The sequence below is a fragment of the Choloepus didactylus genome, chromosome 7 (assembly GCF_015220235.1).
Source record: "Choloepus didactylus isolate mChoDid1 chromosome 7, mChoDid1.pri, whole genome shotgun sequence".
Taxonomy (NCBI): Eukaryota; Metazoa; Chordata; class Mammalia; order Pilosa; family Megalonychidae; genus Choloepus; species Choloepus didactylus.
This window is the reverse complement of record NC_051313.1, coordinates 66,634,097-66,706,185: the sequence shown is the minus strand read 5'-3', so window position 1 is coordinate 66,706,185 and position 72,089 is coordinate 66,634,097. Positions and strand designations below refer to the sequence as shown.

The window sequence follows — 72,089 nt, the reverse complement described above, 5'->3', positions numbered from 1 at the left end:
TAATAAGATGAATATTGGTTATATTGACATTTAAATTTGGGTTTGGAAATATACTTAGGGAGAATTCATCTATCTCCACCATGCTTCTAGATATACTTATCTCCTTGTACAGTCTCTCCACAAAAACCTTAGTAGTGATTTCTCCATAACTGTCAATATAACATTTCACTCAGATTTAATTGCAATGATGCATCATTTCATGTGTGAGGTTTTTACCTTTATAATTTAAGCAAACTGTTAATAGCTGGATTTTAGGGTAGTGAAAGAAACGACTTGAATTTTATTGAGATACTAATATACATTTCACGTTTACAAAGAGATTTTCCTTCCGCGTCTGTCAAATCAAGTGCTCTTTTTCTTATTTTCATTGCCAGTTTTTCACAAATTTAACCTCATGGTATGGGCCCTAGAAAAGATAAAGCATTTGAGAATAACCATGACTGTAGACACTAGTACAGTTTAAATAATCTTTTAAAACATATCAGCCTTAAAACTGTCTTATCTCAGAAGCCAGATCCGTATAAGATTTTTCAACAGGAAATTCAGGTTCGGGATAGGATCATCATGGATAAGACCAAAGGCACTAATTCCTAAGCAAACACCCTTTTGTCACAGAAATGCTTACCTTCGGAACGTCACAACCAGCTGGCCTGTCAATGGATAGCGATCACTCACTGTTAGAAAAAAACAACCTATCGTGAGCTAGTCGTTTCAACCCCAGATAGTTTACAAACTAGAAGAATCCTTTAAATTATCAGAAACACCCATAACAACATTTTCTGAACATTGGTCTTATCTCAGAAGCCGAATCCGTACATGCTTTTCTTCAAGTCATCAGTTTCTGGATAGGTTACATCATTGAGCAGACCAATCATAGGTACACATTAAGCAACTCCGGACATTTACTATAAACCAAAGCCACTTTTAAATCCCACAGCATTAGAAATACTTACTTTCAAATGAAACTGGTATTTAGCAACATCCATAGTTTCATTCGACTTCAATCAACCGCAAGAATACTGCAGTTCAAAGGACAAAAAGTCATTCAGTCTCTATCTGGATTACGCATACCCTCAATTGTAAAGATCAGTTCAACACATACCTTTCAAAATTGTCAGGTTTTAACAAAGTAATTTCCCACCAAATATTTTTCCACTGGTTTTGAAACTTTTCTTTGCATCTATAAATTGAAGCAAAGTTCAAAAGATGCATCATTTTCTGTCCGCGGAACTCAACAGGTTACACTTAAAGAAAAAAACAAGCTCAACAGGCCTTTAAAACCTTACCTTAGTATATCCACACAACAGCTCCGATATACCGATAGGTAAGGCCATTGCGGCTGCGGAGGAGAGATATTTAAAATAAGTCTTTAAAAAAAAAATGTCCCATTTCAAAGTTCCCAGTATTAAATTCTTCATTAGTTTGAATTGCACGCAACTCCGCCTGGGCACAATTACAGACCATAGTCTCCTGTATTATTTTTAAACATCCATCCGCTGTATTTGGAAAGCATTCGCCGTATTAGTAATGGCTCATAGGTGACTCCCATAGCCTGAAAATGGGTTCTCCCACGGCCGTTTTGGTTTATCCGGCTGCTAGATCCAGCTCCCAGGGCGAGTGCGCGGCGTCCGAGGTGAGTCAGCGGCCTCCTCATATCTAAGCTCGACGGCGGCAGCCATCGCTTGAGCCACACGGCGGTCTGGGTGCGTGTTTACCACGTGGAAAATTCAAACAAATACCACTCTTAAGCGCAAACCTCTAAAATCGCCTCACAGTACACAGCAGAAACCCGACCACAGCAGAGTCACCTTCTCTCGTTCGGGTATTCGTTCGTAGCGCCCACTCACCTACAAGCCAAAGATTAACTTCCAAGTCCTGACGTAAAAGACCGAGCTGGTCAGCCAGCAGTTCCCTATATAGCCTTCGTCGAGTCACAACGAGGCCGCCCCTCCCTCTCGCAACTATTGGATGAAGGAGCAGACGGGGGCGGGGCCGTTTCCTGAGGCGAGCAAGCGGGAGCGCGCGCGGCTGCTCTTTTCATTAGCGTCCCTTCCGCGCGCCGTGGAGCGCCGTCCGCGCGCCGTGGAGCGCCGTCCGTCCGCCGCGTGCCCGCCCATTCCGCGGTGCGTGCTTGCCTGCAAGCCGGCGCGCTGGAGTCGATCGCTTCTTAGTCTGGCTGGTGATCCGTCCCTACGTGGCGTGGGAGTGGCGCCAGAATTCAAACTAACAACTGTAGTTGGAGGCGATGCCGCCGCGTGGCCCGAGCCAGGTCCGCCCAGTACAGATGGGGCTACCCGTGGCAAGGAGTGCACCTGAATTTTTCCCAGCATTGCGGCCTCAGTTCAGGAGCGAATCGAGAAGTCGGGGTTTCTGGCTGGCGCCTGTGAGGAGTTGATACCTACCGGCCGCTCCAGAAGTTTCGGGAGGGCGCTGGCTGCAGCACGCCCGGAAAGAGAAATTAGCTGGCAGAAGTGCTCGGGTGAAAAATGTGCCAAAGCGCGGAGTTTAGCCTCCGGTACACAGCGAGAATAATTAGACTTTCGGCAGGGCAGCTCCTCGGTGCAGCAGGCCGCCCAGCCGGGAACCCTGAACCGGCAGCAAGGTCCAGCATGGGCACACAGCACCCCCATTCCTGTTATTGACCTTTCGTTGTGCGAGCACTCTTCCAAGCATCCCATAATCGTCCCATATAATTCTCACATTCCACTTGGCAGAAGAGGAAACTGAGGCCTACAGCAGTTAAGTAATTTGCTTAAGGTCACAAAAATGGAAAGCTTTGCTATTTTTAATTTCTTTGTACTAAATTAGTTATGAGTGCATGAGAAAGATTAATTTGAGAAATAGCCTAGAATACTTTGTCCAAACGACAAACTTAAAAAATTCAAAAGCAATACTGTCTTAATTTATTGGTGTAAGTGAATATATGTATATGCCCACACATATGTGTCATTTCAGTGTTTCAGCATTTGAAAACTCAGGTCTGGATTTCTTTACCTCATAGCGCTTATTAATTAAAATAATTTATGTATTTATTGTCTGTCTCCCCTACTAGAATGGGGGGAAAACATCTGGTTTTATGCACTGTTTCTGTTTGGTTAGAACAGTGTATGGCGTGAAGTAGGATGTCAGTTATTGCTGGCTGAATGAATGGACAAATATATGCAGTGGCCTTTTAAAAAATTAAAATGAAGACTACAAAAGTAACAGTTGAAAGAAATTTCTGAAACTGGAACCTTATGAAGTTACCTAGCTGGGCATTATATAGGTTTTTTATATTGCTTTGTAATGTACAGTGTAAATTTCTATACTGCTATAGTAAAAGAAATAAAATAGTATAAAGGAAATAAAAAGCAGAGTAAAAGTTTTGCCCACACTCATGGCAATCTCCCCAGTTCTACTCTCCAGCAGTAACCACTATTAATTGTTTTTGAAACTTTCTGTGCATATACAAATATATATACATATTTTTTACATACAAATGGGATCTACATACTCTTCTGCAATTTGCTTTTCCTTTTATAAGTATTGTAGACATCTTTCCAAAACAGAACATATAGATGACCTTATTCTATTTTAGTATTCAGTTGGATATTTCATAATCTATTTAGTTTCCAAAATTTCACTATTTCATTAAGTGCTGAAGTGAACTTTAGATATATCATAGAGGGTTTGTGAGACTATATCTGCAAGATCAATTTCTGGAGGTGGGTCAAAGGTTATATGCACCTAAATTTGTGATAGATATTACTTAATTGTTCCCACCTTCTCTCATCCACCACAAGAGGTTGTATGTTGTGATTTTATTTTGCAGTGTGTTTTGCTAATTGTGAAACAATAGATTTGGCTATTAGAAGGTGACAATTGTTACACAATTGAAATTTAGAACAATTACTCTCTTTGTTATCTTTGAATCAATGTGTGCTGTGTTGAAGACTATCAAAATCACCTGGTCATTGACTTCTGGGGAGGAAGCTAGACCCGGCATCATGGGATGGAGAGCGTCTTCTTGACCAAAAGGGGAATGTGAAAGGAAATGAAATAAGCTTCAGTGGCAGAGAGATTCCAAAAGGAGCCAAGAGGTCACTCTGGTGGGCACTCTTATGCACAGTATAGACAACCCTTTTTAGGTTCTAATGAGTTGGGGTAGCTAGCAGTAAATACCTGAAACTATCATACTACAACCTAGAACCCATGAATCTTGAAGATGATTGTATAAAAATGTAGCTTATGAGGGGAGACAATGTGATTGGGGAATCTATATGGACCACACTCCCCTTTGTCCAGTGTATGAATGAATGAGTAGAAAAATGGGGGGAGGGGAGGAGGAAAGAGAACCCACTGTTCTTTTTTACTTTAATTGTTCTTTTTCACTTTAATTTTAATTATTATTTGTGTGTGTGTGGTAGTGAAAATGTTTAAACATTAATTTTGGTGATGAATGCATGACTATATAATGGTACTGTGAAAAACTGAATGTACACTTTGTATGACTGCATGATATGTGACTATATCTCAATAAAAATGAATTAAAAAAAAATCACCTGGTCAAAAGGAGTATAAAACAATGATTCTCAACCCTGACTTATCAATTGAAGTTCCTAGAGAGCTAAAAATATGAGATTTTGGGGCCCCAACCTAGAACTACTAAAGAAAAATTCCCCAAAGTGGGTGGGTGTGAATAGTATCTCAATGTGGGTTTTTTTTGCGTTTTTTTTTTTTTTTCATTTTATCCCTCTTAATTCAAATTATTTTCAGAATTGTTACTTGCTTTGATTTTTTTTTTTTTTTTTTTTTGAAAGAGAGAAAAAGTTTTATTGCTAGGCATGAAGCAGGAGAGCAGATGGCCTGTCGGCCCAAAATCTGTCTCCCTGAACTGCAGTAATTTTGATAATTTTATAGTATCAAAAGATTGGATAGATTTTAGGATAATGAGCACAATGGCCCCAGATAATGTAATCAGAGGTGATTTAATTATTGAGCATGTGCAGATTGATTGCATGCTTAGTCACAGAATGTATGTAAGAAAATGGTGGCCTTGATATAATGATGGGTGTGATTTTTAGTATTTTAATGAGGTATAGGTGACTTGTAGGTTAAAGTCCAAGCTACTGCGTGTGTCAGGCAGGCCCATTTTGGTTTGATCCAGCTTTGGTTATCAAGATAACTTTGGACTTGGGGTGGGTTAGTTCTGGGCTGACCCAAGATCCTTCATTAATAAGCATTAGTAGCTGTCTTTAGTGATCATAAGACTCTAAAGTTGAAAAACTGGATAAATTGGTACAAGTGAAGGTTAGTCACAAGGTTTTTACAATCACAAGGGCACAAGATGAAGGCTATACAATCATTTTCAGAGATCAGAACAGCTAGCTTATGGTTCAGATTTCAGGTATTTCCCTCTGTCTACTCTAATATACCAGAAAGTAAAAAGGAGTATCTATATAATGATTCAGTAATTATAAGCAGCCCTTAAATCCTAACTTCTCGGTTACAATTCGCCCTTTCATTTGATAATAACCTCTCAATCTGGAGAGATATCCGGGTGATAACTCTTTTAACTTCTTCATGCTGAGAAAAGAGGTGTCGACATTATGGGGCAGAGGGATGAAACTGGTTGTTGTTCTTGGAGAGACTGGTACTTCTGGGTTTCAGAGCTTACCTGGCATAGGAACGATTTGGAGGCTTTAAGTCTCTTACTCTTAAACAAATCAGCTTCATTCTCACTTTGATCAAAATTTGATTTCTTTTTCAGCTTTTTAGCAGTTTTTGTTTGGAGTAATGTTGACTTTGAGAGCTGGAGAATGCTAACTCTGAGTCTCAGGTTTCACACAGATGTCTAAAGTGCTAGGGAAAAAACAGAAGACATCCCAATGGCAGGTTGGGAGAGTGAAGTCAGTGTTTGACCATTCTGTAGAGAGAGCTCATTGTGGTTTTGACTTGCCCTTTGTTAATGATCATTCATTTTGGACATCTTTTATGCGTTAGTTATACATTTGTATATCTTCTTTGGAGAAATATGAGCCCTTGCCCATTTTTCAATTGGGTTTTTCGTTGCTGTTGTTGTTGGGTCATAAGAGTTCTTTATATCCCATCTTGCTTTTGACTCATAAATGAATATCTCTAACAGAAGGAATGTAAGAGGAAATGAATCCAGAGCCTGATCATTGACAACATGGCTCCAGTGAACATGTGTGATGACTGTGATGCTACTACACAATTCTTTCAGGATGTGAGTCTTTTTAAGGAACAGAAAATTAAACAAGGGATGAAGCCATTTGTCATTGCTCCCACACCTAAAACACCCTTCAAACAAATGGCTACCAAAAGATTAGAAATGATTTAAGAAGGACCATATGAAGATAAGTACCGAAATTAAAAGTGTCCTTGAAGAACTCAGGATACTGAAAATAAGTTCTCATATTCAGTAACAAACTTTCAGACGAGATCATCATTTTAATCAGTTTTTTGGATGGCATGTTCATTGTGCTTCTGGTACCTGCAGTGTGCTTCAGGGAAGACTAATAAGAATACATAAAAGTCTTTTTCCACTTCTGGGAAAATGATGGAGTAGGTGAGGCAGAATGAGCTTCTCCGCTTCTCCGCTGTGCAAGAAACTAGAAACTAGAAAAAGGAGGGTGCCTGGGACCATGGTTTCAGGGTGTGACAGGCCATAGAGGATCCCCCACAGTATGTAGAAGGGACATGGACAAAAACGCAAGAGATGTCGACTTGAGGGTTGGGGTAGGTAATTCTAGGTCTGCCTCCAGGGCCAGCAGTGGCGAGATGACCTCCGGACAAGGGAGTGAGCAGTGGCTCTCCACACCTGTGCACCTACCTTGGCGGTTAGCTGGGGAGGTGGTCCTCCACAGCCAGATGGGTGGGAGCGCCCATGAAGGAACCTGGGAGGCAGCATTTGCTCTCCCCCAATGGAAGTCCGGGGGTTACACTGCCAAAAGTCTGGGAAATGATAGGATGCCATACCAGTGCATCAGGAGCCCCTCCCGCACTCCAGAGACTCACCGGCGCATGGCAGGCAGGGAGTGGGGCACATTCCATCTGCAGGGAGTCCTTGAGTGCACTCCCTGCCTGTTTGCTCCGGGGCCATGATACAGACCCAGGGCAGGCAGTCCCCAGTACACATGGAGAACTGGTGCATTGATTGGTTCCCTACTCAGTTTGGACTCTGCCCAGTGCACTGGAGAAGTTGGAGGAAGACAGACGTGAAAGCACCACCTGCTGGTAGGATAGGGAAACACACTCCAGCAAGCTGTAGCTCATGACTGCTACCTGCTGGTCAGATTGGGAAACTGCGCTCCATCAAACTGTAGCTCTCCCAAATTATATATAAATGCTCAAATAATCGTGCATTTTCCAAAATAACCTTATCAAGACAAGCAAATGCCCTGAACCCAACAGAAAGTCACAAAGCACTTGAAGAATCCAGAAGATATGGACAAGCCAAATGAACAAATTAAAAAGCTGGAAGAGACACAAAATTTAGAGCAATTAATTAAAGAAGTAAAAACAAATCTCCAAAACACCTGCAATGAGATGGCTAAAGACATAAAGGAAATCAAGAAGACTCTAGAAGAGTATAAAGAAGAATTTGAAAGAGTAAAAAAAATCAGATCATATGGAAATAAAAGACACTGTGGATCAAATTAAAAATATACTAGAGGGAGAAACTAAGATGGCAGCTAGGTGAGACAGGTCAAAAAAACACCTCCGTGAAAAACCCTAGATAAAAACCAGAAAGTGACCCAGAATACCAGTTACAGCGATGCGCCAGCTGGACGAGGTCTGCTAGTTCCACAGTGGCCGTATACTTGGTGAAACCGGGAGTCTGCATTCTGAAATGAGTGAGTAAGCTGGCTGGAAGACCCACAGCCGTGTGGCGGTCTGGGGAAGCCAGGGCTTGGCATTTGGAGACTGACTGGCTCTTTTAAAAAAAAAAGGGGAAAAACCCAGGAGCAGCAAAACACAGCAAGAGGGGGCTGGGCCAGCCTCTAGGTGTCTTGCCTGGAAGATAGCCTGCTGCAGATACCCTCGGGGCCGGGGGAAGCTGGCTCCCCGGAGGGCTGGATAAACTCCTGCCCGGGTCCGTGCCCACAGCCCAGAGCCCCACCAGTTGTACTGGAGCTGGGAAGGAGGAACTGTGCGAGGAGTGGGGTGTAGAGATGCCCCATTCGGCCATCTTTGCATCAGGCTGAGAGCGCCCCTGCATGGCCCGGCGGCCCAGGGCTTCCCTTGAGGGATGGCACGCACTGGTGATGTAGCATGGCATTCCCTCAGCAGAGGTCCTGGAGGATTGCGGCTGGGCAAGGGGACCCACTCGGAGAACCCAGGGACACTACACCAAGTCCGGTGGTTTGTGGGACTGCGAGAGAGAGGGTCTGGGGCTGAAATGAAATGAAGGCTTAGACTCTTGCAGCGGCCTTGAATCTCAGGGAACCTGGGGGATTTGAATATTAAAGCTGCCCTTCCTCCCTGGCCACCCGTACACACGCCCCACATTCAGGGCGGATGGCTCCAGCAACACACCCAACTGAGTTCTCCAACTGAACCCCACAAGAATCATTTCCCCACACACCATGGGGACAAGGTGGAGAACTGACTGGAGGGGTATAAGTGACTCACAGATGCCATCTGCTGGTTAGTTAGAGAAAGTGTACGCCACCAAACTGTGTTTCTGATAAATTAGATTGGTATCTTTTTTTTTATAACTTGAAAAAAACCCTATCAAGCAAAGCAAATGCCAAGAGGCCAAAAACAACAGAAAATCTTAATGCATGTGATAATACCAGACGATATGGAGAATCCAACTCCAAACACACGAGTCAAGATTTCGGAAGAGACACAGTACCTGGCACAATTAATCAAAGAACTACAATCGAGGAATGAAAACATGGCAAAGGATTTAGAGGACATCAAGAAGAACATGGCTCAGGATATAAGTAACATAAAGAAGACCCTAGAAGAGCATAAAGAAGACACTGCAAGAGTAAATAAAAAATAGAAGATCTTATGGAAATTAAAGAAACTGTTGGCCAAATTAAGAAGACTCTGGATATTCACAGTACAAGACTAGAGGAAGCTGAACAGCATCTCAGTGTCCTAGAAGTCCACAGAACGGAAATGAAAGAACAAAAGAAAGAATGGAGAAAAAAATTAAAAAAATCGAAAAAATTGTAACGGCTATCAGGGATACGATAGATAAAATAAAATGTCCAAACTTAAGACTCATTGGTATCCCAGAAGGGGAAGAGAAGGGTAAAAGTCTAGAAAGAGTATTCAAAGAAATTGTTGGGGAAAACTTCCCCAACCTTCTACACAATATAAATACACAAAGCATAAATGCCCAGAGAACGCCAAATAGAATAAATCCAAATAAACCCACTCCGAGACATATTCTGATCAGACTCTCAAATACTGAAGAGAAGGAGCAAGTTCTGAAAACAGCAAGAGAAAAGCAATTCACCACATACAAAGGAAACAACATAAGACTAAGTTGTGACTACTCAGTGGCCACCATGGAGGCGAGAAGGCAGTGGCACGACATATTTAAAATTCTGAGAGAGAAAAATTTCCAACCAAGAATACTTTATCCAGCAAAACTCTCCTTCAAATTTGAGGGAGAGCTTAATTTTTTTCACAGACAAACAAATGCTGAGAGACTTTGCCAATAAAAGACCTGCCCTACTTCAGATATTGAAGGGAGCCCTACCAACAGAGAAACAAAGAAAGGAGAAAGAGATATAGAGAATTTTAACAGACATATATAGTACCTTACATCCCAAATCACCAGGACACTCATTTTTCTCTAGGGATCACAGACCTTTCTCCAGAAGAGACCATAAGCTGGGACATAAAACAATCCTCAAGAAATTAAAAAAAAAATTGAATATACTCAAAGCACATTCTCCAACCACGATGGAATACAAATAGAAGTTGTGCCAGTTTGAATGTATTATGTCCCCCAAACGCCATTATCTTTAATGTAATCTTGTATGGGCAGATGTTATCAGGGTTGATCAGATTGTAATTCTTTGAGTGTTTCTTTGGAATGCACCCCACCCAGCTGTGAGTGATGACTCTGACTGGATAATTTCCATGGAGGTGTTGCTCCACCCATCCAGGTGGGTTTAAGTTGATCACTGGAGCCATATAAATGAGCTGACATAACAGAAGGAACTCAGTGCAGCTGTGAGTGATGTTTTGAAGAGGAGCAAGCTTGCTAGAGAGGAATGTCGTGGGAGAAAGCCATTTTGAAACCAGAACTTTGGAGCAAACACCAGCCACGTGCCTTCCCAGCTAATGGAGGTTTTCCGGACGCCATTGGCCATCCTCCAGTGAAGGTACCCGATTACTGATGTGTTACCTTGGACACTTTATGGCCTTAAGACTGTAACTGTGTAGCCAAATAAACCCCTTTTTTATAAAAGCCAATCCGTCTCTTGTGTTTTGCATTCTGCAGCATTAGCAAACTAGAACAGAATTTGGTACCAGAGAAGTGGGGTGCTTTTGCTGCTGTGTTTGCAAATACCAAACATGTTGGAACGGCTTTTTAAATGGATAAGGGGAAGATTCTGGAAGAATTGGGAGGAGCTTGATAGAAAAGGCCAAAACTGCTTTACAGAGACTGTTTATGGAAATATGGACTCTAAAGATACTTCTGATGAGGACTTGAGCAGAAATGATGAATGTGTTGTAAACTGGAAGAAAGGCAATCCTTGTTTTAAAGTGGCAGAGAATTTGGCAAAGTTGAATCCTCGTGTCAGATGGAAGAAAGAATTTGAAAGTGACAACCTGGAATACTTAGCTGAGGAGATCTCCAGACTACATGTGGAGGAGGTACCCTGGCTTCTTCTTGCAGCTTATAGTAAAATGCGAATGGAGAGAGATAAACTTAGAACTGAACTCTTGGGTTCAAAGAAACCGGAAGTTGATGGCTTGGAAAATTATGAGCTTCCAGGGGGTAGAATCCCAGAAGCTACAGCCCAATGTGAGGATGTAACCAAACATGGAACCCAGCTTCCATTTCAGTACAAGCCAAGACTGGAGATGGAATTATCCAGAAAGGATTTATGGAAAGTCCTATTGTCTGATGGCTTTGACCCCTGCATGCTTCATGCGAAGCTAACAGAATTTTTGTGAGATCTTTACAGACAGAGCCATTGCCAGTCTGGACTGGAGAAGACAGACAAGGAACAAACTGAAGGAAAAATTTCGTCAAAGACAGAGCCATGGAGGTTGAGGTCTGGTGTCAAGAGGTCTCGGGCTGGGAGAGCGGAGCAGCCTACACACATGGAAAGGGTGAGTTTGCCCTGGAGGTCGAGGGTGGGCCTTCCGCCTCAATGCTGAGGAAATGTCCTGCCACCCCAAGCCCCAAAGAGGGTGGAGCACATTCCCAAGGAATTGGGGAGAGCCTGGCTGCCACCATGCTGTTCTGAAGGGGTTGAGCGTGTGCACCGGAGATGGAAGGGAATCCAGGAGCTGCCCCGATGCTTGAGGAGGGTGGGGCCGAAAAGGTGGTCTCCCCAATGTGTGGATATGTTGGAGCACTCACCGAAGTGTTTGGAGAGGAAAGGGCTGCCACAAAGGTCCTTAGGAAGGGTTAGACTCCTGCTCTCTCAAGCCCCAAGGATGCAACATTGTTGTGTAAATGACTCTCCGACTTTGAAATCTAATGGAGTTTGTCTTGCGGGTTTTAGGAACTGTTTTGGTCCTATTAACCCTGTTTTCCTTACTCTTTCTCCTTATGGCAATAGGAATGTTTATCCTATGAATGTCCCTCCTTTGTATATTGGAAGCAGATAACTTGTTCTAAGTCCACAGATCCAAAGCTAAAGGAAAAGTATGCCTTAGGACTGACCATGCCTATATTTGATTTTGATGGGGTCTTGTACTTAACGATTGTTACTGAAATGATTTAAGTTTCTGTGGTATTGTGGGATGAATGTATTTTGTATATGGAAAGATAATGTCATTTTGGGGTCCGGGGGGTGGAATGTGCCAGTTTGAATGTATTATGTCCCCCAAACGCCATTATCTTTGATGTAATCTTGTATGGGCAGACATTATCAGGGTTGACCAGATTGTAATTCTTTGAGTGTTTCTTTGGAATGCACCCCACCCAGCTGTGGATGATGACTCTGACTGGATAATTTCCATGGAGGTGTTGCTCCACCCATCCAGGTGGGTTTAAGTTGATCAGTGGAGCCATATAAATGAGCTGACATAACAGAAGGAACTCAGTGCAGCTGTGAGTGATGTTTTGAAGAGGAGCAAGCTTGCTAGAGAGGAATGTCGTGGGAGAAAGCCATTTTGAAACCAGAACTTTGGAGCAGATGCCAGCCACGTGCTTTCCCAGCTAACGGAGGTTTTCCGGACCCCATTGGCCATCCTCCAGTGAAGGTACCTGATTACTGATGTGTTACCTTGGACACTTTATGGCCTTAAGACTGTAACTGTGTAGCCAAATAAACCCCCTTTTTATAAAAGCCAATCCATCTCTTGTGTTTTGCATTCTGCAGCATTAGCAAACTAGAACAGAAGTCAATAATTTTTTAACTGTAACTCCACTATTTACTTCCTATATGATATAAAATACACAAACTCTAATGACAAATCAGTGGTTTTGAACTCAATGTAAAATATGTAATTTTAGACAACTATATAAAGGTGGGGGAATGGAGGAGTATAGGAACATAGTTTATGTGTCCTATTGAAGTGAAGGCGGTATCAAAGAAAAACAAGATTGTTATGGATTGAAGAGGTTAATTTTAAGCCCCACAGTAAACACAAAGAAATTACCGGAGAATATAACCATAGAGATGAAAAGTAGAGTATGGGTAAAGAGAAATGGGGGAAGGGGCAATGGGGAGTTAAGAAATGAGTGTAGGGTTGCTGTTTGAGGTGAAGGGAAATTTCTAGTAATGGATGGTGGGAAAGAGCATTACAACATTCTAAATGTGATTAATCCCACTAATGGAAGGCTAGGGAGGGGGTGGAATGGGAAGATTTAGCCTGTATATGTTTCCACAGCTGAAAAAAAAAAAAAGACAGCCTAAATAGATGACAATTGAATGCCAAGGATGAACTTGAATGGGATTGGAGGATGAAAGACAGGAGGCTCAAAGGGACACAGTTGAGACATAAGGAAAAGGAAATATAGAATGTAAACTTTGTATCATTGTTGAATCTCTTGTACTTCTTAGCTGCACTTACTGGGATTGCATAGAAGGATGTTCTTGTTCATGGGAAGCGTATATGTGAATTATAGTGTATGTTCAAGGATGTGTGCAGCTAGCTCTCATATGTTCAGAAGACAGAGCAATAGATGATGGATGATAGATAGGGAGGGAGGGATGGAGGGAGGGAAAGAAATAGCGATGTGACAGCATGTTAAAGTTGGTGGATTGGGCTATTGGGGGAGGGGGGTCAGGGTATGATGGAATTCTGTGTATGGGGTTAGTATTGTTTTTGCAACTGTTCCTATAACTTTGAATTTATTTCAAAATAAGAAAAAAAAAGGAATGAAGTAGTGGTGCATGTAAGAACATGGATGAACCTTGAGGACATTAGGTTAAGTGAAATAAGCCAGTCAAATATTGTATGGTCTCACTAATATGAAATAATTATAATGAGCAAATTCTGGGAGTTAAAAGCTAAAGTATAGGTTACCATGAGATAGAATGAGGATAGAGAATGGACAGATGATGGTGTACAGAATTTTTAATAAGGTTGATTGTAAAGGTTTGGTGATGGATAAAGTTGATGGTAGCACAATACTGTAAGTGTAATTAACAGTGCTGAGTATTAGTGTGGTTGAAAGGGGAAGTCTAGGGTTGTGTATGTCAGTAGAAGGAAAGCAAGAGGATAAAACTTGGGACTGTATAATATAGCAAAACCTAGTGTGGGTGATAACTATGGTTAATTGTACAAATAGAATACAGTTCTTAAATGAACTAGAACAAATGTATGTCACTATTACAGGGTGTTAAAAGAGTGGTATATGGGAAAAGTACAATTAATGAAGACTAAGGACTATAGTTAGCAGTAAAATTGTAGTCTTTCTTCAGCTGTAACAAAGGTACTAAACCAAAGCTAAGCGTCAATAATAGGGGAGTAGAAGGGCTATGGGAGTTTTTTTTCAGACCACTGATAATGTTCTCAAATTGATTGTGGTGATGAATGCATAACTGTGATTATATTGAGAGCCACTGATTGTACAGTTTGGATGGATTATAATAATAAAATAAATAAAACTGTTGCAAAAAAATACAAAAAAATATTCTAGAGACACACAACAACAGATTTGAAGAAGCAGAAGAAAGAATAGGTGAACTAGAAGACAGGGCAATCGAATGCGAATGCACAAAAGAACAGATGGTAAAAAAAACTCAAAAAATTTGAAGTAGATCTCAGAGAAATGATGGATAACATGAAGTGAACAAATATAAGAATCACTGGTGTACCAGAAGGAGAAGTGAAGGGTAAAGGGCTAGGGAGAGTGTTTCAAGACATAGTTGGGGAAAACTTCCCAGCCCTTCAAATGACATAAATATGCAGATCAGAGATCCCCAAGAAACTCCAAACAGAATCAAAGCAAATTAACCTACTCTGAGACATATACTGATTAGGTTGTCAAATGCAGAAGAGGAGAAAGTTCTGATAGCAACAATAGAAAATCAATTCACCACATACAATTGATGTGGTGACTAAGACTAAGTAGTGACTACTCAGTGGGCACCATGGTGGCAAGAAGGCAGTGTTATGACATGTTTAAGATTCTGAAAGAGAAAAATTGCCAGCCAAGAATTCTATATCCAGCAAAGCTCTTCTTCAAAATTGAGGGAGAGCTTAGAATTTTCACAAACAAATGCTGAGAGAATTTGTTAACAAGAGACCTGCCCTGCAAGAAATACTAAAGGGAGCGCTTCCAGATGAGAAAAAAAAAGAAAGGAGAATGAGGTCTGGAGAAGGGTACAGAATTGAAGAGTGTTAATAAGGGTAACTTAAAGAAGAGGGGGGAAAGGGAGAAAGAGGGAGAGAGAATGAATAAAGCTAACAACTAAAAACCAAAGGATAAGATGGCTGGCTCAAGAACAACCTTCATAGTAAGAACTTTTAATGTGAATGGAATAAACTCTGTTCCAGTTTGCTGATGCTGCCATTTTGCAAAATACCAGAAATGGATTGACTTTTATGAAGGGGTTTTATTTGGTTACAAATCTATGGTCCTAAGGCCATAAAAGTGTCCAAACTAAGGCATCAACAAGAAGATACCTTCACTGAAGAATGTGCAATGGTGTCTGGAACACCTCTGTCAGCTGGGAAGGCACGTGGCTGGTGTCTGCTGATCCCAGGTTGTGTTTCAAAATGGCATTCTCCAAAGTGTCTCTGGGCTTGTATCTTTTAGCCTCTTCAGCTCCTGTGCATCTAACTATTTGGGGTTCTCTCTTAGTTTCTCTGGAACAAACTCTGGGCTAGCATCTCTTAGCTTAGCATCTCCAAACGTCCTAACATCTGCATCTCCAAGCATCAGCTTTTCAATGGCCTTTTCCAAAATGTCTCTCTCTCATAGGACTCCAGTGATTTAATTAAGACCTACCCTGAATGGGTGAGGTCTATATCTCCATGGAGATAATTTAATCAGTGATCTAACCCACAGTTGATTGAGTCATATTTCCATGGAAACACTCAATCAAAAGATTAATGTCTGCCCTCACAAGAGTGCATTAAAAAATATGGCTTTTTCTGGGGGACATAATATATATAAACTGGCACCCTCTCCAATTAAAAGATACAGACTGGTAGAATGGATTAAAAATTATGACCCATTGTGTCAGTTTGTACATATTTTGTCCCCTAGAAAGAGCCATATGCTTTAATGCAATCTTGTGGGGGTAGATTGATTAATCTTTTTGATGAGGGTGTGACCTCTTGATTGAATGTTTCCATGGAGATTTGACCCCACCCATTCAGGGTAGGTCTTGATTACTTTATTGGAGTCCTTTAAAAGAAGCTGACACAGGCCCAGGGGCTTGCTGATGCTTTTGAGATGCTGGCCCAGAGTTTGCTCCAGAGAAGCTAAGAGAGGACAAAATGTCCCAAGAGCAGCTGAGAGAGACTTTTGGAGACACACTTGGGAGCTCACAGAGATGCTGAGAGATGTTTGGAGACATTTGGAGATGCTAGCCCAGAGTTTGCCCCAGAGAAACTAAGGGAGACTCAGAGACATTTTGGAGAAAGCCATTTTGAAATGCAACCCAGGAGCAAAGGAACAGCAGACACAAGCCATGTGCCTTCCTAGCTGACAGAGATGTTCCGGATGCTATTGGCCATTCTCCAGTGAAGATCTCCTCTTATTGGTGACTTAGTTTGGACACTTAGAATTGTAAACTTGTAATTTAATAACTCCCATTCATAAATGCCAACCCATTTCTGGTATTTTTCATAATGACAACATTAGCAAACCAGAATACCTACTGATATGCTGCTTACAAGAGACTCATATTAGACCCTGTGATACAAAGAGACTGAAAGTGAAAGGATGGAAAAAAAATATTCTACACAAGCTGCAACCAAAAGAAAGCTGGGGTAGCTATACTAATATTGGACAAAATAGACTTTAAATGCAAAGATGTCATAAGAGACAAAGAAGGACACTATATGTTCCGGTTTGCTAATGCTGCCAGAATGCAAAACACCAGAAATGGATTGGCTTTTATAAAGGGGGTTTATTTGATTATAAGGTTACAGTCTTAAGGCCATAAAGTGTCCAAGATAAGGCATCAAGAATAGGGTACCGTCATTGGAGAAAGACCATTGGTATCTGGAAAACCTCTGTTAGCTGGGAAGGCATGTAGTTGGTGTCTGCTTGCTCCTAGGTTGTGTTTCAAAATGGCATTCTCCAAAATGTCTCCGTATCAGCTTCTAGGGGCAAACTCCGGACTAGTACCTCCAAAGCATCAGCAGGACTTTGCTTTCAGTGGCCATCTTCAAAATGTCTCTGTAAGTTGCAGCAGCAAGCTCCTTATGTCTGAGCTCTTATATAGGGCTCTAGTAAACTAATCAAGGCCCATGCTGAATGGATGGGCCACACCTCCATGGAAATTATCTAATCAGAGTTATCACCTACAGTTGAGTGGGTCGCGTCTCCATGGAAACAACCTAATCCAAAGGTTCCAACTTAATCAACACTAATACATCTGCCCCCACAAGACTGCAACAAAGAACATGGCTTTTTTCTGGAGGACATATATACAAACCGGTACACTATATGTTAATAAAAGGGACCACTCACCAAGAAGAAATAACAATCCTAAATGTTTATGAAATGATGTTGAGAGCATCTCTACCTGCTGCCAACTTTGAATCTCTCTGTGTACAGAGTGACAGAACCGTGAGCCATATGTGCATTGTTGGATAACCAGGGTGATGGATCATCACAGAATTTTCAGAGTGCATGTGTTCCCATGTTGCGGGGTCCAGCTGCTACCATCTAGACGTGTGTTGTTACATGGACATGTGTCAGTTAAGAGTAAATTTTTTTTTTAAACTGAAAAAAAAGTCCTTGTCCCTCCTAAAAGAGTTTATAGTTTAGTAAGATGTGATAGATTGTCCCCAAAGATGGCTGCCAACAATCCTCCCATTCTTATATGCACATGGCGGTCTTCCATTCAAGAAGTGGAGTCTATTTCCCTACCCCTTTAATCTGATCTGGATCTGTGACTTCTCTTGTTCAGTAGAATGAGGCAATGAAGACATTCTGAGACTTCTGGACCCAGGTCTTAAGAGATCTTGTATCTTCCACTTTCACATTGAAGAGGAACTCAGCCATCATTTAAGAAGATTTGGCAAGTATGGTATCTTTTGGGAAGGCCATCCCCCTCAGGACTGTCCTGGCTCTGACCTTTGTGTATACCTCTGGTTCTGAGGAACTGATGTTTCAGCCTCAGTGAGGTTGCCTGGATGAGATCTGTATTAGACTTGAATGCAGATCCCTCATAGTACTGACCTAAGGAGTACTGTTATGGTACTGTAACTGTCAAGTCACTGGTTCTTTCCTTCTGTTTTCTAGATATAAGGTTGTGTTGTGTCTTCTAAACTGTTTGTAATAGTGCTTATTGCCACCTGGTACCAGACTTCCAAATATGGTTGCCACCACCAGGACCTTTCCAATTACTCCTTACACATGCAGTTTATGGAAGGGCAGGGAAGAGGTAGCACTACTGAATGGGTGTGTACTGGAAGGAATCCATTCACTTTGGATTTCATCTAATTTTATCTTTTTTCTCTAATGTTCTCAAATGACCTGTTTTTGATCCATATCAGGCTGACCAGAGCCATATACTTTTGAAGAGTTTCCCAGGGATTACTCTGAATGAGATGGAGAGAATTAAAAGATGGTGATTCTATATTTTGAATCTACTTGTGGGCAGTGGGCAGTGTCTTGGTGGAAGGGAATCCCGGTAGTAAATATTTTCTTCTCTCTTTACTCCCTGCCCATTTTTACATTTGCAGATGCCAAAATAATTTTCAGTTCTCCCTTTCATATCACATGTTAGCTGGTTAAATATATCTCAAAAATCCTTTCACCTGAACCAGTCTGATATAGCTCACCTATTCTTCTATATAAGTTGCACTGAGTTTATCTGGACATCCTCAAAGAAGGAGAAAATGATTGGAAATCACTTCCGTATCTCAGCTCATGACTTAGCAAGGCAGAATGGCTCCTCCTGCCAATGTTTGCTTCTCTCTTCAACAGTGCCTCACCCTAGGACTGAAAAGTACTTCTACCCTTCCAAGAACTCCTCCATTTCCTTTTTGGGATTTGCCACCATCCCCCTAGTTTCTGGTCTCCTACTTTTGGTGTTGTTCAATTAAGGAAGAGATGTTCCCTCTAATTTCTCTCTGTCCCATTATAACCTGTTATTTGGAGCACCTTTTGATATGTGACATGTCACCCTTCCTAATTTGGCCTCCTGTAACTCCTCTGTGTTCTTGTGGAGCCCTCACCACAATCCCGAGCTCTGGTCATTTGTGCCTTTCTCTTGTCATCTCTGTACATTACTTGTTCCAGTTTGCTGAAGCTGCAGTTATGCAAAATACCGCAAATGGACTGGCTATTATAAAAGGGATTTATTAGGTTACAATTTACAGTTCTAAGGCCATAAAAGTTCTCAAAGTAAGGCATCAGCAAGAGGATATCTTCACTGAAGGAAGGCCAATGGCATCCCAAACACCTTTGTCAAGTGGGAAGGCATGTGGCTCCCAGGTTGTGTTTCAAAATGGCTTTCTCCAAAATGTCTCTGGGTTCTGTCTTCACTCCTCTTTCTCAGCTCCTGTGTGTCCTTGCTTCTTTCTCAGGGTGCTTCTCTCTAAGCATCTGGGGGTCCTCTTTTAGCTTCTCTGGGGAAAACTCTGGGCTTCATCTCTTAGCTTTAACATCTCCAAATGTCCTTCTGTCTGCATCTCCAAGTGTCAGTGTCTGTGTCAGCTCTTGAGTTCTCTTAAGTACTCCAGTAAACTAATCAAGACTCACCCTGAATAGGTGGGGTCAAACCTCCATAGATATAATCTAATCAAAATGTCTCACCCACAGTTGGGTGAGTTATATCTCCATGGGAACACTCAATCAAAAGTTTCCACCTATCAAAAGACTAATAAGTCTGCCCCCACAGGATTGCATTAAAGTACATGGCTTTTCTGGGGGCATAATATATCCAAACTGGCACACTACTTATATTCACTTTGAGTTTGGGGGGTGGGGTTGACTTTAAGCATGTTCAGTGACAGCCTCCCTTCAGTTTCAGTGTCACTGTTAAATTTATCAGAAAAAACAACTTCACTAGGGCTTTTCTTGAGGTAAAGGCCTTTTATGGAAGCTGAACACTTCCCCACATGTGGTAGAATCTGCTCTTCTATATCTGCTTCTCAATAATGCATGTTCTCTGCTCAAGTCTGTTTCATCCATGCATTTTCTTTTATGTATGAAAATGATGAAGCTGACTTGTTACTAGTAGGATATGCACTCAGGACTTTTTTCTCTAGCAGTAAACTGGCCTTGAGGGATGTAGTTTGTGGCTATGGAAATTTTTTTCTCTATAATACAGACTATCTATAGAGGGGGTACTTTCTCTTAACTCACCTAGGTGGTGGGATAAATTAGATCTACCTCATTTTGGTTCCAGTTAACAGGTATGCATAGGGATAGAGTATTTGGTATTACTCGTTCTTTAAGTTTATTTTCCCTTGAAACAGAGGAAAAGGCACCAGTAGGAAGTTAGGATAGGTGGGAGGTAGAAACAGGTGCATCCTCCTCATCTCTAAGTTCATTTGTCATAGAAAACATTAACTAATCATTGACTCTGCCAGCTTAGGATGAACATGCTTCTGAAAGTAGCTGCATTTTTCTCTAGCACTTATCCAGTGCAGGAAAAGGGAGGATAGGCACTTAAATCTCTATGGTAGAAAGGGGGAGGGTGGAAATTGTATTTGCTGGGATGGTTTTGGTCAGTGTGGCCAGTGGTGGTGGGCACCTATCCTGATGGACAAACCTTGGGACTCTTTTTGCTAGACTAGAGTCCTTGTGTGTCACCTACTAGATTGGGGATTGGATGGAGAGAAGCTTAAGGTTGCAAAAAGACCCCTTAATCTTTGAATGTCTGCCCATACCTCCCTGTTCTAGATATTTGCATCAAAGGGAAATTATACTCTCCTTCACTTTTTAAAAGAATCATGATAATGGAATGCTGGGACATAAAGGCCTCCGCTGACTTTCACCCCTTTTCCTCTCCTAAAAGTACAAAGATTTCCTTACAGGTATAGGAACAGAATGTTCACTTCCCTTGGCAACTTTGAGTAAGGCTTTTATCCCTTTGGACTCCCTTTTGCCTGCACAAAAGAAGCCCAACTTCCTGGGCTCCTTCACTGGAAGAACAAAAGTCTGCTGCAGCCCACTCAGTGGAAGCACCTGCTCTATCTGTGGCGGAAGAGACAAGACCTAACTTGTGGTGGTTGCTTTCTATATGCCCAGCATTGTGCTAGGTGCCCTTATACAGCCTTGTTTGACCCTCATATTAGCTCTGTGGATTAGATTTTCACACTGATTTTACAGAAGGAAACTTAGAGCCCAAGGCAATGCAATAAGCAATTCAGCAATGAACTGATGGAGAATTTCAGGCACAATAATTGCTTTCAGTTGATCCTAAAGGTGACAAGTTGGGGACCAGAGAACTAAACCAGGAAGGAAAAGATGTGCCACATTCTGGCTCTGCTTCTGATTTATTTGTATAGGAATGAACTGTTTAGCACACACAGGCATCTTCATTTATTTCCTTCTATCCTCACAGTATGGTAAATTTGGTATTATAGATATACATCTTTTCCAGATAAGAAAATTTGAGGCTCATAGAAGTCTTGCTACAGGGTTACAGAAACAGGATGAAAGCCCTGGTCCTCTAAGGCTAAATTCTCTACCCATGACAATGCGGTCATGGGGTAGTTGAGCCCTTTTCTAGCCATTTGATACCTCTGTGCCTGTTTTCCCTTTTCTTTCATGAGATTATGTAATTTTTTAAATTTTATTTTGAAATAATTTCAAACTTATGAGACAATTGCAAAAATAATACAAATGCCATATTGAATACTCCAGCATGCTCCCATCCCCACTAGATACCCAGATCTACCAATTTTAATATTTTGCCACCTTTGCTGTACTCTATCATCTATTTTCGGAACAACTGAGAGCAGGTTGCACACATCATACTCCTTGAACATGTAATATTTCCATGTATATTTCCTATGAACAAGGATATTCACTTATGTAATCACCTTAAGTGTAGTTATCAAGTTCAAGAAATTTGACATTGATATAAAGCTTACATTCTATATTACAATATTGTCTTATGTCCCAATAATGTCTTTTTAAGCCTATTCTCCATTCTTAGATATCATCCATTATCTCTTAATCATTGTCTCTTTTTATGTTTTTTTAATTGTGAAAACATATATACAACATAAATCTTCCCATCCAACCCCTCTGAATCATACCATTCAGTGACATAAATCAAATTCACAATGTTGCAGAACCCTCACCTCTATCCATTACTAGAACTTTCCATTTATCTCAAATAGAATCTATACACTCATTTTTTTTTTAAATTTTATTTTGAAATAAATCCAAACTTACAGGAACAGTTGCAAAAACAATGCAAACCCCATACACAGAACTCCAGCATACCCCGGCCCCCCTCCCCTGATACCCTGATCCACCAACTTTAACATCCTGTCACACCACCATTTCTTTCTTTCCCTCCCTCCCTCCCTATATATCATCTGTCATCTATTGCTCTGTCTTCTGAACATATGAGAGCAAGCTGCACACCTCCTTGAACAAACAATATAATTCACATATACATTTCCCGTGAACAAGAACATTCTTTTATGCAATCCCATTAAGCGCAGCTAAGAAGTTCAAGAAATTCAACATTGGTACAAAGCTTACATTCTATATTTCATTTTTTTTTCCCTTATGTCCCAACTGTGTCCCTTTGAGCCTCCTCTCCTCCATTCTCGGATCCCCTCCAGGATCATCCTTGGCATTTAATTGTCACTATCTATTTAGACTGTCTTTTTTTTTTTTTTTTTCACTTGTGGAAACATGTATACAGCCTAAATCTTCCCATTCCAACGCCTCCCTAGCATTCACTTAGTGGGATTAATCACATTTAGAATGTTGCAATGCTATCACCTTCCCACCATCCATTGCTAGAAATTTACCTTCACCCCAAACAGAAACCCCACACTCATTTCTTAACTCCCCATTGCCCCTTCCCCCACTTCTCCTAACTCATACTCCACTTTTCATCTCTGTGGTCATATTCTCTGATACTTTCTTTGTGTTTACCGTGGGGCTTAAATTTAACCTCTTAAGTCTATAACAGTCTTGTTTTTCTTTGATAGCAACTTAACTTCAATAGGACACATAAACTAAGTTCCTTTACTCCTCCATTCCCCCAGCTTTATGTAGTTCTTGTCAAAAATTACGTATTTTACATTGAGTCCAAAACAACTGATTACAGTTTATGTATTTTAGATCCTGTAGGAAGTAAATAGTGGAGTTACAAATAAAAAATATAGTAGTATTGGTATTTATATGTACCATGTGATCTTTACTGGGAATCTTTATTTTTTCATGTGGTTTCAGTCAATTGTTTAGTGTCCCTTCCTTTACACCTGCTCAATTCTCTTTAGCATTTCTTATGGGATTGATCTACTGGTGATGAAGTCCCTCAGCTTTTGATTATCCAGGAATGTTTTCATCTCCCCCTCATTTTTACCCTCCAGGTGTTTGTGAATTTTCTGTCTCTGATGGTTATTGACTTCTATTTGTATTCCATTGTGGTCAGAGAATGTGCTTTGAATAAATTCAATTTTTTTTAGAATTTATTGAGTCTTGTTTTATGTCCCAGACTATGGTCTCTTCTGGAGAAAGATCCATGATCACTAGAGAAGAGTGTGTGTCCTGGTGATTTGGGATGTAATGTTCTATGTATGTCTGTTAAATTTCTCTTTATCTCTCTCTCCTTTCTTTGTTTCTCTGTCAGTAGGGCTCCCTTTAGTATCTGAAGTAGAGCAGGTCTTTTATAAGCAAAATCTCTTGGCATTTGTTTGTGAAAAATTTAAGCTCTCCCTCAAATTTGAAGGAGAGTTTTTCTGCATAAAGTATGCTTGGTTGGAAATTTTTCTCCCTTAGAATTTTAAATATGTCATGCCACTGCCTTCTCGTCTCCATGGTGGCCACTGAGTAGTCACTGCTTAGTCTTATGTTGTTTCCTTTGTACGTGGTGAATTGTTTTTCTCTTGCTGCTTTCAGAACTTCCTCCTTCTCTTCAGTATTTGACAGTCTGATCAGAATATGTCTTGGAGTGGGTTTATTTGGATTTATTCTATTTGGAGTTCACTGGGCATTTATGCTTTGTGTATTTATATTGTGTAGAGGGTTTGGGAAGTTTTCCCCCAACAATTTCTTTGAATACTCTTTATAGACCTTTACCCATCTCTTCTCCTTCTGGGACACCAATGAGTCTTCAATTTGGATGTTTTATTTTATCTATTGTATCCCTGAGATCCATTTCAAGTTTTTCAGTTTTTTTCCCCATTCTTTCTTTTGTTCTTTCATTTTCCGTTCTGTGGTCCTCAAGGATGCTGAGTCATTGTTCAACATCCTCTAATCTTGTATTATGAGTATCCAGTGTCTTTTTAATTTGGCCAACAGTTTCTTTTATTTCCATAAGATCTTCTATTTTTCTATTTACTCTTGCAATTTCTATATGCTCTTCTAGGGTCTTCTTTCTGTCCTTTATTATCCTGTGCCTTGCTCTTCTTCATGTCCTTTATATCCTGTATCATGCTCTTGTTGTTTGACTTAAGTTCTTTGATTAATTGTGCCAAGTACTGTGTCTCTTCTGATCTTTTGATTTGAGTGTTTGGGTTTGGGTTCTCCATATTGTCTGATTTTATCATATGCTTTAAGATTTTCTGTTGTTTTTGGCCTCTTGGCATTTGCTTTACTTGATAGGGTTCTTTCAGGCTCTATAAAATACCAATCTCTAATTTGTCAGATCCACATCCTGGAGGTGCACACCTTCTCTAACTAACCAGCAGATGGCATCTGCGAGTCCCATATTCCCCCCAAGTCAGCTCTCCCCAACTCTGTTTTTGTGTTGTGTGGGTGTCCGATTCTTGTGGGGTTTAATTGCTGCACCAAGTTTGGGTGTGCCACTGGTGCCATCCACCCTGAATGTGGGGCATGCGTCTGAGCGTTCAGGGAGGCAGGGCAGCTTTAATAATCAAACCTCCCATGTGTTCCTGGAGATTCAAGGCTGTTGCAAGAGTCCAAGCCTTCAACTCAGTCCCACCACAGATCGTCTCTGCCTCTGACCCACAAGTCCCTGTCACTGGCATAGGGTCCCTGGGGTTTCCAAGCGGGTCCCCCTTCTCAGTAGTGCTCTTCCAGGATCCTTGCCGAGGGAAGGCTGCGCCACATCACAAGTGCGTGCTGGCCCTCCAGGGAAACCCTGGGCTGCCAGGCTGTGCAGGGGCGTTCCCAGCCTGCTTTAAAGATGGTTGAATGGGGCATGTTAAATTCCCCCTCTTTGCACAGCTTCTCCTTCCCAGCTCCAGGACAATTAGCTGTCGGTGCCCTAAAGGCCACTGTCCATGGCCAATATTGTGGTGTGTGCGCAGTGCTGCAGGAAACACTCCCCGTCACAGTGGGACCCTTGGTATGGCTCTGGGCTATGAGTCCAGCCCCAGGCAGGAGCGTCCACAGCCCACTGGGAAGATGGTTGCAAGGGGCGCGGTTTCTTTCTCCTTTTGGCTCCCCTCTGCCCCCCTGACCCTGAGACAATCAGCAGCATGTGTGGGAAGGGCTATCCTCCATGCCAGACATCGAGGCATTGGGACAGCCTGCTCCTGCTGTGCTTCACTGCGCTGTTCTCACCACTGTATCTGCAGTTGGTCCCAGGTTTTTTCTTTTCTTTTTTTAAAGAGCTAGTCGGTCTGCAAACGCCAACCCACAGTTTCCCCACACTGCAGTGCAGCCGCTGGACTTTCAGCTGGCTCACTCACTTGTTTCAGAATGCTGACTCCTGGTTTCACCAAATGCACGGTCCCGTGGATTTAGCAGACCCTGTCTGGCTGGTGCATCGCTGGAACCAGTGTTCTGGGTCACTTTCTGGCTTTTATCCGGCATTTTTCATGGAGGTGTTCCCTTGCCCTGTCTCACCCAGCCACCATCTTGGGTTCTCCTCTATACACTCATTTTACATTACCTTCCCATTGTCCCTGCGTCTCACCTCTGGTAAACTACTCAAGTTTCTGTCTCTGAATTTGCATATTCTGATATTTTATTGGTGGTTATGGGGCTTACATTTAACAACTTGAATGTACAACAATCTCATTTGCTTTGATACCAATTTAACTTCAATAGCACATATAAACTATGTTCCTACACCTCTCTGTCCCCCCACTTTTATGTAGTTCTTGTTACAAATTATGTATTTATACATTATGAGCCAAAACATTGATTAATCATTACATTTTATGTAATTGACTTTTAGATCCTTTAGGAAGTAAAAAGTGGAGTTACAAATAAAAAAAATACAATAGTACTGGTATTATATTTACCCATGTCATTACCGTTGCTAGAGATCTTTATTTCTTCATGTGGCTTCAGTTAATTTAGTGTCCTTTCTTTTCAACTTGCAGATCTCCCTTGAGCATTTCTCAGGGTCCCTTACCTTTTGTTTAACTGAGAATGTCTGGATTCCTGCCTCAGTTTTGAAAGACAGTTTTGCCACATTAAAAAAAAAATATCTGTTAGCTTGCTTCAAAAGCTATGGGGCTTTTATAGGAGGAGAGAGGGGGATAAGGTTTAGAAGCCACAATAAAGAGTAAGGGAAGCACCCTCTTTTCCTCTAGGTCTGAGTTCCATGGGTGATTCATTTGAGACATTTAAAGTTTGAGATGTCTGGAGACTACTAATAAGAAATGTCAAGTATGCAGTTGAATATATAAGCCTGGAGTTTGAGAAAAAGGTAAAGGGTGGAGATAGGAATTTGGGAGTCGTACTAGAGATTTATTATTTTTGGCTATCTGTCATCCACAATGATCCTTTTCTCTCCAAGTTCTCTCATTTTTTTTGGTGTGAATCTATCTTTTGTTTATGCTTAGCTCATGTTATTAGGGTGAAATTACTCTACCCTAAGGCCCAGGGTAGACCCTGATTAACTTTGTTGAGAATAATCACTCAACAAATCCTACCACCTGGTACAGTGAGTGGTCCATGGGTGGAAACAACACAGTTTGAGCCAAGGAGACTCAGACTTGGCACTTGTCCAGTTTTGGGGGGCAAATGAGTTTCTCTTTCCTATTGGCTATTAAGCATTGAGGATGTGAAATCTGCGGGTGCTGAAACTATCTTGTGAGCATGAGAGAAGAACCTATCTGAGAATTAAGTCAATACTCAGAGAAGAAGAGATAAGAGCTGAGCTGAAAGGCAAGAGAACTAGTTTCTAGGGATGTATTTGAACCTGACTGATTCCTGAGAGCTTGGAGTTTGGGCATTCATCAGTAGAAATCAGGTTGTATTTCAATTATTCCTGGCCACTTAATAAAACACCCCAAACTTAGTGGCTTAAAACAATAACTTTATGATTTCTCATGATTCTGTGAGTTGACTAGAAGGCTCCTCTAACCAAGTTTTTTCATGCAACTGTATTCAGTTAGCAGATCCGTTGGGGTCTAGGCTCAGCTGGGACAACTGCGATAGCTGGGCCTCTCTTTGCACATGGTTTTTCATTCCAGCCTTCCTGGTATAGAAGTATCAGAGCTGTATTTCCAGAGGGCAAGGCCCAATGTAAAAGCACCTATCAAGCCTTTGCTTGTGTCATGTATGCTGATATCTCATTGTCAAAATCAAATTGTATGACCAAAGCCACAGTCAGTATGGGTGGGGGAATATACAGGATGTGGATCTGAAAAGTATGATTCTTGGGGGCCATTATAACAATTTCCATGTCTGGCTTCTACTAATTCTTAGGCTCCTTGAAGTTCATCCATGGACTTCAAAAGTACCAACCCTAATTTACCTAATTTAGAAAAAATCTATGAGACTGACTATTCTACATTGTCCATTCCAGATCCACTCCTCATCCTTTTTCACCTGTTTTATGCCCTGGGAGGCTGACCTAAATGGACTACAATGATAAATTGTCCTCTGGCTTCCAGTTGGTTTTGGTCAATAGGGAGGCCCAGCAGAAGATCAGGGGGAGGGGGAGTGCATGTGGGCCTTCACAGAAGGGATAGCTTCTGTTAAGGTGGACTTCTCCAAATCTCTTTCCCTTTCCTTGCACCTTCAGACCCAAGGGTAGTAAAGCTGAACTAGGCCCAGGATACTTTACTATCCTTTTGGTTTTCCAACTTGCAAATAGCCTCTTTACTAAACTTTTCTGAAGTTATCCACATGATTCCTGTTGGTACTCTGACTAATATATACCTATAAAATCCTGTTTTAATAAAGTAGGATTCAGTGCACTTAGAAGCATACATACAGTCATGTGTATAACAAAGAATATCCCTGTCTTGAAAACTTTGCTAAATTGAGTTAATATTTTGGTTTCTGCATACCAGTTTGACCTGAGGGCATCTTCTTGAAATATCTTTGAGAAATCTATAAGAGCTGTTTGTCATTTAGAGAATTATGGAAGTCTCTAAAATCAGGGTTTAAAATACATAGAACATAGTTGTGTGTTGTAAAGCTAAAAGGTGAAAGGCTGAAATAACATCTGCTTGCAAACCTTTCTTTGGAGATTGAGGATTCTACTGTAGCTTCACACAAATAAATTATAGGCAGCATTAAAAAAGATGTTCAGATAATTCTAAGTAATTCATTTGCATGCAAACGATTACTTAGAAATGGGCTCAGCATGCTTATCATAACTGAATTCCATACCTTATCAGTAAATTTTACTTACTTGCTGATAGCTATCATTTCATGATAGGTTCTGGGATATAAAGTCTAGAATTCTAAGACATTTCAAGAGGATGAAATCACAGCCAAGTTTTGTATATTATTAAAGTAGTTTCCCATGTGCTAAAAAATTTTGCCAGTTGTATTTATCATACAACCAATATGATGGCTGACTATTTTGTAAGTACTTCATAATTAAAAAGAATAATAAGTTAAGTGTCAAATATCATGAATAGTTGAATAACTTCTTTAAAAAAATTAAGAGTGGACTTGGGAATGGGCTACAATGTTGTGGCTTCCTAGATATATATTTTTACTTTGCTCTTGTCACACTGGTCTTTACTTTCTTGAGATGTTCTGGATCAGTTTATTTCAGGTGTTATGGAGTGTGTTAGTTTCCTAGCTGCTAAAACAAGTACCATACAATGGGTTGGCTTAATAACAGGAATTTATTGGCTCTTGGTTTCAGAGGCTAGAAGAGTTGTTTCCTTCTGGTGTTGGTATCTTCTGGCTGGCCAGCAGTCTTTGGGGTTCCTTGGCTTTTCCGTCACATGGCAATGCACGTGGCAGTGTCTTCTTCTTTTACTTCTGGATTCTGTTGACTTCCAGCTTCTGGATACTCCCTGTGGCTTCTCTCTCTGTGGCCTTCTCCATAAGGCCTCCAGTAATAGGATTAAGATCCATCCTGATTGAGGTGGGCCACACCTTAACTGAAGTAACCTTATCAAAAGGTCCTATTTATAATGGGTTCACACCCACAGAAATGGATTAAGATTAAGAACATGTTTTTCTGGGGCACATAATTCCAAGCTACCACATGCAGCAATCTAAATTTATGAACTGTTGCAAGGCATAGATGAAGGAGTCTTTAGTTCAGAAATGTTATTTAATGGGCTGACACAAAAAGAATTTTCCCAGTTCATATTGTGTGGGTAATTACAGCTTGTCACCTTTGTTAAATGATTATACAGTGAGAGTTTGGAAATAGAAGGAAACTCAGAGTTTCCTTCTGGGAGATACTTTTATATAAGAATAGAAAATGAAAGATAACGTTCTAAGAAAGAAACATTGGAATTCAACTTCTTTGGAAAGGGTTTCAATAAATCCAAAGAGTCATTAACCATGATCTACATTATGGATAAACCTTATATACTTTCTGCATGCCCTGGATGGACACCAATCATAAACTATTATTTATACTTTTGTGACCATGAGACAAAACCCTGGTATTTAAAATAGACTAAAGAGACACAACAAACAAATGGACTGAGTGACTCTTGATTAGATTCTGACAAAAAAAAATCAGTTAAAAAGATATTTTGTGGGAGATATCTATAAATATAAGATTTTATAAAAGTGTCTCATGCAACTGTGGGTATGCACAAGTCCAAATTCCGTAGGGCAGGAAGCAAACTGGCAACTCCAATGAAGATGTTCGATGAACTCCTCAGGCAGCAAACTGGCAACTTCGATGAATGTGTTCAATGAACTCCTCAGGAATAAACTGGCAACTTCAATGTACTCTTCAGGAAATACTTCGCTGGTTAGCCAAAGAAGAAGTGAAGGTTCCCTATCTGTCTCACTTAAAAGTCTTCAAATGATTGGATTAAATCCAGCTGATTGCATTCTCTCATTGTGGAAGACATGCCCTTCGTTGATGTAATCAGTCATAGCTGCAGCCAATTGACTAGTGATTTAATAAATCAGTCTTCTGGTTTATTAACCAGCCACAAATGTCCTTGCAGTAACAGTTAGGGCACTGCTCACTTGACCAGACACCTGGGCAACATCACTTGGCCAAGTTCACACAAGAACCCAACCGTCACAGTGGACAATTGAGAAATTGAATTTGCACTGGCTATTATATATATTATTAGGGTATTGAACTTTTCTTAAGTGTGTTATGTTGTGTTTATATAGTAGAATATTCCTGGAATATGCATGCTAAAATATTTAGTAAAGGTTCATGATGTCTACACCTTATTTTCAAATAGTTTAGCCAAATATATATATTCATAAATTTATTTCACATAATTGCTTTATTTCTATGTATAATATATAACAAATGGTTCAGCCATATGAATATATGAGATATATATGTATGTGTGTGTATATGTGTACACACATTGATATATATGTATGTATTTTACCATATTGTCTCTACACACACATATACACACATATGATAAATCAAAGCAAATATGGTAAACTATTAGCAATTGTATTAGTTTGCCAGGCTGCTATGGACAATATCACATAATGGATTGGCTTAAATAATGGTAATTTATTGGCTCACAGTTCTGAGGATAGCAGAAGTCCAAAATCAAGATACTGAAAAGATTCACTTTCTCCCTGAAGACTATAGTGTAGCCAGGTTGCTGGCAATCTTTGGGGTTCCTTGGCTTTCCTGTCACATGGCAATGTCCTCTCTTTTCTGGCTGCTCTTCCCAGATAATGCAGACTTCCTGCTTCTGGCTCTTCCCTGTGGCTTTCTATTCCTATGTCTGAATTTCCTCTGTTAATAAAGGACTCCAGTAATCTGGATTAAGGCCTGACCTCATTCATTTGGGCCACACTTTAACTAAAAAATAACATCTTCAAGAGATCCTGTTTATAATGGGTTGACACCCACAGAAATTCAGGTTATAATTAAGAACATGTCTAAATTGGAGTACATAATTAAATCTACCACAGCGATTATTGAATGTAGGTACTAGATATAAGGGCATTCATTGAAATATCCTTTCAACTTTTCTATATGTGTAAATTTTGCCAAATGTTTAAAAGTTGGGGGAGAAAAGGAAACCCCTATAGGGTGGGAAATCCTTGTGATAGAGTATGTCTCCCAATATACATTTTCCTTCTTCCTTAGTAACAAAACTCTACATTTCTTTGGCATGGCAAGGTGTTCAGCTAAGAGACAACATTTCCTACATTCTCTTGTAGTTGAGTGTGGCCATGTGATTAAGTTCTAGCCAGTGAAATTTAAGGGGAAGTTGTTGGTCAGGATTTTTGGGAAGGCTTCAATCTAGTTTTATCTAGCTATATTCCTGGGGTGAATCTGATGGGAATTTCAGCTACAAAGGACTGCTACAGAAGTGGGACCTCAGGGGGTTAGGCTAGTCAGCTTTTCCAGGAGCAATTGGAAACCTCACAGTTCAGGAAGTATTTAGAGCAGGGGAAATCCAGAAGTTAGTACTAGTGGAAGAATATCAAGAATCAAGTCCAAGGGAGAATTTCAAAGCTATGAGCAGAACATGAGTGTCTTAAACGTATTACTCCATTTTCTTCTGGCATAAAGTATTCCTGTTGAAAAGTCTAATAATCTGAATTTCTTCCTCATGTAAGTGACTGTACTTTTCTCTAGATGTCTAAAGATTTTTTTTCTTTAATACCCAGTAATTTTACTAGAATATTTCTTGATAGTGGACATTCTGGCTTGATTAATCTTAGGCATTTTACTATATTTCAAATCTTTTATGTTTTTTTTTAATTTCAGGAATATTTCTTAAATTATATATTTTTGTATTTGTTCTGTTCCTTTGCTTTGGTTTTGTTCTTTGGTGATTCCTGTCACAGGTATGCTGGATCTACTTGGCTGTCACTTTCTACTGATCCTTTTTATTTCCTTTTTAGTTTCCTTTTTATTTTTAAAATGCTATCTTTTCCATCCATCTCTCTCTCTCTTTTTAAGAGAGAGAGAAGCAAGAATATTGCTTTAATTTAACATCAATAATGACACTGTGTGACAGCACAGTAAAGAGGTAGTGGAGGAGGAGAGAAGATGGTCAGGATTCCTGCTGCCTAACCAGCCTTGATTTTGAGGGGAGAGCCCCAGTAACCTGCAGCACGTCACCTAGCCTCACAATGGAGGGGGAAGGGGTAGGGGAGTCGGAAGTCAGAAGCTCAAAATGCAGAGAAGGGCTCATGGCAAGACTGGGTGAGGCCTGAAGATGGGAGAGGGGCTGAAGGTCTGTGGGAAGTTCCCTAGCGCAGATATTAGTCAGTAAACATGCCCCTGGCCCTGCGCAGAATGGAGTCCTTGGCTTTGCCTTAGGGATGTTCCTTGCATGGAATCTCCAGAACCGCGGGAGTGGGGCGCTGGCGGGCAATCAGTGAGTGCCGCATAGTTTCTGCGATGGTTGATGAGGATGACATCCTTGTCGTCCTGGTTTAGAAACTGCGGAAAGTGTCTTAGATCATCTTGATGGTTGTATCCTTCTCCCCAACCAGGAAATCAGGGTGGCCGTTCTTGTTAAATTCCCCTGTGCTGCCCAGCAGAAAACCAGTAGCCGTGTCCTTGTCTGCGATTAACTACCCTCGCCCGCCACCCTCGCACCGGGCAGAGCTCACCCCGGACTGCCTTAAGTAACTGAAGTCCTTCCTCCACCCATTTCTCTTAAGTTACTATCTAATTTTTATTCAAGCTTGTTGTGTCCTTCTAGTTTAGTGTTCATTTCTGAAATGGCTATTTCTTTTATATGTAATACTTGCCTGAGTTTGATCTCCTCATTTATGAGTTTTTCAAACTCTGATTTATGCTGTTCTTTCATATCGTATCATTTTAGCCCATTTTGAAATAGGCTGTAGTTTTCATCTATTTTGTGGGCATATCTTTTTGGTATGCTGTCAACATTTTTAGGGTTAGTATTCAACACTTTATCCTTTTTTTTTTTTCCTTGTAGTAACTTTGAAGTATGGAATTTGACCTTTTTCATTTTCTGTTGTTCATTTTTATGTAAAATTAATTTTCCTGATCTTTTAAAAAGAAGGCTGTTGCAGGATGGTTTTTCTAATTTCTAAGCTCTACTGCTCCCTCTTCTGTTATTTCTGTGAAGTGTTACAAATATGATGGCTTATCTTCTGAGATGAGTTTGGCTTCCCTCCTCCACTTTTTCCTGGACTTTCTCTTTCCTTTTTCACTATGCTGCTCAATTTGGTTCTCTCTCCAGTTATGCTCCTTAGTGAGGGGCTATGCTTGAAGGATCTTTAAGCTGGTTAGTTTTGAGAGATCATATGGAACTGCTTCTGTCCCTTCAGACCTTAATATGAACTCTGATGTATGAGTCTTCCTAGTTTCAGCTGCTATTCTTAAATTGATTCTTTTGAACTTTTCAATAAATGCTTGTTGGTTCTTACAGGATTCTCAAGTCCATCACATGCCTCTTGCTTCTCTCTACTTCCTTTTACTGATACCATGCATCTTTTCTAACTATTGGTTGTTTATCCCTACACACTTACATTTTACAATTTGTAGGGTTACCTTTCACCTACTTTTCTTGTGATTGTTGCTGATGGGTGTTTTATATTGCTATCCTAGTTGCTGTTTCTATTTTTTTTTTTTTTTTACATTTAACTGTTTATTAAGTTCACCATTTATACATTGAGTGTTAATAGATGTTTTCATTATTCTCAAATAATCTTTTTTTTCTTTAATTTTATGAACACATTCCCATCAGCACTGGCTTCTAAAACGGGTTAGAAACCATATTTCTAAGGTGCTTATTTTAGGAGAGTTGTTAGAAAAGAGGAAGGGGGCATTAGTAAGAAGAGCAAATCTAAATGGAGGCATGGAAACCTCTGCCTGGTTCTAAACAATTGGGATAGCTATGGGAATTATGCCTGGCTGAGGAAGGGGGGCAAGGCTTTGTAAATGGGCAACAAAGAGAATAGAAGTGTCCTGCAGTGCAGGATTATATTCAAAACAAGGCTAGGAAGTGCATGGCAAGAGGACCTTGTTCTTAGATATTGAGCTGGAAAGAATGAGGAGGATAAAAAATTATCTCAGTTGGTGGATCAGGGTCAGGGCTGCTTGATGGTAGAACCATGTGAATACCAGGTAGCTCTGAGCTGACTCACTGTTCTTAGCTTATCTAGCTCCTCACTGGTTCCAGGAGAGAAGTAGGCAGCTCATTCCAAAAAGCTAAGGAGGAATTTGGATGTAAGAGCTCTAACTGTTATTGATTATACCAAAAAGAATTAAAAGCTGCCTGACTCCTACCAATCAATTTGTCACTAAACATGATTCCATCAGGGATGGGTTATCTTTGACAGGATTAGGCAATGAGGATGCTGACAAACTACAGTTACATATGAACATGAATAAAGACTGGGAAAAGGGCTGGAAAATAGTGATAAAGATATAAAAGGAAACTTGATACCTATTAATTTCAAAGAATATAAATAGGAAGAATGGGATAATATTTACACATTAAAAATAAATAATTAATCTTGATGATATAAAGAAATATCTCATTTTAAACAATTGGGTTGAATGACCTTGACTATTTCACCAACATCTGTGGATCACAAATTTCTCATCTGTAAAACATGCAAAATAATACCATCTCTAGACTCTGTGGGCTCTATGAAATGAGATAATGCAAAGGGACAAAGAGAGAATATTGCCTTGTTCATTAATGCTTTGCTGTTCAAACTGTCAACAGTGGACCATATGATTAGCACCACCTGATAAGTTGTTAGAAGTGCAGAATCTCAGCCCTCATCTCAGACCTACTGAATCAGAATCTGCATTTAATAGCATCTCTAGGTGATCTATGTGCACATTAATGTTTAAGAAGCATTGCAACAAGGTAACCTGTTGTTGAATGTTGACTCAAGAATAACATCTTTCCAGCCTTGGAAATTAAACTTATAAACTGATAAGTAACTTGAATTGAGCTTGTTGATGAATTATGTCCTGGGCACTGTGCTAGTGACTTTATACAAAATTCCATTTTCTTATTTAAATGGAAAATGAATTGTAAAGAATATCATATAATCTAGTTCTCTTTGTAACTGCCCTCTCCCAGTTATTTTATTATTGCTTTCATTGATAATCCATTATGGGTCAAGCACTTTCACATGTATTTTGTTATTCCTTCTGTACCATCAGCCTATAAAATCATTATCCCTCTTTTGAAGATGAGGAAACAATGTTCATAGAAGCTAAGTAACTTGCATATTGTTACAAAGTTAGAAAATGTAAACATATTTGAAAATAGTGTATCCATATGTATCACAAGGCCTCTCAAACAACTCAGGAAAGTATCTAAGTATCTTCCATCTTCATCATAAGGCTGTCAGTCAACTTGCTTGCCATAATGTCTGGTTATTAAATTTGTATTTTCAGTTCAGAACTTTCCTGCTGATATTCTTTTCTCTTCTTTTCTTACTGCAAATTTTACAACATCAGGCTGTCAGTCAACTTGCTTGCCATAATGTCTGGTTATTAAATTTGTATTTTTAATTCATAACTTTCCTGCTGATATTCTTTCCTTTTCTTTTCTTACTGAAAATTTTATTTGATATATAAAGATATATTCACACACTGTATAATCCATCCAAAGTATAAAGTCATTGTCTCATAGTATCAATACCTAGTTGTGTAGTCATCATCACAGTCAATTTTAGAATATTATCATTACTCTGAAAAGAAAAATAACAAATAGACATAAGAAAGAAAACCCAAAAAACCCCATACCTGTTATTCCCCCCTATTGTTTACCCCTAGTATTGGTTGGTGCATTTTACTGTTGATGAAAGAATATTAAGATATTACTGTTAACTATAGTCCATAGTTTACAATAGGTACTTTTTCCCCCATATTCCCCTCTATTATTAACTCTTTGTACAAGTGTTGTACATTTGTTCTAGTTTATGAGTTTATTTATATTTTTAGTGTTAATCTTAAACCTTGTCCACCACAAGTTTCCGTATGTTATACATTCCCATATTTTAACCTCTAGCTTTCCTTCTGGTGACATCCCTGACTCTAAACAATCCTTTTCAACCATAGTCACAGAAAATTCAGCACTATTACTTATAATCCTAATAATGAGCTGCCATCACCTCTATCCATTTCCAAACATTTAAGTTCAACCTTGTTAAAAATTCTGTACATAGTAGGCAACCACTCACCATTCTCTAGCCTCATTTCAGCTCTTGGTAACTTGTATTCTGAGTTTTATGACTATGAGTTTACATATTCTAATTAGTTCATATTAGTGAAATCATAATAATATTTGTCCTTTTGTGTTTGACTTATTTCACTTAGCATTATGTCCTTAAGGTTCATCCATGTTTTCATGTGTTTTAAGACTTCATTCCCTCTTGTTCCTGAGTAATATTCCATCATATGTATATGCTGCATTTTATTTATCCATTCATCAGTTGATAGACCTTGGATTGTTTTCATCTTTTGGCAATTGTGAATAATGCCGCTATGAACATTGGTGTGCAAATATCTGTTCGCATCCCTGCTTTCACATCTTCTGAGTACATACAAAGTAGCAGAATTGCTGGGTCGTAGGGCAACTTGATATTTAGTTTTCTGAGGAACTGCCAAACTGTCTTCCACAGCAGCTGTACCTTGACATTCCCACCAGCAGTGAATAAGTGTTCCTGTTTCTCCACATCCTTTCCAACACTTGTAGTTTCCTTTCTGTTTAATAGCAGCCCGTGGGGAACCAAGCCTTTCATGTTACTTAGACCATGTCCGGAGTGGCAGCCTGGAACGCTGGGCTGCAAGCCTGCATGGAACACCGTGCAGGCACACCTTGTAAAGATGTGTGTCTTGTGACTATGACAGCAGCGTTAACCATTAACCCCAGATTGTTCCTTCTTATCTGCAGCAGGATGTAAAGAATAATATCTGAGAGACCCTGAATGCTTTTGATCACGTAGCGTAGTCTTGCTTTGTGTAACAAACGAATAAATAACTGGAGCACAGGTGCATCAGCCCCCTCTTGGCACATGATGCTGTGGGTCCCCTGCTCCCTTAAATCTTAACTTTGTGTCTGTGTTTCATTTCTGCGTCACCCTGTCAGCAACAGCAGCCATTCTAGTAGTTGTGAAACATTATCTCATTGTGGTTTTGATTTGCATTTCCCTAATAGCTAGTGTTCCAATTTGTTAAAGCTGCCAGAATGCAATATACCAGAAATGGGTTGGCTTTTTCAATGGGGATGTATTAATTTACAAATTTTCAGTTCTAGGGCCATGAAAATGTCCCAATTAAGGCACCAACAAGATGATACCTTCTCTGAAGAAAAGGCAATGGCATCTAGGGTTTTTCTGTCACATGGGAAGGCACATAGCCAGCGTCTGCTGATCCTTCTTTCTCAGGTTTCTTAGCTTTCAGTTTCTGGCTCTTTCAGTTTCTGTCGGTCCTTGCTTGCTTTTCCCAGGGCTTTTCTCTCCAACCTCTCTGGGTATTTTTCTCTGAGCTCTCTGGCTTTTTTTCTGTCCTTTATCTTCTCATAAAGGACTCCAATAAAGGATTAAGACCCACCTTGAATTGGGTGGGTCACATCTCAATTGAAACAACCTTAGCAAAAGATCCAACCCACAATAGGTCCACACCCACAGAAAGGGATCAAAAGAACTTGGCCTTTTTCTGGGGTACATAACAGCTTCAAACCAGCACAGCTAGTGAAGATGAGCATCTTTTCATGTTATGTTTAGCCATTTGTATTTCCTCTTTGGAGAAATGTCTATTCATGTCTTTTACCCAGTTTTAAATTGGGTTGTTTGTTTTTTTATTGTTGAGTTGTAGTGTTTCTTTATATATTCTGGATATCAAACTTTTATCAGATATGCGGTGTGCCAGTTTGAATGTATTGTGTCCCCAAAATGCCATTGTCTTTGTTGTCTTGTGGGGCAGACGTTTTGGTGCTGGTTGGATTTGCTTGGAATGTGCCCCACCCAGCTGTGGGTGATGATTCTGATGAGATGTTCCCATGGAGGCGTGTCCCTGCCCATTCAGGGTGGGCCTTGATCAGTGGAGCTATATAAATGAGCTGACTCAGAGAGAGGAAACTGAGTGTGCAGCTGTGAGTGATGTTTTGAAGAGGAGCAAGCTTGCTAGAGAGGAACATCCTGGGAGAAAGCCATTCTGAGGCCAGAGCTTTGGAGCAGACGCCAGCTGCCTTCCTAGCTAGCAGAGGTTTTCCGGACGCCATTGGCCATCCTCCAGTGAAGGTACCCGATTGCTGATGTGTTACTTTGGATGCTTTGTGGCCTTAAGACTGTAACTGTAGTGAAATAAACCCTCGTTTTATAAAAGCCTATCCATCTCTGGTGTTTTGCATTCTGCAGCATTAGCAAATTAGAACATGCAGTTTCTAAATATTTTCTCCCATTGAATTGCTGCCTTTTTTACTCTTTTGACAAAGTCCTTTGAAACATTGAAGTATTCAGTCTTGAGGAGTTCCCATTTATCTATTTTTTCTTTCATTGCTTATGCTTTGGGTGTAAGGTCTAGGTAACTGTCACCTGTCACTAGGTCTTAAAGATGTTTCCATACATTTTCTTCTAGGAGTTTTATGGTATTGGTTCTTATATTTAGGTCTTTGATCCATTTTGAGTTGAATTTTGTATAAAGTGTGAGGTAAGGGTCCTCTTTCATTCTCTTGTTTATGAATATCCAGTTCTCCTAACACCATTTATTGAAGTGACTGTTCTGTCCCAGTTGAGTAGCATAGGGAGTCTTATCTAATTGACCATGGATCTGTCTATTTCTGACCTCTCAATGTGATTCCATTGATTGATATGTCTGTCTTTATTCCAGTACCATGCTGTTTTGACCACTGTGGCTTTATACTAAGCTTTAAAGTCAGGAAGTGTGAGTCCTCCCACTTCATTCTTCCTTTCAAGATGTTTTTGACTATTTGATAACTGCTGGGTACCGCAGTGAAGACTCTGCTTGTGGGTACAACAGAGCTGCTGGTTCCCAGTGAAAAGACTCTAGGCTGTAGGACATAAGGGTTAACTTCACTTGCCTGCAGCTGAACCAGAAGTGTGCTGTGTTTTTGTGTTTTTGTGTTTTTTTGGCAAGACCCAGGCCGATGCATAGTCACTGGCCTCAGGGGTTGGGGATGGGCACCTGGTGTTGCAGTGGAGCTCTCTCCCTCACCCCAACCTCTCTGTTCAGGGAAGCAGCCTAGCCATGAGCACCCTGGTCCCCTGTGCAGAAAGGATCAAGGCTGCAGGACCCAGAGGGTCTCCCTCTCCAGCCAATTGTCAGATCAGTACTGTTCTGCATCCCCCTCTCCTCTCGAGGGGAGGGCCTCCCCATCTCCCCCCAGATCTGGGTACCCAAAGTGGCTAGCACCAGGAACCACAGTGGAGTCTTTATATGTGGATATAATGGATCTGCTGGCTCTCGGACTCCCATGTGGAAAGACTCTAGGCTGTGGGACTGAGAAGGTTAACTTCACCAGCCTTCAGTGGAACCAGGAGTGTGCCACCTTTCTCTGGCTGGCAAGACCCAAGCTGATGCATAGCTGCTGGCCTCAGGGATGGGCATGTTTGAATTCACTCACCCCTATTTCTCAGTTGTGGTTTCTCTGCTTTTGCATTCAGCTATTTCTTTTATGTTGCAGTGGTCCTTCTCTGGTCTCTTGAGTCCCAGAACTGCTGCTTTGAACAGTTTCTGCCTGTTCTCTGGTTGTTTTTGGTGTAGAAGTGAGTTCTGCCTGTCTGTATTCTGCCATCTTCCTGGAAGTTCCTGTATCTGTTTTTTTTTTTTTAAATGAAATTTTATTGAGATACATTCACACATTATATAATCCATTCAAAGAATGCAGTCAGTGGCTCACAGTGTCACCACATAGCTGTGCCTTCATCACCGCAATCAGTTTTAGAACATTTTCATTACTCCAAAAATAAAAAAAAATAAAAATAAAAAAAAATTCAAAGAACACCCAAAGCATCCCATACCCCTTATTTCTCCCCATTATTTATTTATTTGTCTTTATTTTATTACTCATCTGCCCATACACTGGATAAAGGGATTGTGAGTCACAAGGTTTTCACAGCAAACGGTCACCCCCTAAAAGTTATATACTATCATCATCAAGAATCAAATGCCATGTATTTTTTTAAAAAAATTCAGTTTTATTAAGATATATTCACAGTCATCTGTGGTATACAATCAACTGTTCACAGTGCCATCGTAGTTGTGCATTCATCATCCCAATCTACTTTTTGAACATTTTCCTTGTACCAGAAAAAGTAAAAATAATAATAAAAAATAAAAGTAAAAAAGAACATCCAGATCATCTTCCCCCCTGCCATCTTATTTTTCGTTTTTTTTTTTTTACATTTCATAGGCATTTTTATTGTTTTTCAGTAAAAACACTGGTATCCATTAATGGGTTCTCACAAAGTAGAGAATCATATGTACAGCCTACCCTACTGAACAGTAAAATTATAGGTAGAGAGAATTCTTATGTCAAAGTGAGACTGGAGGTGATACACAGGAGAGCGACATAATGTGGACAAAAACCAACAAATGACTCACCTGGCTAAAACAAGTATAATACTGATTAGATATTCTAAAAAATTTTCTTTCTTTTTGTATATATTGTTTGTCTAACACAGAGCCCAAAAACTAAGTGAGAGGTAATTGAAAGCCAAAGCTAGCTTTTCTCTTGGGATTTACTGCTGAACCTCAGAGATTTTGGGTTTTTCCTCTAACAGCAATCCTGGCAGCTAATCATTGAGCCTGCCAAAGGTGGGATATCTAAGAGGACCTCAAATAAAGGTAGGACCTCAAAGAACTACCCCCATTGTGAGGGTGAATGAAAAATAAATGTGCCAAACACAAGGAGCAGCGAGTTTAAATTCACCAAAATATCAAGGGTGCAGTTTATGTGAGAAAGACATCAGGGATTGCAGTAAACTCAAAGTCTTACTGCAGAAGAGTGGTGAATTGATGTAAAATTTTATATTTTTTGTTACATTAGTGCTTCTTTAATTTATTCTTTTAGTCACCTACCTACAGATCTAAAGTTTTTGCTTGCCTTTTTTAAAATTCAATTTTATTGCAATATATTCACATACCATACAGTCTTCCAAAGTGTACAATCAACTGTTCATGGTACCATCATATAGTTATGCATTCATCACCCCGATCTATTTTTTGAACATTTTCCTTGTACCATAAAAAGTAAAAATAATAAAAAATAAAAGTAAAAAAGAACACCCAAGTCTCCCCCCCACACCCTATTTTTCATTTAGTTTTTTTGTCCCTATTTTTCTACTCATCCATCCATACACTGGGTAAAGGGAGTGTGATCCACAAGGCTTTCATAATCACACTGTCATTCCTTGTAAGCTACATTGCTATACAATTGTCTTCAAGAGTCAAGGCTACTGGGTTGCAGTTTAGTAGTTTCAGGTATTTACTTCTAGCTATTCCAATACATCAAAACCTAAAAAGTGTTATCTATAATGTGTAAGAATGCCCACCAGAGTGACTTCTCAACTCCATTTGGAATTTCTGAGCCACTGAAACTTTATTCTGTTTCATTTTGCATCCCCCTTTTGTTAAGAAGATGTTCTCAATCCCATGATGTTGAGTCCAGATTCATCCTTAAGAGTCATATTGTGCATTGCCAGGTAGATTTATACCACTGGGAGTCAGATCCCACATAGGGGGGAGGGAAGTGAGTTCAATCAATGAGGGATATCTGAATATAAGATTTTATAAAAGTGTCTCACACAACTGTGGGGATGCATGAGTCCAAATTCTGTAGGGCAGGCAGCAAACTGGCAACTCCAATGAAGGTGTTCAGTCAACTCCGCAGGCTGTGAACTGGCAACTCCGATGAAGGTGCTTAATGAACTCCTCAGGAAATGCTTCTCTGGCTAGCCGAAGAAGTGGAGGTCCTCCATCTGTCTTGCTTAAAAGTCTTCAACTGATTGGATTAAATCAAGCTGATGGAATTCTTTCATTGTGGAAGACACACCCTTCACTGATATAATCAGTCACAGCTGCAGCCAATTGACTGATGATTTAAAAAACCAGCCTTCTGGTTTATTAATCAACCCCAAATGTACTTGCAGTAATGGTTAGGCCAGTGTTTGCTTGACCAGACACCTGGACGCCATCACGTGGCCAAGTTGACAGAGGAACCTAACCATCAAACAAAGGAATCAGCATCTCGGAATCTGGAGATAGCCATTACAATTCAGGAATAGATGTGACTGCTGTAAGAGCTTACAATCTAGGAACTGTTACAGTAAGTGTTCTGCTGATAAGCTGTGCTCTAAGGTTCAATTCTGAGTTTACACATTGTAGTTTGTCCATATTGGTAAGGCATTATACTGTTTGCCTTTGTTTCTGGCATAGTTCACTCAAAATGCTTCTACAGGATCCTTCTACCTCATTGCGCATCTCACAGCTTCACTGCTTCTCTCAGTTGTTCAGTACTCCATTGTATGCACACACAACAGTCACCATTCTGTTCCTCAGTCGATGTACACTTAGGCCACCTCCACCCATTGCAAACCATGCATACTGTCTCCATAAACACCAGTGTGCAAATGTCCATTCATGTCTCTGCTCTCATATCCTCTAGGTATATGCCCCCTAATGAGGTTGCAGGACCTTATGCATGTGTTTTTTTTTAATATCCAGAATGTGTTTATTGGAGGTGCAAAGTTACAGTTTTGTGCACTCTAAGCTTACAATTTCAGAAACACAGTTAATCCTCACAAGATCTGTTAATTCTGACAACACTGATTGAAACAATGAGCTGAAAACACATTCAGTGTGTAATTCATAGAAACATTTTACAAAAATTCTTAATGCCAGGTTCGTGGATAGTTGTGCAGTGTTCTACATACTCTCCACAAATTACAGCAATACAATTAAGCAATGAGCAAGCCATACATGGAGTTTATCTTTCATCATCTGATACTGCATAGATGGTAAGCGGTTTAGAATCTTGTCCAATACAGAAGCAAGGCTTGAGTATTTCAGAAAATTTATCAGTGAAAGTGTGGAGATGAGACCTCTCATTCAAACTGTAAAAGGAAATCTCGCGCAACTCACAGTCCAGATAAATGCCAATTCCTCTGGGCTTTGCCTTTAACTGAAGAGAGACTGAAGCACTGCTTTCTGCAACATAGTCTCCATTCCAGAGCTGGATTGTCCAGCATCTGTCCTATCCTGCCAAGAGCTGCTTTCCCTTCCTGGAAAGGGAGTCTTTACAAATCCCCATGGTCCACTCAGGCTTGTCATCCACTTGGACCTCCCAATAATGTCTACCAGAATTGAATCCTTCAGAACCCAGGACAACCAGATCATTCGTAAATCTCTTTGGATTAGGATGAAGCCTTTGCTTTTTCTTCACAAATGTCACAGACTTCTTATCTTCAGAGACAAGCAGATTTAGTTGTGCTGTTTTAGGATCAAGAGTGACATCTTCTGTAAATTTCTGTTTAATTTTTTGCAGAATTGAAAATTGTGGAGGAAGACTGTATCCTTCTCTCATTAAATTGTTTTTGAAGTGAACTGTTAGTATTTGAAATATCCTGGTTTGGCCTGTATTTGTTTTTAATGGTGAAATTTGGAGAGATTCAAAAATTATGTTGCTTTGGTTGCTATCTTCCCAGAATCCTCTATGATTTGCATTAAAAAATTTAAAAGGCACACTTATGGCTTCTACTGCTCACCACCCCATATATTCTTATGACTCAAAGTCTCTATCCATATCTCTTGTCCAGGCGTTTTCTCTGAGCTTTGGTTCCATATAGCCAAGTACTTCCCTGACACGTATACTTATCCACCAAGTATGTGCTATCAGTGACTAGCACAGTTGACTGCATGAATAAGTTACCTAGTAGACAGTTGGATATGTGATCCCACAACACTTTAAACATAACATGTCCAAAATTTTACTCATTTTCTTTTCCTTAAAGTTTTTTACTCTTTGTTATGGGTAGACTCATGTCTCCCACAAAGACATAGTCAAGTCCTAACCTCAGGTCCTAATGGATGTTGTGTTAGTTTCCTTAGCTGCTCAAGCAAATAGCATGAAAATGGGTTGGCTTAAAAAAAATGGGAATTTATTAGCTCATGGTTTTGAGGCTAAAAGAAAATCCAAATAAGGCATCATCAAGGTGATGCTTTCTTCCTGAAGAAACTGTTGTTCTAGGGCTGGCTGACAATGATTCTTTGTCCTGGGCTCCTCTGTTAAATGGCATTGCACATGGTGACCTCTCCTGGCCTCTCTGTTCTCTTCTGGGTTCTGTTGAATTTTATTTTCTGACTGCTCACTCTGTGGCTTTCTCTGTCTCTCTCTATATTAATTTTGCTCCATTTACAAAGGCTTCCAGTGATAGGATTAAGACCATGCTGGTTGACGTGGGCTACACCTTAACTGAAGTAATCTCATCAAAAAGGTCCTCATTACAATGACTTCACACTCACAGGAATGGATTAAGTCTAAGAACATGTTTTTCTGGGGTACATACAGCTTCAAACCACCAGAGATGTGAATTTATTTGTAAGTATGATCTTTGAAGATCTTATTAAGATGGGGCCAAACTGAATCAGGGTGGGCCCTAATCCAAAATCACTGGAGTCATTATAAGCAGAGAAAATTTAGGCACAGTAGGAGTAGGAGGAAGAAGGTGACAGATTGTCATATGATGGAGGCAGAAATTGAGTTATGGACTGCTGGCAAGCCACCACCAGAATATTATGGACTTTGGAGAATGCATGGTCATGCTGACACCTTGATTTTAGACTCCTAGTCTCCAAAACTGTGAGACAATAAATTCCAGTCATTTAAATCAACTAGTCTGTGATATTCTATTATAGCATTGCTGGCAAACTAAGACATTCTCTTTGAATTTATAATCTTGGTGACACCAACATAATTAATCATTTTTGCATATCAGGCATCTGGGAGTCATTGTAAACTCTTCTCTCATACTCCATTTCCAATGAGTCATGAAATTCTTTTATTTTTATTTCTTTAGCATTTTTCTTATCTGTCTTTTTTTTTCAATTTGTGACTACTAGTGCCTTGACTCAGAGTCCCTATTTATCTTACTTGGATTATCCCCCCTTAAATTTATATTTAATTAATTTATTTAGGGATAGGAAATATACTCATATGGTTCCAAATTCAAAAGCTTTAGTAAAGTGTTTATTTTTATCTCTGTCTCTCATCCCAGTTCACCTCCCTGGAGGCAATTAATATTATCAATTTCTAGTGTTTTCTTCCAGAGTTCTTTCATGCCCATGTTGTTCTTTCATGTGCTGCATGCATATTATGAGAAAATACTTTTTGTTGTCCTTAAATGGTAGCATACTCTACATGTTGTTCTCATATTTTTCTAATTTTTAATTTAACACTAACTTTTGGAAATAATTTTATATCAATTCATACAATTGTTTTTCTAATATCTTTAAAGTATTCCATTTTATGGATGTACCATTGATGGACAATTAGGTGTTATCAATAACCCTGTATACATGTGCAAGTGTACCCATAGGATGAATTCCTCCAGGTGGAATTGCTGAGTCAATGGGTACATAGATTTTTAATGTTCACAGATGTTGTCAAATTGTCCTTCAACTTGTCTTTTGCAGTAGATTTTTGACTGATCTCTGCTTTGGATTTACCTTCCAATGCTGCCAAAGGCATTTTTAAAAATGAAACTCTAACAATGTCACTTACTCTACTTCTTAAAATTCAAGAGTGATTCCCAATTATCAGATAAAATCTGAATTCCTGGTTATGGAATATATAACTCTCATTTTTGGCATATCTGCCCAGGCTCACCTCTCACCATTTTCCTAAGCATATTTTATGTCCAATTCTTTTGAATTAGTTCCTTGTTCTCATATAGGCTGTGTTGCTTCATCCCTTTATACCTTTGTACATGCTGTTTCCTCTGCTTCATACCTGCTCATCCTTTAAGACTCAGTTTAGTTGTCCCCTACTTAAAGGGGGCAAAAATATCCTGCTTTCTGTACTACCACAGTGAGAATCATATATCTCTAATATTGCTCTATCTCTAATATTTCTCTATCTCATTACATAGCAATTATGTGTTTGATCTGTCTCTCCTAGCCTGTAAGTTAAATAGTTATAGAATTGAGGCCACATGCGAAAATATAAAATGAATATAAAAGGAATCCAATCAGGCAATAAAGAGATTAGTTGAACCCAGTCAACCGGTGAAGGAAATTAGCTGTATTCCCAGGTGGAATTAAGTATGCCTCCTGACTAAATGAGGTGATAAAAATAGAAAAAGTGAAGTTATGATAAAAATTGGGTAAACATGAAATGTGAAAGACACTCAGGGGGAGCATAATGCCAGTATGTTCAATTTCCTTTCCTCCTTTCTTGTCTTATAAGAGTAAGATAAATGTCTTACTTTATCTCCAGCAATATCAGACTAACCCACTGATTATACATGTCATACTTGTTTCCTGAAACCACCTTCTTTATTTTAGCTGCATGGCAAATGCCAGCTCTCCTTTCAAAACCCAGCTCATGGGTTACCTTCCCTGGGGAACTGTCTGTAGAGCAGAGGAGTCATTTCTTCCATTGTAGTACTTCTGAAACTTGAACTTTTTTTTTCCATTGCTCTATCATGCAATATTGTAATTTATTAATTTGGATGACTATTGTCCTTGCCTAGCAAGACCCAGAGCCCTTAGAGAGCAGAATTATGTCCTGTTCATTTCTGTATCTCCAATATCTCCAGGACAGTGCTGGGCACATAGTAGTTGCTCAATAAATCTTTGTTCAGTTGCATTAACTGTGTGCTTTCTGTGTCATCTGCAGTATAGTCCAGCAGCTGAAAGCATGGACTCTGGAATCAGAGACCTGGTTTCAAAAGCAGGCTGTACCATTTACTGGCTTTGTGACATTGGAAAAGTTACTGAAAGTCTTTAATACCTCAATTTATTCATGTCTAAAATGGGGATATTAGTACCTACCTCATAGGTTTGTGGGGACAATTACTATGCGTTTGACACATAGTAAGTGCCCATTTAAGCAGAGCCTGGCTATATCAAGGACCTTTGGTCAGTTTTGTTAAAGGCAGTGCCCAGATTCTGAAAGTCACTTCTGAAGTCCTTGGTACTAATGGCAACTTGATTCCTTGCTCCAGATCTTTGTATGACCTTCTTCCCTGCCTTCCCACAACTTAATGTTGACCCCTGCAATATTCTTGAATGGGTTATTAGTCATTTGGCATACAACCACTTGGCAAAGGAAGCAATGTTGACTAGGACCCACCTAATGATGGCAAATTAATCTTAATCCCTCTTTTAGAAAGGATTATGAGACTCAGACCTCAAGGGACTAATAGATTTCAAAAATGATTTGAGGTGGCTACATAATACACACAGAAAAGAAAAACAAAGTAAATAAAATATCAGAAGGAAAGAAAAAATATCAAAGCAAGTCAGGCAAGATGTTCATTAACACCCAGTAATTCTTGGCATAAGATCCTCTTCAATTGCATGAAACAAGCCATGCATTGCTTTTAAATGCAATTTTATTGATATATATTCACTCACTATATAATCCATCCAAAGTATACAATCAGTGGCTCATAGTATGATCATGTAGTTGTGTTCATCACCACAATCAATTTTAGAACATTTTCATTACTCCAAAAAAACAGAAAAAAGAGAACCTAAAACATCTCGTATTTCTTATCACCACCTATTATTTATTTATTCATTTTTGTCTTTATTTTATTACTCATCTGCCCATACACTAGATAAAGGGAGTGTGAGCCACAAAGTTTTCACAATCATAAGGTCACACCATATAAGCTATATAGTTATACAATCATCTTCAAGAATCAAGGCTACTGGGTTGCAGTTCAACAATTTCAGGTATTTCTTTCTAGCTGTCCTAATACACTAGAAATTAAAAAGGAATATCTAAATAAACATGTACTGGTTTTTCATAACATTAATTAAAGACATGTAATCCATAAGGCAAAAGGTGAACACTGGAAAAAGAACAGGTGGAGTTGCAAAAGAACCAAAAACATTTTACAGAAATGGAAAAAATAATGGTCATTGAAATACAAGAAATATTAAATTAGGAGCAGAAGAGAGAATTGGAAGACAGGCCTGATAAAATCACTCAAAATGCAGCATAGAGATACAGAAATGGAAAATAAGAAAGACAAATTAAGAGACCTGGCATCGTGGGATGGAGAACATCTTGTTGACCAAAAGGGGGATGTGAAAGAAAATGAAATAAACTTCAGTGGCAGAGAGATTCCAAAAGGAGCCGAGAGGTCACTCTGGTGGGCACTCTTACGCACACTTTAGACAACCCTTTTTAGGTTCTAAAGAATTGGGGTAGCTGGTGGTGGATACCTGAAACTATCAAACTACAACCCAGAACCCATGAATCTTGAAGACAATTGCATAAAAATGTAGCTTTTGAGGAGTGTCAGTGGGATTGGGAAAGCCATAAGGACCACACTCCCCTTTGTCTAGTTTTTGGATGGATGAGTAGAAAAATAGGGGAAGGAAACAAACAAACAAACAAACAGACGAAGGCACCCAGTCTTCTTTTTTACTTTAATTGCTCTTTTTCACTTTAATTATTGTTCTTGTTATTTTTGTGTGTGTGGTAATGAAGGTGTAAGGGATTGATTTTGGTGATGAATGTACAACTATGTAATGGTACTGTGAACAATCGAATGTACAATTTGTTTTGTATGACTGTGTGGTATGTGACTATATCTCAATAAAATGAATATTTAAAAAAAGATACATATGTACCTAAAATATTTATCTTTTTATAAAATATGTAAATGAATATTTTACCAATCATTTGATATAGGGCCACAGCTTTTTTTTTTTCTAAATTAGAGCAGTTGTAGGTTTACAGAAACATCATGCAGAAGGTAAAGAGTTCTCATATACCCCCTCTCACATGCAATTTTCCCTATTAGGAACACTTTGCATTAGTGTGGAATCTTTGATACAATTCATGTACCATTATCACCATAATTATGAGATTAACCTTAGCCCACTCTTTACATTAGCATTTACCCTTTGTGTTGTACAGTTCTATGGGTTGTGTATGTGTGTGTGTGGGGGGGAGTAACTTACATAAAACCTAAAATTTCCCTTTTTTAGTCCTTTTCAAATATGCAATTCAGTGGTGTTAATTACATATGCAAAATTGTGCCTCTACTCCTATCATCCATTGCCAAGACTTTTCCATCACACCAAACAGAAACTCCATACCAATTAAACATTAACTCCCCATTCCCCTTCCCCACTCAGCCCCAAGTAACCTATATTCTAGTTTCTGACTTTAAGAATATGCATATTCTGTTTATTTCATATAAGTGAGATCATACAATATTTGTCCTTTTGTGTCTGGCTTATTTGACTCAACATGATGTCTTCATGGTTCATCCATGCTGTCATATGCATCAGAACTTCATTCCTTTTTATGGCTAAATACTATTCCATTGTTAAGTATATACTATATTTTGTTTATCCATTCGTCTGTTGATGTAGTTTGGGTTGCTTCCACCTCTTGGCAATTGTGAATAATACTGCTATGAACATCAATGTGCAAATTACTGTTTGAGACCCTGCTTTCAATTCTTTTGGGTATATACCTAGAAATAGGAGTGCCAGGTCATATGAATTCTATATTTAACTTTCTGAGGAATTGCCAAACAGTTTTCCACAGTGGCTGCACCATTTTACATTCCCCTCCAACAATGTACAGGTGTTCCTCTTGCTCCACATCATCTTCAAAACTTATTTGCCATTCTTTTTAGTAGTAGCTACTGTAGTGGGTATGAAATGGGATCTCATTGTGGGTTTGATTTGCATTTAACTAATGACTAATGACTTTAAGCATCTTTTCTTGAGCTTATTGGTCATTTGTATATCTTCTTTGGAGAAGTGTCTATTCAAGTTTTTTTCCATTTTTAATTGGTCATGTGTCCTTTTGTTGTCGAGTTGTAGAAGTTCTTTATTTATTCTGGATATTAAAACTTATCAGTTACATAGACTGCAAATATTTTCTCCCATTCCATAGGTTGTCTTTTTACTTTATTGAAAAGTTCTTTAATGCACAAAAATTTTAAATATTGATAAATTTACCATTTATCTATTTTTTCTTTTGTTGCTGGTGCTTATGGTGTAAAGTCTAACAAACCACCATCCAAAAAAAGGGCCAAAGGTTTTTTCAAAATTAGTTTTTAGTAGTCTGCTGATGTTGTGAGGTTATTGAGTTTGGAATTCTAGGTTTTATGACTTCTCTATTTTTTTGTAGTTTTTTGCCGTTGTATAATTTCAGTAAGGTTTTTTTCCAATTAGATTTCCTGAAATCAGTCCACAGTATTCAACAACATATTCTCTTACCTAACAATACTTTCTTTTCCCTCTAATGGGTCATTATTTTGCATATTTTAAAATTTAATTGTATAACTTCGATGAGAACAATTGGTATAACTAGGTTCAGGATCCAACAAATGACCCTTGGAAAGCAGACATCTTCCCCAGTGGGAGCTAGAGAGTGGCAGCATACTGAAACCTGCTTGCATGGTCCAGAGACTTAATGTTGCCCTGGGCTGTGTTACAGAGACGGAATGAAGAGCATTAGGAAGACAGCTATGTGAAGGTTGATTGAAAGAGCCTCTATCTTACTCTGCTTTTGTTTGAATTGCAACTAAAGGAATAGCATTTTAGTGTAAATTATTTATATTGTTTAATAACATTAACCAAAATTCTCCTGATACTAGTCCTTCCTTCACTTAAAAGTGCCCATACGAATTTGCCTGGTAATAGAAGGCATTTTGTGTTTGTAAAGTGACTTGGTTCAAATTATCTCATATGCCTCTGAAAAACATTTACAAATGCATTTAAGTGCTTATTCTGTCACAAGAGGGCACTCATGCCCCATTCTTTAAAGCAAGTGCTGTTTCAGGCATTGATTTAGGAAGAATTATCATTGAAATAAAATTTAGACCTACAAATTGAATTTCAAGTTCAGTAAACTGTTTATTATCTGGCAGAACTGGGGATTGGTGATTCTGTTTATGCAAATACAGGAATTCTTAATAAATTAATGTAAAAGGATTTTTCACAGTCAGAATATTAAAAATATGTAAAATTTGCTATGCTAAATAATATTTCGCTTTTTGATGAGTCATTCCAAGGCCTTCATTATGTTAAAATGTAATTAGCATTTTATTTCTTATGAATTATTGAAATGAAGTTTTCAATCATCTATCATGCTATTATACAACTTTTCTTTCTGTTCTTTGGACAGCAATTTACTGTATTTTAAAAAATATATTGCATCAATTCATTAAAATTGTGGTTTCAATAGGTATAGCTTATATTAGTTACCTATTACTGTCTAACAAATGACCTTTGAACCGAGCTTAAAATAATAATCATTTATTATCTTTTAATTTCTGAGGGTCAGGAATCTGGGAGCAGCTTAGTAGGGTGCCTCTGGCTCAAGGTCTCTCATAACATGGCAGTCATGCTCTTGGCTGGGGCTTCTCAGTCACCTCAGGACTTATCTGGGGTGGAGGATCCGCTTCCAAGCTCACTCACATGGGTTTCTGCATATACAACCTCGTGCTGGGACTGTTGGCTTCCTCAGGCCAAGTTGTCTCAGGGGGAGCGAGAGAGTGCCTAACATTGAGTCCACAGTCTTTTTATAACCTAATTTTAGAAGGGACATCCCATTATTTCTACAATATTTTATTCATTAGAAATGTCAATAAGTCCACCCACACTCAAGGGGAGGGGATTACTTAAGGCTGTGAATACTAGGAGACAGGATCCTTTGGAACCAAGTTAGAGGCTACTAGTACATAGCTGGATAAAGATAGGACCGTGTAAAGACAGAAATATCCCCAAGTAGATAGGACCAAGAAAGAGTATTACTTTGTCAGTAATTGAATTTGAACATGGCAGAGCTGTAGTACTCAAAATTTCATCCAGAATAGGATTAAAACAAGTATTTGGATCTTAACTTATGCTGTTCTTTATTTCATTGTTAATCAGAGATTGTGTCTTGCAAAAATAAATCTATCAATAAAAAATCAATCAATCAATCAGGAAAATGAGTAAAACATTGCTAAAACTGGAAAGAAAACAGAATCTAAAATGTCACTTTGGGGGCAGACAGTATGGAGGGGACCAAGTGGTGCTGGAATTGCTTTTTGAGTCCAGCTTCAGTAGTCCAAGGCAACACTGGGCTGTGGTGCCAAGTTCAGATAACCAATCCTAGGAGGTTCCTGTGCTCCTGAAGTAGGTCAAAGAAAACTCTGTGGCTAAGACTTTGGTGTTTTTTTTTTTAATTTAATTTATTTTTAACCTCACTGGGATGTTTATTCTTTTTCCTAGGCTCTCCTTTCAGAGTGATTCTCGTGTCACTTGTTCACCTTTACTGCAAAAAGAATGGATGGGTGTTTCTAGTTTTGTGGTGCCCTGCTACCTGACCATTTAGGCATTAGTTTCATGTTAACTTGTAACTTTCCCAAGTGTAGGTGAAAATCCATTGCTTACATATCTTCTTTTTTTAAAATATTTATTTAAAAACGTTTATTTTATTTATTTTTTAAATAGGTGATACATTGACATTGGACAAAATTCAAAAGCTCTCAAAAGGGTGTACTTTGAAAAATCTCCCTCTCATCCCTATTTCTCAGCCCCTCAATTCTCTTCCAACTTCCTGAATTCTTATATACACATATAAGAATAATATAGAGAAATAAATGTTTTTTTCTTTTTCTTACACAAACAATAGTATTCTTTACATAGTGTTCTATAACTTTCTTTTTTCATTTAACAATATATCTTGGCATTCATGCCATATCAGCACATAAAATGCTTCCTCATTTGTATTTACTGAATGTGTAATGTTACATTGTGTGGATGTATCATAATTTGTTTCTCCTGTTCTCTGTTAATAGATTTTGGGTTTCTAAGTCTTTATATTCAGACATTGTCACAATAAATCAATAGGTTCATGAATTTTATTTTTATTTTTTAAATTTAAATTTTATTTTTTGTTTGAAAAGATAATATTTCATACACAATTTAATATTAAAAGATATAGAAAGTTATACAGTAATGATTCTTCCCATTCTGTTTCACAGCCAGTTTACTTCCTTTGTAGGCAACTAATGTTGTCAGATTCTTGTGCATTTTTCCAGAGATGGTTTATGTATAAGCAAATAAATATGTGTATATATATACTATGTAACATATGTGTATGTGTATTTCTCCCTCCTTAACCTCTTTTTTTTTTTTGTTTTTTTAATAAAAGGTAGCTGAGCATGTTCCTTGCTTTTTAAACTAACTAAATGACTTGGCAATTGTTCCCATCAGTATGTAAGAATGTTATTTTTTTTTCAATACTACCAAAATATGCCACTTTATAGAAACACCAACATTTATTTAACTAGTCCCCTCTTGATGGCTTTTAGATGGTTTCCAGTATTTTGCTATTATTAAGAATGCTGCAATGATTAAACATGTATATCTGTCATTCTGCATATGTATAACAGTTGCATATATCCTAGAAGTGGAATTGCTGAACTATAATTTTATTAGATATTGTAAAATCATCCTAAGTAGAGTTCATACTAATTTGTTCTCTCATCACTTAAGAATGAGTGACTATTTTCTCAAATGCTGCTTAAACATTATGCTATCAAATGTTATGAACTTTGCAATTTAATAGGGAGAAAATTATATCTCAGTATAGTTTTATTTTGCATGTCTTATGACTGAAATTGAACATCTTACCTTAAGTTTAAGAGTTATTTATATTTTCTTTTCTGTGAATTGTATGTTCGTATATTTTCCTCATTTTTCTATTGGGTTTTTGGTCCTTTTATTATTTATTTGTAGGAGCTGTTTAGATATTAGCCTGAATAAGAACTGAAAACATTTTTCCCCAGTTGGCTCTTTGTCTTTGGGTTTTGCTTGGGGTAGTTTTCTATGTGTATTTTAAAAATTATATTCATGTAATTAAATTAAAAAATATTTGGGAGAAAATATTTGGAAACTACATATCTGATAAAGATTTAATATCTAGAATACACCAAGAAATCCTACAACTCAACCAAAAAAAGACAAATTATAAAATGAGCAAAGGGCTTAAATAGACTTTTCTCCAAAGACAATATAAAAATGGCCAGAAAGCACATGAAAAGATGCTCAACATCCTTAACCATTAGGGAAATGCAAATCAAAGCCATAATGATATACCATTTCACACCCACTAGAATTGCTACTATTAAAAAAACAGAAAATTACAAGTGTTGGAAAGGATGCAGAGAAATAGGAACTCTCATTCATTGCTGGTGGAAATGTAAAATGGTGCAGTCACTGTGGAAAACAGTTTGGTGGTTTCTAAGAAAATTGACTATAGAATTACCATATGACTTGGAAATTCCACGTCTAGGTATATACTCCAAAGAATTGAAAGCAGGGACTTAAGTCATCTGCCACCAAGGTTCATAGCAGTATTATTCACAATTGCCAAAGATGGAAGCAACCCGTGTCCATCAATTGATGAATGGATAAATACAATGTGGTATATGTGTGTGTGTGTGTGTGTGTGTGTGTGTGTGTACAATGGAATGTAATTCAGCCATAAAAAGGAATGAAGTTCTGATACATGTGACAACATGGATGAACCTTGGAGACATCACGTTGAGTGAAATAAGCCAGACACAAAAGGACAAATATTGTGTGATATCACTCTTATGAAATAATTAGAATAAGTAAACTCATATATTCTGACTATCTAGAATATAGGTTACCAGGGGACAGGGTGGAGGTAGGGACTGTGGAGTTAATGCTTAAATTATACAGAGTTTCTATGTGGGATGATGGAAAAATTTTGGTAATGGATGTTGATGGTGGTAGCACAACACTGTGAATGTAATTAGTATAGTACTGAATTATATATTTGAATGTGGTTAAAAGCAGAAATTGTAAGTTTTATGTATGCTACTAGAATAAAAAAGAAAAAAAACCCACATAAGATGATACAACATGAACAGTGAACCTTAATGTAAACCATGGGCTGTAGTTAATAGTGCAATTACAATAATGTTCTTTCAATTGTAACAAATGTTCCACCCTAATGCAAGATGTTAATGATAGGGGTAATATATGGGAACTCTATTTTCTGCATGATTTTTCTGTAAACCTGCAACTTTTCTAATTTAAAAAATCTTTTTTTTTTTTTAATGGCTTTTAGGTTTTGTCTGCTAATTAAAAAGTTCCTTTCTCTTCCAAGGTTATCATATATTTTTTTCCCCATGGTTTCTTTTAGTGTTTTCATAGCATCAGCTTTTAAAAATTTACATCTTTGTTCCATTTGGAATTTAACCTGATGTAAGCTGTGAAATACAAATCTCATATTCCATACTGCATGTATACTTTTTTTTCCCCCACAGATTTGAGATGTCTCTTTTACCATACACTAAATTTCCACACGTATTTGGATCTATTTCTGGACTTTCTCTTGTTTCATTTGTCTTTCCATTCATAGAACAGTACCACACTGGTCCTTAAATGTAGCTTTATAAAATGTTTATAGGCTCTGCGAAGGCCAGTCTTTCCTAATTGCTTTTCTTTTCAGTATTTTCCTGGTGAGTTGTAATTGCTTATTTTTTCTAAATGAACTTTGGAATTTACTTGTCTATTTCCAAAAATATCCTGTTGACATTCTTATTGGGATATTCAATTTATAGGAAAATTTATGGAGAATTGACACTTTTATGAAGTTGATTCCATCCAAGGTCATGGTGTACTTTCCCCTTTTTTTCCAAGTCTCCTTTTTTTTTTCCATCAAATATTTTTATTTATATGTCCATCTGTTCTAAATCTTATTAACTAGTTATTAACCAAAATGAATTACCATACCCCAGGCTCCTCACTCTTAAGGAATGATTCTGTATGCTTCACTTCATTCATCTCCCAGTAGTACCTAGATGGGCCTTTCTTGATATACTTAGAATACTCTCACTCTCCATCTAAGGTGAAAGGTATTCCTAGGCATGCTTTATTATTTTTTCACTGAAAAATTTGCATTTATTTTCCTCAAAACCAAATATTGGGACATGATTATATTTAAAGACTACCATTAGATTGATGGTTACAAAAGACAAAGATCATCCAATTATCTTGACATAAACAACGTAAAGAATTAGGCATGCTTGATTTTAAGATCGTTCTCTTAGTTATCTTACCACTGATTCTCTATGCTCAGGGAGATTTTATATGTTATTTTTTGGAACTAGAGTTATTCTCCATTACACAGTGTGTCAATTTGTTAAGACATTTACTTAACCTCTGTTCCTTATTTCTTTACTTACCATCATTTTATGCCCTTCAGTTGCTATACATCAACGTGGATAAAGAACCACCTCTCCCACTGTTTCTACTCAAGTTCAAGCCGCCCGTCTTCCCTCACTCCTAACTATGCAGTGCCCCCAATAGATTTCTTCCTTCCACAATTCTCTTCTCTACAGCTCATTCTCTATTCATAACAGATATCTTTAAAAGCCTAAATCAGATCGTATTGGTAAGCTGCTTATAACCTTCTTGTGGTATCTGTATCAGTTTCCTAGGGCTGCCATAACAAATTGTTAAAAACTTGGTGGTTAAAAACAACAGAAATATATCCTCTAGATTTATATCCTCTAGTATAATGAGGAGTAGAGGGTGGGAACTGATGTAGCTAATTTTGTGGGTTTGATGCTGGGAAGTTGAGGGACTGCAACTTTCTCAAGAGGCAGGGCAGGAGTGGCTAGAGGAGACTGGAGATGGTTTGAAATACATCTGTAGAGAAAGTGGTAGAATGAGGTGCCTGGTAGTATTGAAGATTGCCCAATTGAGTTTGGCAACTATAAACTGAGGGAACCACCAGTATGATCAGCTGTGAAATTTTCTCCAGGTGGGTTCAGCTGACCAGGTCAGCTGGGGAGAAGGCAGATTATCTAGATAGGTTGGTGTTTTCATAGGGAGGTAAGAGAAATGTGGTGGTGGGTGTGGTGGGGGCCTTAGTGTATTAACACAGTGTTTGGAATGAGCCAACATAGATTCTGATAGGTTATTAGAAATGGGTGGTGGGTGACTGTAGATCTCAATAAGATGAAATAACAGTTATAATGGTGTTGCTAGAGCAGGTGAGCTGGAAGGATTGGATGATGTGTTTAGAAAGCAGTATATTTACAGTGGGGATTTTGGAAACAGAGCGGTGTTGGATGATGTGAGCAGCAGCTGAGCTGGAGTCGAGATGAGGTGGCCAGTGAACTGAGAGTGCTGAATTCTGGATTTGTCATTTATGTAGGCTTAAATGTCACTAGGCCATGGCAGGAAGTAGGATGATATGTGGGTCAGGTGCCAAAACCTCCGATTAGTGATACCACCCAGTAGAGAGAGTGGTAGAGCTGCCACATAGCCTTAGACTCAAAACTCTCCCAAGGAAGCAAAGGCTCAGAGAAAGAAGAAAGTAAGGGAGAATACAAAAGAGAAAAGACTTTGGTCTCTCTCACCTGAGAGCTAATACTGATAAATCTTGATTGTCCTAATTATAGTCCATTACAACTTCCCATGCTTTGCTCTTTTTTATGCACTAAGAACATAGAGTCTATTGTACAAAATACAACCTTTTTGGAGAGGAAAATAAAATGGAAGAAACACATTGAGGGAACAATTTTTCTTCCACTCTACTATCTAGACATAATTCTCTTCTGATATTCTTCTCATAACTTATATTAAATTTATTTTAAATATATTACACTATGCATTTTTCCAGAATATTTTCATTCTTTAATCATTTATCTTCAGGATTCACTTATTCCTATGAAGCTAATATCTCTGTTTGTATATATATTTTACAGAGAAAATATAGATAGCTTCTCCATCTCCTATTGTGATGAAGGGCTCCAGCTTCTGCAGGTCACCCAGACCATATTGCCAGGGGCAATAAGAAGAGACATGGTTTCAGTCTGTCCTTGTGGGGAACCAGCTCATGCTGTGGGTTCTAATTTGCTCTTGCTCATCAGTCTTTCATTTCTGACTACCCACCTTATGGACACAAGCTCCAGCATCATATGCTGAGACAACAGCTTTACAAAGACTGCTTAAGCAGCAACTACAATCCTTGTGACAAATTCTTCATACTGGTGGTACTCAACTGAGGGTGACTCCTCCTTCTCTCCCTACCCCCATCCCTGGGACATTTGGCAATGCCTGGAGACATTTTTGGTTATCATAATAGGGGGTGGGTTGCTACTGGCATATAGTGGGCAAAGGCCAGGGATACTGTTAAACCCACTACAATGCATAGGACAGCCCCCCACAACAAAGAATTATCTGGCCCAAAATGTCCATAGTGCCAAGGTTGAGAAACCTTGGGGGCAGGGATTGGGGGCTGTGGTACTCCTTCTCTGATTGAACCCTGACTGATATGGATTTTCTTTCTTGCTGCAAAAGCTTTATTGTTTATACTTGGTTCATAGCTTGTTAGAGGGCTGTAAGGTGGTTGGTTAAAAAGATGACTCTTGGCTGGGGAGAGGGCCTCTTTCAGAAACCTGGATACCAGGGGGATGAGAGGGGCTGCCCAAGGCCTCTGAATTCTGGAGGCTCCTGGTCATGCTTGAGGATAAGGCTTTCATCAATATACTTGCCCAGCCCAGCCTGCAGTGCCAGCCTATGGAGGTCGCCTATCTTGATGAATTTCACCTCCTCATCTAGGAAATGGCTCTCCTGGGATTCACAGAAATGAGGTTCTGTGTTGGTAGAGTCCAGGGCATTCAGATCCCAAAGGTCCTGGTTCACGTTCTTCTCCAGGGCCATAGATGCTTCCACGCATTCAGGGTTTTACCTCACTCATCTTGGGTTGGCTTCTACATGAACTGGAGAAGGACATGCTCACCATGCTGGTTTTATATCATCAAGAGGTGCTTGGTGTCCTCAGGCTTTTCCTTCCTCAACTTATGGAAGAAGTGGGCCACACCTTTCAGGGCCACATTATTGTGGTCAAAATGATGCCCAGAGAGAGGTAGGTGTAGGAAGCTCGCAGCTTCAGGTTGAGGAGGTGGTTGTCAGAGACTTCCACTTTGGTGGGATAATTTTGATGCATCAGGAACTCAGAGTTGGTTCTCAATGAGGAGCTAACCACAGAAAAGGTGTTAGCTGGTCCTGGAAGCAGGGGATGGCCTAGAAGATGGTCCCAGAGGGGGCAACTGGAGAGGAAGTTATAGGGTGGTCCAAGGCTGAAGAGGGGGTGATAGTCCTCAATCTGTTCCCTTCAAATACTGTCTGTGGGACCACTGGTTGTGTTGTGATGCTATATTTTAAAACATGAACTTTATATTTTTAGCAATTTCATCCTTGTTAGCAAAGTTACATTTTCATCAAAAACCAAAAAATTAAAACTTTTGATGAAAATATGTAAGCATCAATTTCTGATTATATAATTGCAGCTATGGAGCATGATTATGTGCTAAATTTTTAAAAACATATTTTTTTTTGTAAAAGTCACAAAAGTTCTCCATCATAGTATTTTATAAAATATCAGGCATTTCATGTATTATAAAAAACTGATCAATTGCATACTATTGAATATAAAGATTTTTTAAAATATAATTTTTATTTAAAAGATGTTTGGTTACTAAAAATAAAAAAGGAGAAACTTTAAAAAAAAAAACAGTCTGGAATTAGTCCCTTCAGTCTACACCATCATCATTCACATTCTACTAAATATCTTCTTCCCTCCCCCTCTCTTTCTTCTTTCCTGTTTGTGAAGTGCCTACAATCTGCTATTCTCCATGCTGTATGCAGGTTCTTTTCAGTTTCTCATGCCTGTATGATTGTGTGTTGTGTGTTATGTGACTCTCCCAACCATTTTCCTGTGGTCCAACTACTACTGATCCAGGATCACAGTGTGCTGTGATGTCATTGGGTTTCACTTGGAACAAAGATTCTACTCCCAAAGATACACAGGGGAAACACATCTATCCCCTGGTAGTACTTGATGATGGGATAGACATCCTGAATATGTTTATATTACTTGGTTTTTGGATGATCACTAAATGAAACACAAAATTAGAATATAAACAATAAATCCATGGACTTCCTAGAATATATTTGGACATCAATCCTTAGTATAAAAAAAAAAACAAAAACTGCTTTTAAGTATAACCAGATGCCATTTTTGGCCTTCAAAATTTAAACATCATGCATCCATAAAATGCCCACCTTTCAGTGAAAGTACTTCTTGATATACCCTCCAGAGAAAACGATTTGTGAAATGTACATGAAGAAGTACCAAATAAGATGCCTTGTTGAATGGTATAAATTCATTATGTGCATATAAAATCAAATTTATATTTTATCATGGTGTGGCAGTCCCTGGCCTGAACAAAACAGGCCTGTAGACCTTGGCACACAGCAGTCTGCATGACCTAGGTGGCTAATGTTTAACCTCTCATCTTTGTAAGCCAGTAAAGAGAAAAAGGGTAAATTGTAACTTTAAATGGGAGGTATGCAGGAGATGAGAAACCCTTGGTCTCATGAAAGAGCAAGAATGTTAACCTAGTCTACCTGCTTCCTGGCCCCAAGTGTTATCACTCTTGTGGTTATTTACAAAGCCCCATCTTATAATTCTTTCCTTCCTGCACCACCCCCATGTCACAGGATGCTCTCCCACCCTTAGGAATGTCTTTGTCTTAAGCCCTTATAACTGGGTTGTTGTCCTCTTTCAAGCACGTATCACAGGAAAGTGGTACCCGCCTGGTGAGAAAAAAGCCATTTGATTTCTGCTGATTTCAGCCTTCCTGCGAATAAGCCCCAAATAAAGTTCATGTTTCAGAAAATGCTGTGTCTTCTTTGGTCTTTTGACTGGCAAAGCCCCCTCAGGCTGTGACGCATAGATAAAATTTTGTATCTGAGATTCCAACAGCAATGTTTGATCCAGTAGAATTTTAAACTTTCCCAAGCTTACTTTATCTTGCAGAAAATCTTTCCACTATTAAGAATTGAGAAAGTACTCTCTAAGCCCACTCAACAGGTGAACTCATTGCCCTCCCCACTATGTGAGACATGACTCTCCCAGGAGTGTAAATCTCCCTGGCAACATGGGACATGACTCCTGGGGATGAACCTGGACCAGGCATCATGGGATTGAGAAAATCTTCTTGACCAAAAGTGAGAAGCTAAATGAAAAAATAATAAAGTTTCAGTGGCTGAGAGATTTCAAATGGGGTCACGCGGTCACTCTGGAGGGCATTCTTTCATGCTATATAGATATCCCTTTTTAGTTTTTAGTGTATTGGAATAGCTAGAAGGAAATACCTGAAACTGTCAATCTGCAATCCAGTAGCCTTGATTCTTGAAGAAGATTGTATAATTATGTAGCTTACATGGTGTGACTGTGTGATTGTGAAAACCTTGTGGCTCCTACTCCCTTTATCCAGTGTATGGACAAATGAGTAGAAAAATGGGGACAAAAATTAAATGAAAAAATAGGGTGAGATGGGGGGATGGAATGCCTTGGGTATTCCTTTTTACTTTAATTTTTATTCTTATTTTTATTTTTTTTTTAGAGTAAGGAAAATGTTCAAAAATTGAGTGTGGTGATGAATGTACAACTATATGATGGTACTGTAAACAGTTGATTGTACCCTGTGGATGATTGTATCATATGTGAATGTACATCAATAAAACAATTAAAAAAAAAGGATTGAGAAAGGAAAAAAGGCAGCTCCTGACATTTGGAAGCTGACTTGGCATTCAGAGTGAGACCATCTTATTCTCTTACTGGACATAACTTCACAGAATACCAATGTCAGAGATGATTACTCTGAGACCATCATAAAATGAGACAAAGCAAGGCCACTTCATAATTTTGTCTAAACACAGACAAAAGCAAGGTCAGTGTACTGTCTACAAAATATCCACAAAACACCCCTTCTCTCAGCCAAAATGAGTGACTGCTCCTTCTTTAGCATATACAGTTCCATTTTTGTGCCAGTCTCCCCTCCAGGATTTATTGAGATATACAGTTATAGACCCTCCCCTAAATCACCCAATCAAAGCTTAAATCCTATAATTGGTTCTTTCTACTACCCTATTACTGAGACACCCTACGATTTCCTATCCTGAGTGTTCTCCTTTGCTGGAACAAATAATAAACCTAGCTTTTCAACCATAGGTGTTGCCCGGGGGTCTTTGCCTAAAGGGCATTGACATGATACATAAATATATTAAGTAATTAGTTTTTAAAGCAAACATTTATAAAGCATGCAGTATGTGATTACAAATTGCTTGAGTTCTTTGGGTTAAAATTTCTCCAAATATGATGAAAGTTACAGGCCCTCTCACCAGAAAAATGAACATTTAGTCAAAATTTTGCACAAAATTTCAGGGGTTCATAGACCTCTTTATTAAGAGTGTGGGTCTAATCACTAGTCATTAAGAATTAGATGTAATCTCTGCTCTTAAAGAGTTCTGAATCAGCATTGGAGAATAAGTGACACATTTCTTTATTGAGACTATTTCTTAAATAAAGATGATTTGCAAATGAAAAATACTTCATTAATGGAGAACCTGGGGTTTGACTGGGAAAAGGTTAAATTCTGGAAGTGTATTCTTTTCCTTCTGCAGGATTTTAAAAATTAGATAAATTTCTGGCAATAATATTATTTTGGACAAACACATGCACACACACACATACAGTGAGAGAGTAAGAGAGAACAGGAAATATTTCAAAGTGTGCAATTTATACAATACTTTCAAATGGTACAGGATTATTCTTCTCATTTTTAAAGCATCTCATTTATTTAGATAGAATATGAGTAAGATGGGGGAATTATCTTCTTGATGAAGACAATTTGTGTCACAAAAGTCAGAGTGTTTGCATTCAAGATGACCAAAATCCCACAACCAGTGTCTTTTTAACCTGGAACTTGACAGTGAGACATGAATGTGTGAAATCGACTTAAGAGTAAGACCTGTATCTTATTTAACTCCGCACCTCAAACACACACTCAATAAATATATGAAGAAACATGTAATCCCAGACGTAAGTTCTTCCAAACCCTCAACTCTACCCCTGCTCCACTTCACCACTCCATTGGTCCAGATCCTAAGACTGGCTTTCTGCTGATTTTGCCTTGTCAATCATTTCCTTTCCTTTGATCTGTCTGGAACTCTGTCCTTAACCCCTGTTGAATTGGACTGTTTCTGGGCCCTGAGAAGACCTTCACTCTGGTCATTACCTTACCAGGTTGAACCCTGTTCCTGTAGACTCTCCAGCATATGTGTATGCCATAAGTAACGTATACACTGCCTGACATGGGATGGACATGACATGAATGTTAGCATCTCCTCGTCCAACCAAAGGTTTGCCTACCTCCTGAGTTTCCAGCTTTCACCAGGATTCCAGCCCCACCAGCTTGAGTGATCCATTTCCACTGCTTCTGGGAGCAGGACTATCTTTGACACTCTAGATCTTCTTTCCAGGCCCTTTCTGTGAACCAGGTCAGGTCCTGCTGCTTTTCCCCACAAACTAAGAGCCTCCTTTTGTCCTGACTTTTCCTCTGCAGGGTTTGCTCTATGTTGCTGATAACTTACCAGACCTCATACCAGTTTTTGTTTCTTAAATAAACTTTTAATTTTGGAATAATTTTAGAGTTTACAGAAAAGTTGCGAAGATATTACAGGGAGTTCCTTCACCTTCACATCTTTTAATCTGAAGTAGACATCTCAAACCAGGCAGACAAAGTAAATCTCCATGTTGGAGGGGGCTCTGTGCCTGGGTGCCCAAGGCCACATGCCTTGGTGCCTAGTCATTTCAGGCACCCGCAGAATGATTCCTTTTGGAAGTCCTAAAACATCAGAGATGTGATATAAGAGCAGATCAAGCCTCTGTTCTGTAGAGAATCTGAAAATTTCATTCCCATTCTTGTTCCCTGGGATCTACCCCAGCTGTTAGGAGATTCCCCTTTCTTTTTTTTAAACTTAATTTTGAGACAATTGTTGATTCACATGCAGTTGAAATACATATTCAAATGAAATCTATGTACACTTTACCCAATTTCTTGCATCTTGGCAACAGTTTGCAAAACTATAGTACAAATGTCATAACCAAGTTGTTGTCATTGATACAATCCACTGATCTTACTCAGATTGCCAAGTTTTACTTGTACTCATGTGTGTGTGCGTTTAGTTCTATACAATGACTTTTGTTTTTTAATCCCTCAAAGTGCCAGCTGTTCGTTCCTCCCCTCTTCTCCCACAACAGACCTTGAGGGCTCATCAGAAGGAGTGTGAAAATCTAAAAATAACCCATATTCAGAAACGCAAAATAGCCTGCCTACCCTTCCTGATGGTACTTGCTTTGGAGTCCAACATTTGACTCCCAACTTGGAATGAGGCTGAGAAAATGCCCTTTATTTCTTTCTGAGGAATTAGTCCTATTAAGGGGACGATTTTAAACAAACATATGTCAAGTTTTCTGTTATTTTAATTTGAGACTTGGGTTTTGAATTTGGAAAGTGAATTCTGGTTCTGCCTTTTATTACTGGTGAAATTTGGGCATATAATAAATGCTCAAGAAAAGCTGGCAGGAGTCAAATCAGATTATGCCAAGTTGTTGGACTGCAACTTAAAGCTAATGAGGTATCATTGAAGTATTAATTGGGGAGTGAAAAATCTTTAGAGAGATTTAGAGTGACTCATTAAAATTTTGGGGTTATCAGCCTATTTGAGACTCTTCAGAAAGTTATGAGACCCTTCTCCATAACAATACACATATATGATAATACAATTTTATATTCAATTTCAGGAGGTTTCTGAAGATCATAGAACCTAATCTAAGAAATCTGGGAGAGATTTTTTTTTTCTTTTTTCTATTGGAGCGGTGGTAAATATCTGAGTGTGTTGGAAGATGGTGAGAGACTTGAACTTATTCATATGCTGAAGGACAGAGCCAGTGGAGAAGGAGAGTTTGGAGCTGTAGTAGAGGAGAGAATTATGGACTAATATCCATAAAGGGGCAAGAAGGCTTAATCTTCTCTAGGACAAAGAGATGAGATTATCTAGGGACTTTAGGATGGATCCTTGCACTGAAATGAGAAAGAAGGAAGAATGGGTGTGAGATTAGGTGATAGTAGGGGTGAGAAGAATATTCAGGGAGTTTCTCCATTTTTTCTGTGAGGTGTTTGGATGAGAATGAAGAAGGTTTGGGAAAAGTAGGGGAAGCTGCTGAGAGAAATATGGAAGTATCCTGAATAGTAACATGAGAAAGATAGTGGGAGAATGGTAGAGGGCTGAACTGTAGCTGGAGATCATGGATTTAGAGCAGCATCAATCCTCAGGGAAATGTAATTTTTCTCTAGGATCTCTCAGCATGCTGTTAAGATGTGAGAATCGAGGTAGCATTGGCAGGTAGAGTACCATTTCATTGTGTGTAAAACAAAGTGAGATGGCATTGAGATTTCAGATCAGCTCACTCTGAAAGCTTTTCTTTACTGCAGATTTTCTGATGATATTGAAAGACAACTTTTTTTTTAAAATTTTATTTTGAAATAAATTCAAACTTACAGGAACAGTTGCAAAAACAATACAAAACCTATACACAGAACTCCAGTATACCCCGGCCCCCCTCCCCCGATACCCTGATGTCCCGGCCGGCGGGACGTTCAACGGAAGCTCCAAATCCTGTGAGGGAGGAATGGTATGGGACAAGAGACGCGAGGAACAACAGCAAGACAGGTTTCTGATCAAGCTGCAAAACTTTATTGAAGAGGCAGCGTATATATACTCTAAGGTAGAGGGAGTGGCTAGTACGAACGGGTGGCGGCCTAGGATTGGTGGCTGCAAAGGCGGGTGGCAGTCTAGGATTGGCTGCTGCTGTTGCTAGGGCGGATGGCAGATGTAAGGCTAGCACAGGATTGGTGGCTACTATTGCTGGGGTAGAAGGCAGGTAGTAAAGCTAGCATTCTAGGCGCAAATCTTAGGCGCGAACGGCTATCACTTCCGTAGAAGGCTGAGGGCAACTTAAGCCGCTATTGCATCAGCCCTAGCGGTCATGTTGCATATCTCCAGCATCGCTGAGGGCGGATTTTATACATGCTACCTTAATCGTCCCCAACACCCTGATACCCCGATCCACCAATTTTAACATCCTGTCACACCACCATTTCTTTCTTTCCCTCCTTCCCTCCCTATCTCCCTATCAACCATCATCTATTGCTCTGTCTTCTAAGCATATGAGAGTAAGCTGCAGACATCCCTGAACAAACAATATAATTCGCATATACAATTCCTATGAACAAGAACATTCTTTTATGCAATTCCATTAAGCGCAGTTAAGAAGTTCAAGAAATTTAACATTTAAACAAAGCTTACATTCTATATTTCCTTTTTTTTTTTTTTTCTTATGTCCCAGCTGTGTCCCTTTGAGCCTTCTCTCCTCCATCCTCAGATCCCAGCCAGGATTATCCTTGGCATTTATTTGTCATTGCCTATTTAGACTGTCTTTTTCTTTTCTTTTCTTTTTTTTTTCAATTGTGGAAACATATATACAGCCTAAATCTTCCCATTCCAACCCCTCCCTAGCATTCCATTAGTGGGATTAATCACATTTAGAATGTTGTATTGCTATCACCTTCCCACCATCCATTACTAGAAATTTTCCTTCACCCCAAACAACAACACTACACTCATTTCTTAACTCCCCCTTGCCCCTTCCCCCACTTCTTGTAACCCATACTCTACTTGTCATCTCTATGGTCATATTCTCTGATAATTTCTTTGTATTTACTGTGGGGCTCAAATTTAACCTTTTAAATGTATAACAATCTTGTTTTTCTTTGATAGAAACTTAACTTCAATAGGACACATAAACTATGTTCCTATACTCCTCCATTCCCCCACCTTTATGTAGTTCTTGTAAAAAATTACATATTTTACATTGAGTCCAAAACCACTGTTTTGTCACTAGAGTTTATGTATTTTATATCCTGTAGGAAGTAAATAGTGGAGTTACAAATAAAAAAATTATTGACTTCTATTTGTATTCCATTGTGGTCACAGAATGTGCTTTGAATATATTCAAATTTTTTTTTTTTTAATTTATCGTGGCTTGTTTTATGTCCCAGCATATGGTCTATTCTGGAGAAAGATCTGTGATCACTAGAGAAGAATGTGTGTCCTGGTGATTTGGGATGTAATGTTCTATATATGTCTGTTAAATTTTTCTATATCTCTCTCTCCTTTCTTTTTTTCTCTGTCGGTAGGGCTCCCTTTAGTATCTGAAGTAGGGCAGGTCTTTTATTAGCAAAATCTCTCAGCATTTGTTTGTCTGTGAAAAATTTAAGCTCTCCCTCAAATTTGAAGGACAGTTTTGCTGGATAAAATATTCTTGGTTGGAAAGTTTTCTCTTTCAGAATTTTAAGTATGTCATGCCACTGCCTTCTCGCCTCCATGGTGGCCGCTGAGTAGTCACTACTTAGTCTTATGTTGTTTCCTTTGTATGTGGTAAATTGCTTTTCTCTTGCTGCTTTCAGAATTTGCTCCTTCTCTTCAGTATTTGACAGTCTGATCAGAATATGTCTCAGAGTGGGTTTATTTGGATTTATTCTCTTTGGAGTTCACTGGGTATTTATGCTTTGTGTATTTATATTGTGTAGAAGGTTGGGGAAGTTTTCCCCAACAATTTCTTTGAATACTCTTTCTAGACCTTTACCCTTCTCTTCCCCTTCTGTGACACCAATGAGTCTTCAATTTGGAAGTTTTATTTTGTCTATTGATCCCTGAGATCCATTTCAATTTTATCAATTTTTTCCCCATTCTTTCTTTTGTTCTTTCATTTTCCGTTCTGTGGTCCTCGAGGACGCTGAGTCATTGTTCAACTTCCTCTAATCTTGTATTATGAGTATCCAGAGTCTTTTTAATTTGGCCAACAGTTTCTTTTATTTCCATAAGATCTTCTATTTTTTTATTTACTCTTGCAATTTCTTCTTTATGTTCTTCTAGGGTCTTCTTTATGTCCTTTATATCCTGTGCCATGCTCTTCTTCATGTCCTTTATGTCCTGTGCCATGCTCTCATTGTTTGATTTTAGGTTTTTGATTAATTGCACCAAGTACTGTGTCTTTTCTGGTCTTTTGATTTGGGTGTTTGGGTTTGGGTTCTCCATATCATCTGGTTTTATCACATGCTTTAAGATTTTCTGTTGTTTTTGGCCTCTTGGCATTTGCTTTACTTGATAGGGTTCTTTCTGGATATAAAAAATACCGATCACTAATTTGTCAGAGCTACAGCTTGGCGGCGTATACTTTCTCTAACTAGCCAGCAGATGGCATCGCGAGTCACTGTTTTAGTTTGCTAACGCTGCAGAATGCAAAACACCAGAGATGGATGGGCTTTTATAAAAAGGGGGTTTATTTGGCTACACAGTTACAGTCTTAAGGCCATAAAGTGTCCAAGGTAACACATCAGTAATCAGGTACCTTCACTGGAGGATGGCCAATAGCGTCCGGAAAACCTCTGTTAGCTGGGAAGGCATGTCGATGGCGTCTGCTCCAAAGTTCTGGTTTCAAAATGGCTTTCTCTCAGGACGTTCCTCTCTAGCAAGCTTGCTCCTCTTCAAAGCATCACTCACAGCTGCACTGCGCTCCTTCTCCTTGAGTCAGCTCATTTATATGGCTCCACTGATCAAGGCCCACCCTCAATGGGTGGGGCCACACCTCCATGGGAATATCTCATCAGAGTTATCACCCACAGCCGGGCGGGGCACATTCCAAGAAAATCCAATCAGCACCAAAACGTCTGCCCCACAAGACTACATCAAAGATAATGGCATTTGGGGGACACAATACATTCAGACTGGCACAGTCACCTATTACCCTCAAGTCAGTTCTCCCTGACTTTGTCTTTGTGGTGTATGGGGATCTGATTCTTGTGGGGTTCAATTGGTGCACTAAGTTTGGGTGTGTTGTTGGTGCTGTCTGCCCTGAATGTGGGACGTGTGTCTGGGCAGTTAGGGAGGCAGGGCAGCTTTAATAATCAAACCTCCCAAGTGTTCCCGGAGATTTAAGGCTGTTGCAAGAGTCTAAGCCTTCATTTCAGTCTTGCCACAGATTGTCTCTGCTGCTGACCCACAAGTCCTTGGTATTGGTGTAGGGTCCCTGGGATTTCTGAGCAGGTCCCCCTTCCCAGCCGTGCTCTCCCAGAACCTCTGCTGAGGGAAGGCTGTGCCACGTCATAAGAGTGCGCCGGCCTCCAGGGAAGCCCTGGGCCACTGGGCTGTGCAGGGGCATTCCTAGCCTGCTTTAAAGATGGTTGAATGGGGTGTGTTAATTTCCCCCTTTTTGCACAGCTCTGTCTTCCCAGCTCCGGAACAATTAGCTATGGGTGCACTAAAGGCCACCGTCCACGGCTGATTTTGTGGTGTGTGCACGATGTTGTGGGAAACACCCTTGGTGCAGCTCTGGGCTATGGCTCCATCCCTGGGCAGGAGTGTCTCCAGCCTGCCAGGGAGATGGCTGCAAGGGGAATGGTTTCTTTCTCCTTTTGGCTCCCCTGTGTCCCCTTGGCCCCGAGACAATCAGCAGCGAGTGTGGGAAGGGCTATCCTCCACACCAGACACTGAGGTGTTGGCTACAGCCCGCTCCTGCCATGTTTCACTGTGCAGTTCTCATTGCCATATCTGCAGCTACTCCTGGGTTTTTGTTTTTTTTTTAAAAGAACTAGTCCATCTCCAAATGCCAACCCATGGTTTCCCCGCACTGCAGCACGGCTGCCAGACTTTCAGCTGGCTTACTCACTTGTTTCAGAATGCAGACTCCTGGTTTCACCAAATGCACGGTCCCTGTGGTTTTAGCAGACCTTATCCAGCTGGTGCATTGCTGGAACTGGTGTTCTGGGTCACTTTCTGGCTTTGATCTAGTATTTTTCACAGAGATGTTTTTTTTTTGCCCTGTCTCACCTAGCCACCATCTTAGGTTCTCCAAAAGACAACTTTTAAACAGACTTAGTAAATTCTCTTTCTCATGCATTAAAAGTTTTTGCATATCTAAAGTCATCTAATTCTGAGTACCATGAGGCCAAATATTTATGTTCAGATTAAATTTAATATTTAAAGCAAAGAAAACTAAAGCAAAAAATGTTGAAAAAGTTTTAAATATCAAGATTGAATTTTTCATCTGAAACCATATATTTATAGGCACAATATGTTCTTTATCACTTTAGAACAAATATTCAGATTTAATAGAATCATTTTAAGGTCCAAGTACTTATCAGCCTAACATGGATTATGAATTTAGCTTAAGAATTTTGTTTCAATTCAATTTAGGTCTTATTTCAAAACACATACTATTTTTTATAGCATTGCATTTTCAGTTTTAATTCTAGAGACATTTTGAGCCTCATTTGTCTTTGATACTTGAAATAGAAGGAGCTGGAACGCTTCATCATGTTTAATTTGCTAAACCTGCTCCAAGAGCCATAATTTTGAGGAGTTGGTTTCTAAGTGAACTGAGGGATCTCAGATTTGGAAATTCTTGATTTAAACCTTATGCTACATAAAATGAATATCAAACATGTACATTTAATAGTATAAAATATGAAGCACTCATTTCTAAACCTTATTATCTAAGGTGTATTCATCTTTCCAACATTCAATATGTGTTCAAGTAAGCAAAGCATATTAGAATAAAAAGTAGAAATAAGAGTATTTGTGTGGGGTTTTGTTTGTTTACAAATAATCAGACTAGAATATTTAAACATGCAAAATAATCCACAGTAATGTTGCACTTTTTTGCTAAAGATAAATACTTTAAGTTGTTCCATGGGTAAACAAATAGATGTGACATATTCACAATTATTGCACTTAGAAGCCTGAAGCTATATTGCAGACCCTTGCTGCAGCTGTTATTTTCAATCAGGAAGAATGTTAACTGTCATGGGGGTATAAAATAACTCAGTAGTGAATGTTCTGCACTATCCATGTACAATTATACTTTTAAATTCCACTACATTACAAGAAGGTAAATGGACATACCAGAATATAGATATGACTATATAGTCTTAAACTAATTATATTAAACCAATGATTGCTGAGAATCAGTGATGCATTTCTTATAGATTATAACTGATTTTTACAGTATGTTTTAGGTGGCATCATTTTTACACTAGATGGTGAACAAAGTATTCCCAATAAATTTAGATAGCAGTAAAGAATTACATGCCTTCTGTGGACACTTTATAAGTGCATTTTATATCACAATAAAGATTTTTCTCTTTAAAAACAAACAAACAAAAAACAAAGTGAGAGTAGTGATTTGATTGAATATATGTACAGATTTATGTTGGACTTGTTCTGGCCTGACTCACACTGTTACTGTCAAAAGATCCAGTCTGACGCTTGGGCTCCTGCAGAATCCTGTGGACGAATTACTCAGCAGAGGACCTTAAACCCCCTTTCTTCAGCCTTTCTCCCTTTCCCTCACCTGTCTGTGGTGTCAGACTAATAGGGAATTTCTGAGTTAGCAAATACCACCATTATTGCCCCCAAATTTAAAAGCACAGATTATGCCAGTTGGTCCTAGACAAATTCCATTTTGTCTTATGTGGTAGCTAGTTTTTTTCTCTGGAGAATCTAAGATTCTATGTAAAAAAGTGAGGTGATAATAAGTGGAAATATGATACCTTTGTAGGCATATATAATTCGTGGCTGCCTGCA

The 72,089-nt window shown here is 39.1% G+C and overlaps 1 long non-coding RNA gene, 2 other non-coding genes and 1 pseudogene across 4 annotated transcripts; all 4 read right to left on the bottom strand.

The window, feature by feature from the left end:
* Positions 1–195: 195 nt before the first annotated feature.
* LOC119539722 lies at positions 196–1,881 on the bottom strand. 2 transcript variants are annotated; one of them, XR_005217924.1, is made up of 6 exons: positions 1,848–1,879; positions 1,287–1,339; positions 1,103–1,180; positions 954–1,019; positions 626–674; positions 196–406 (listed from the first exon to the last, which is right to left on the bottom strand). It is a non-coding gene; the product is annotated as an uncharacterized LOC119539722 (long non-coding RNA). The 2 variants fall into 2 exon arrangements; XR_005217923.1 differs by having other exon boundaries at positions 1,287–1,881.
* On the bottom strand, positions 501–571 carry LOC119541023. The gene has a single exon (XR_005218159.1). It is a non-coding gene; the product is annotated as a small nucleolar RNA SNORD50 (small nucleolar RNA).
* Positions 795–864, bottom strand: LOC119541024. The gene has a single exon (XR_005218160.1). It is a non-coding gene; the product is annotated as a small nucleolar RNA SNORD50 (small nucleolar RNA).
* A 30,658-nt stretch (positions 1,882–32,539) lies between the features above and the next one.
* LOC119540595 lies at positions 32,540–59,195 on the bottom strand (annotated as a pseudogene).
* Between the last annotated feature and the right edge of the window lie 12,894 nt (positions 59,196–72,089).